The 72,089-nt window shown below is 44.3% G+C and overlaps 1 protein-coding gene and 1 long non-coding RNA gene across 5 annotated transcripts; one reads left to right on the top strand and one right to left on the bottom strand.

The window, feature by feature from the left end:
• Positions 1-30,294: 30,294 nt before the first annotated feature.
• On the bottom strand, positions 30,295-47,952 carry LOC121135350. Of its 2 annotated transcripts, none has more exons than XR_005872490.1 (4): positions 47,865-47,952; positions 46,748-46,889; positions 35,018-39,402; positions 30,295-31,697 (listed from the first exon to the last, which is right to left on the bottom strand). It is a non-coding gene; the product is annotated as an uncharacterized LOC121135350 (long non-coding RNA). The 2 variants fall into 2 exon arrangements; XR_005872489.1 differs by lacking the exon at positions 30,295-31,697 and having other exon boundaries at positions 38,028-38,255; positions 39,275-39,402.
• Positions 47,953-48,150: 198 nt separating this feature from the next.
• Positions 48,151-60,316, top strand: Spaca6 (sperm acrosome associated 6). Of its 3 annotated transcripts, none has more exons than XM_040733918.1 (9): positions 48,151-48,538; positions 49,270-49,347; positions 57,572-57,640; positions 58,076-58,099; positions 58,743-58,820; positions 58,894-59,003; positions 59,347-59,503; positions 59,578-59,788; positions 60,025-60,316. In XM_040733918.1, coding segments are annotated over exons 1-9 (936 nt in total). In that variant the 5' UTR covers positions 48,151-48,330; the 3' UTR covers positions 60,026-60,316. The 3 variants fall into 3 exon arrangements, with proteins under 3 accessions (XP_040589852.1, XP_021079011.2, XP_040589853.1); XM_021223352.2 differs by having other exon boundaries at positions 48,153-48,538; positions 60,225-60,316; XM_040733919.1 differs by lacking the exon at positions 57,572-57,640 and having other exon boundaries at positions 48,154-48,538; positions 60,225-60,316.
• The last annotated feature ends 11,773 nt before the right edge of the window (positions 60,317-72,089 follow it).

Below are 72,089 nucleotides of genomic sequence, written 5' to 3'. Positions count from 1 at the left end.
CAAGAAATGGAAGAAAAAGCAAACTAAAAAATGCAAGAAATGGAAGAAAAAACAAAAAATGCAAGAAATGGAAGAAAAAAACTAACCAAAAAAATTCATAAAATGCAACAAATGGATGAAAAGATAAACTGAAAATTGCAAGAAACCAAACAGTACAAGGGTTGAAAACTGAAATAGAGTCAATAAAAAAAACCACAATCTGAACAAAGGCTGGAAATAGAAAAGCTGGGCAAATGGTCAGGTACTACAGATACGAACATTACCAATAGAATACAAGAGATGGAAGAGAGAATCTCAGGTGTTGAAGATACACTAGGAGAAATGGATTCATCAACCAAAGAAAATCTTAAGTCCAACAAATCCCTAACACAAAACATCTAGGAAATATGGGACATCATGAAAAGACCAAACCTAAAAAAAAATAGGTAAAGAAGAAGGTGAAGAAAACCACCTCAAAGGGGCAGAAAACATATTCAACAAAATCGTAGAAGAAAACTTTCCCAACCTAAAGAAAGACATGCCAATGAAGGTACAAGAAGCTTACAGAACAACAAATAGAGTGGACCACAAAAAAATCCCCTCGCCACATAATAATCAAGACCCCAAATATACAGAATAAAGAAAGAATATTAAGAGCAGCTGAGGAAAATGGCCAAGTATCATATAAAGGCAAAGCTGTTAGAATTACCATTGACTTCTCCATGGAAACTCTGAAAGCCAGAAGGTCCTGGATAGATATTCTGCCAACACTAAGAGGCCAGTGTTGGATGCCAGCCCAGACTTCTATACCTGGAAAAGCTCTCAATCACTATAGATGGAGAAAACAAGACATTACATGAGAAAACTAGATTGAAGCAATACATATCCACTAACCCAGCCCTTCAGAAGTTCTGGGACGAAAACTCCAACTCAAGGAATTTAACTACAACCAGGAAAACATAGGCATTAGATAATCCCACTTTATCAACAGCCAAAAGAAAAAAGGGGTAGAATTCCAAATATAATTACAACAACAACAACCATTCCAAATCAAAGAAGAATGAGCAATCAATGGTTATTGATATCCCTCAATATTAATGACCTTAACTCACCCATAAAAAGATACAGGTGAACAGAATGGTTTTGAAGACAGAACACATCCTTCTGCTGCATACAAGAAACACCTCATCCACAAAGACAGACATTACCTGAGAGTTAAAGGTTGGGAAAAGATTTTCCAATCAAATGGACCCAAGAAGCAAGCAGGGGTAGCAATCCTAATATCTAACAAATTAGACTTTAAAATAAAATCAATCAAAAGAGATGAAGGTGGTCATTACATACTCATCACAGGTGAAACCCACCAAGAAGAAGTTTCAATTCTGAACATCTATGCCCCAAATACAAAGGCATCCACATTAGTAAAAGAAACATTACTAAAACTTAAATCACATATGAAGCCCCGCACACGTATAGTGGGAGACTTCAACACCCCACTCTCACCACTAGACAGGAATACCAGACAGAAACTCAAAAAGGAACCAAAGGGTCTAATAGAAGTTATGAACCAATTGGGATTAACAGACATCTATAGAACATTCCATCCACATAAAAAAGAATATACCTTCTTCTCACCATCACATACTTCTCAAAAATTGACCACATACTTGGCAACATATCAAACCTCAGCAGATACAAAAAAATTGGAATAACTCCATGCATCTTATCAGACTACCATGTGTTAAAATTAGAACTCAAAAACAGCACAAATTGCAGAAACCCTACAAACTCATGGAAATTGAATAATGCACAACTGCATCATTCCTGGGTCAAAGAAGAAATAAAAAAGAAATTAAAGACTTCCTAGAACTCAATGAGAATGAAGGCACAATATACCGAAACCTATGGGACACTTTGAAAGCAGTGCTACGGGGGAAGTTCATAGCACTAAGTGCCCACATGAAGAAACTGGAGAATAGTTATACAAGAGAATTAACAGCACAGCCGAAAGCTCTAGAACACAAAGAAGCAGACTCCCTCAGGAGGAGTAGATGCCAGGAAATAATCAAACTGAGGGCTGAAATCAATAAAGTAGAAATTAGGAAAACAATACAAAGAATCAATGCAACGAAGAGTTGGTTCTTTGAGAAAATCAACAAGATAGGCAAACCTTTGTCCATCCTTACCAAACAGCAGAGAGTGAACATGCAAATTAACAAAATCAGAAATGAAAAGGGGGACATAACAACGGACTCTAAGAAAATTCAGAGAATGATCAGGTCATACTTTGAAAACCTGTACTCCACAAAATTTGAAAATTCAAAGGAAATGGATGACTTGCTGGATAGCTATCACTTGCCAAAATTAAATCAAGATCAGGTAAGCAATTTAAATAGACCTATAACCCTTATGGAAATAGAAGCAGTATCAAAAGTCTCCCAACCAAAAAAGCCCAGGTCCAGATGGCCTCAGTGGAGGATTCTATCAGAAATTCAAAGACCAGCTTACACCAATTCTCCTCAAAGTATTCCATGCAATAGAAGCAGAAGGGTCTTTCCCAAACTCTTTCTACAAGGCTTAAATAACCTGGATCCCCAAGCCACACAAAGACACAACTAAGAAAGAGAACTTCAGACCAATATCCCTCATGAATGTTGATGCAAAAATACTCAGTAAAATAATGGCAAATCTGATCCAAGAACACATCAAAACAATCATTCACCACAATCAAGTAGATTTCATCCCAGGGATGCAGGGATGGCCCAACACACAAAAATCAATCAAAATAATCCACCATATAAACAAGCTGAAAAACAAAAATCACATGATCATCTCACGAGATGCAGAAAAAGCTTTTGACAAAATCCAACACCCCTTCATGATAAAGGTCTTGGAGGAGATTCAAGATAACAGGAACATACCTAAACATAATAAAAAGCAATATAGAGCAAACCAACAGCCAAAATAAAACAAAATGGGCAGAAACTGAATGCAATTCCTATAAAATTAGGAACAAGACAAGGCTGTCCACTCTCTCCATACATTTTCAATATTGTACTTGAAGTTCTAGCCAGAGCCATATGACAACAAAAGGAGATCAATGAGATACAAATTGGAAAGGAAGAGGTCAAACTTTCACTATTTGCAGATGATATGATAGTTTACATAAACGACCCAAAGAATTATACCAGAGAACTCATGCAGCTGATGAACACCTTCAGCGAAGTGGCAGGCTGCAATATCAACTCAAGAAAATCAGTAGCCCTACTATATACAGATGATAAAAGGGCTGAGAAAGAAATCAGAGAAACATCACCCTTTACAATTGCCACAAACAACATAAAATACCATGGGGTAACACTAACCAAACAAGTGAAAGACCTGTATCGCAAGAACTTTGAATCTTTAAAGAAAGAAATTAAAGAAGCCCTCAGAAAATGGAAAGATCTCCCATGCTCTTGGATAGGTAGGATCAATGTAGTAAAATGGCAATCATGCCAAAAGCAATCTACAGATTCAATGCAATCCCCATTAAAATACCAGCACAATTCTTCACAGAACTTGAAAGAACAACAATAAATTTTGTATAGAAAAGCAAAAGACCTAGGATAGGCAAAACAACCTTACTCAACAAAGCAACATCTGGAGGCATCACCATCTCCAACCTCAAGCTCTATTATAGAGCTGTAGTCCTGAAAACAGTTTGGTATTGGCATAAAAATAGACAGGTAGACCAATGGAATTGAATTGAACACCCTGATATTAGCTCATGCATGTATGAACATCTGATCTTCAATAAAGAAGCTGAAAATATACAACGGAAAAAAGAAAACATCTTTAACAAATGGTGCTGGCATAACTGGATGCTGGCATGTAGAAGAATGTGAATAAATCCATGTCTATCACCATGCACAAAATTTAAGTCCAAATGGATCAAAGACCTCAACATAAATCCAGCCACACTGAACCTTTTAGAAGAGAAATTGGGTGGTAACCTTGAATGAATTGGTACAGGAGACAGCTTCCTGAACATAACACCAGTAACACAGACAATGAGATCAACAATTAATAAATGGGACCTCCTGAAGCTTCTGTAAGGCAAAGGATAAGTAAGCAAGGCAAACAGGCAGCCCACAGAATGGGAAAAGATATTCACTAACACATCTGACAGAGGGTTGATCTCCAAAATTTACAAAGAACTCAAGAAGCAAGTCTCTAAAACACCAAAGGATCCAATTAAAAAGTGGGCTACAGAACTAAACAGTGAATTCTCAATAAAGTAGTCTAAAATGGCTGAGAGGCACTTGAGAAAGTATTCAACATCCTTAGCCATCCAGGAAATGCAAATCAAAATAACTCTGGGATACCATCTTATTCCTGTCAGAATGGCTAAAATCAAAAACACCAATGACAATTTATGCTGGAGAGGTTGTGGTGAAAGGGGAACACTCCTCCACTGCTGGTGGGAGTGCCAACTCATACAACCACTTTGGAAATCAGTATGGAGATTCCTCAGAAAAATGGGAATAAACCTACCACAAGACCCAGCAACTCCACTCTTAAGCATATGTCCAAAAGATGCCCATTCATACAACAAGGATTTCTATTCCACTATGTTCATAGCAGCATTATTTGTACTAGCCAGAACTTGGAAGCAACCTAGATGCCCCTCAACTGAAGAGTGGATTGAGAAAATGTGGTACATTTACACAATGGAGTACTTACTATTCAGCAGAAAAAACAATGGAATCTTGAAATTTGCAGACAAATGGATGGCACTAGAAGAAACCATTCTGAGTGAGGTAATCCAGTCACAAAAAGAGAAACATGGCATGTACTCTCTCATATATGTATTTTAGGCATAGATCAGAGGAGTGCAACCTATAATCCCATGGCCAGAGAGTCTGGGAAACAGAACCTTCATTCATTGGCTGATGGAAGCAGAGGCAGACTCCCACAGCTAAAGAAATCCAGTGACAGAGAGGGAGGACCGACAAGCAAAGGGGTTAAGACTGGGCTGGTTTAACCCCCAGAAACAGCTGACCTGACAAGAGTTAGATCTTGAATCCTAGACCGATGCCTGGGAATCCAGCATGGGACTGATGAAGACCCCCTGAATGTGGGTGTCAGTGAGGAGGCCTAGGTAATCTATTGAGCCTTGGGCAGTAGATCAGTATTTATCCCGGGTATACAAATGGACTTTGGGCTCCCATCCAATAATGAGAGATGCACTCTCACCCTGGACACTTGGGGGAGGGTCTAGGCCCTGCTCTGGATGAAATGACAAATTCTGGACATCCCCATGGAGGGTCTCACCCTCCTTGGGGAAATGAGGGGATATTGGAGGGGTTGGTGGGAGGGTATGCGAGGAGGGGAGGGACCTGGAATTGACATGTGAAGCAACCTTGTTTCTAATCTAAATTTAAATTTAAAAATAAAAAAATGAAAACTTAAAAAAAGTTACTGATTTGCCATATGCAGAAAGAGTTGTTTTGCATATTGAAATTGCTGAATTCATTCCAGACAATACAGAATTGACTTTATTATTTATTCAGTTATAAGAAATAATCAGGAATAGGATATATATAACTTTTGAACCCATATGGGTCTGTCAGGCCCTCCAGTACAAGGTAATGATTAAATTGATCAACTATTCATAGGAAATGTGCTGGAGGCCTCAAAATTTCATTTAAAAAATCATGTCAATACCAAAAGTTTGGAAAAAGATGTTTCTATCACGTGGCTACAAATCAAGAAAATTACAAGGAAATGTCCTAACTATTCTTTATACAACCAAATTCCACTATAGGCAGGAATAAAATTTGGCAGACAGATGTGTTTTACTTTGTAGAATTTGGAAACTTAAAATATGCATACTACACCATTGATACATATTTAGGACTTCAATAGGCAACTGCTTTGAGCTCTGAAGATTGATTCTGTAACTACACATTTGTTAGAAACTGTGGCTATCATGGGAATACCTGTACTAATTAAGATGGACAATGCTCCAGCATATGTCTAGTAAAATGAAAGGTTTTTTGCTTACTACTGAGTTCCTATATTATCCTGCCTGTATCCTTGTCTCCACACAGCCATCTCACTTCCTGTCTCTACAGACCTTCAGCCGCCTATGATTAACTAGTGGCTAGCTCTGGTCTCTGATCTTTGAGCAAACTTTATTTTTTAGAGTAAAAACAAGATACCACCACAGCCATGTGACTGGTAGAAGAAATGAGGATTATAACTGACTTGAGTTATTTCATTGTATTTTGTTAAGAACACATTTGTTCTGCACTGCCACCTGGGCAATGGTGACATCCAGATCCAGCTACTCCTGAGAACCGTGTCTGGGTCTCCAGTTCTACCAGAGCTGTGGTCTGTGTTAAAGTCCAAAGCTCTTTTTGCCACATAAGGTTACACAAAACATGGTGTTGGGTAACAAACTGTGGCCTCTTGGGTGTCTGAGGGCTGCTGCCAGCAGAGCCATACTCATCAGAGTGGTCTGTGCTTCCAGCAGAGTCAGGATGATATCTGGGCCCAAGCTGCTTCCAGAGATCATATCTGGGTTCATATTCTTGCTGTAGCTGGGATTTGTGCTGATGTCTGTGACCCAAGACACATCACAGGCCCATACGAACCATGCTCAGCCATCTCCACCCTTTGCTGGCCCTGGGATACCTGGATGCCCCCCCCCCAGTGGACACTGCAGTAAGACAATTGACCCCAACCCTCACGGCAAAGCTGTCCCCCTGCAGTCAGGAGAGATGGTCAGGGAGAACTGAGCCTGATGACACAGACACAAGAGAGCTGGCTCTGTCCCCTCACCTGAAGTGAGAGGCTCCAGCAGCCTAAACTGACCAGCTCCACAACCACCCAGGCCCACAGCCTCAGCCTTGAGTTGGTTCACCTTAACATCTATCCTATCTAGCACCTGCAAGAGCTTGTGAAGGAACTGGTTCTGTGAAAAAAATATCCAGGCAGCCAAGGGATATCCAAGAGGAGTTTAAGTGATGATGGTGTAAAAGAAACCAAAGGCCTTGAACTAGACCTGTAATACACTACAATGAATATTTGTAAGTAAAGCTGATAGGACAAAGGGGTATACTATGTAAGACATGGTCATTCCCAATGACACCAGGACAAATGAAGAGATTAGAGAGGTAGGAAAGATGGAGGAGTGAAGAGGGTTTTTATTTGTTTGTTTTTTGTTTTGTTTTGTTTTAGGGTTTGTTTTGTTTTGTTTTTTTGCTTTCCTTTTTGTTTTTGTTTGCTTGTTTTGTGCCAGAGACCTGCTTCAGCAGGAGGTTCAGCTCCCAAAGAGGATATGTGGAGTTGGTGGGGGAAGGAGGAGATGACCAAAATCAAAGGTTGAATCAGGATAGCTGCCAGCAGCACTTAATTGAAAAAAGAATGCCCCTTTTATATTCTACAGTTCATATAGGTTTCAATAGGAGAAGTGGGGGCCCACATGGGCATGTGAGCTGTCCTATGGCTTGAGATAAGGGTTAAGGTATCTAGCACTGATCTTGACAATAGGCACCAGTCATTAGTGAATGAAAGGACCACAAGTTCCTTTTGCTAGAGATAAGGAGAATACTTCAGCAAGCAGGAACTTTCCTCAACCTCCCCACCCCCAGGGAATCCAAACCTTTGGGAAAATTATGTCTTCTGGGGAACAGACACTATACTTCAATTTCTTAGTCTTAATATATAGGACTGTTGCCATTATAATGGTCCCCAAAGGACGATCCCAATGTCTTACACCCTACCATTCTGATTTCTCTATATTTATTACCTGAACTCTTTCCCTTAATGACTCATGCTGTGGATATGAACTATGAACTGTAGACATTTCATCCTTGGGATCAGGTGCATCTTACAAATCTCTAACTTTCCTGTTCTTAGTATAACAGGAGGACACAAGGGGATTCCTGGTTCCATGCTGGCAGGGATTTTTTTCCAAGGAATTAATTTGTTTAAAGAGGCTACCATTGTACACATTTTCATTCCTTTCCAAAGTCCACACAAAATTTCCTAAAGGCACAGAAATTAATACTGAGAATCATTAAAAATGAAAGTTAAAATGTACTGGAGAAGTGGGGCCTGAAGTGTTGAAATGCTGTAACTTTGTCAAGCAGCAATGGTCACCATGCCAATTTTGATTTGATGTTTTAAAATTTTCTTTTGGGGGGATGCTGCAGGAGTGAGGGGAGGATATGGAAGGGCTGGGACATGACCAGAATTTGGTTGCATGATGTGAAATTCCCAAAGAATCAATAAAGAAATTATTTTAAATTTAAAAAAACTCTTCCCCCAAGGCTTCTTGTTCAGTACCTACCCTCAGTTTCCTACACTGACTTCTTTGACAATGGACTGTAAAATATGGAAGTGTAAGCCAAATAAACCCTATACTTCCCTCCTCCCCCCCCAAATTTATTTGTACAGATACTTGTGTTTCCTTTCAATTTCCTTATCATACATTTAACATCAATTAACCGAATACTAATAGGATGTCTGCCAAGGGACATTGGCTCCTATCCTAAGTTTATCATGCATTTGCAGTTGTACAAGAGATAGTTATATCATGTTAGGTGTAATTATGACCAGGATAAAGGTACAATGTGTTTGCACATAGGATAGTCATGTTTAAGTATTATTATGACCTGGTTATTATTTTTACTTGGAAATCAATCATGACATAAGGAGATGTTATTGTGTGTCAAGCTGACAAAGGATGGACTGTGAAGGCTATTCTTGGTTTTCAACTTGACTATATATAGAATAAACTACAATCCAAAAATGGAGGATACACTGGTGATCCGGATCTTGAAGCAGGAAGACAACAGGCCTCTGATCCAGATCTTGAGGTTGGATGATAATGTGACACAAGCCTTTAATGTAGACCTTGAGACAGGAAGGCCCACCTGTAATCTGGGCTATACCTTCTGCTGGAAGCTTATGCAAAGTCATGGAAGAAGGAAGCTGTGGTTCATTTTTCACCAACCTGCCCTTGCTTTATCAGCACATCAAATCCTTCACTGGCATTGGAGCCTTCTTCTTCAGGATTCCAACATATCAAAAAGACCAGCCGAGACACTGTGAGAGCCAAAGTTACATTTTAAATTGGAATTACTGTTGTACCTAAGAGATCTGTGAAACAAAAATGTCTCTGATCTGCAACCCATTTGCCCAAGGATAGATAGTTCCTGAAATGCTGGAGGATATTGTTTATGAAAGATAGCAAGTCACATATTTTTCATTCTACTAAACAAGTTTGTTTTTTGCATCTGCATTGAAAGAGCTTGCTCAATGTTGGCAGGAGATTCTCAGGTGGAGGTATGTCAGGATGAATGCTTGCCCCTGATTGGACCTGATGGGAAATGCAAAATTAGTTATGGGTTTTCCTTCTTTTTTATTAAAAAATTTTATTTTTCATTCCACATAGCAAGCACAGTTCTCCCTCCCTCCCCTTCTCCCACCCTCACTTCTCCCCTTCCTACCCCTCACCCATTCCTCACAGGGGGCAAGGGCTTCCATGGGGAGTCAACAAAGTCTGGCATATCAAGTTGAGGCAGGACCAAGCCCCTCCTCACAGTATCAGGGTTGAGCAATGTATTCTACTTTAGGGAATAAGCTCCAAAAAAGCCAGTTCATACACCTGGTATAGGTCCTGGTGCCACTACCAGGGTTCCCCCAATAGGTCAAGTCACATGACTGTCACCCACATTCAGAGGGTCTAGTTCAGTCCCATGCAGACTCCCTAGTTGTCAGTCCATAATCCATGAGCTCCCACTAGCTCTGTTGAACTGTCTATGTGGTCGTCCCCAGCATGCCATTGATTCCCCCTCGTTCATATGATCCCTCCTCTCTCTCTCTTCAGCTGAACACCAAAAGCTCAGTCCAGTGCTTGCCTGTGGGTCACTGCATCTGCTTCCATCAGTTACTGATGTAAATTCTATGATGACAGTTAGAGTAGTCACTAATCTGATTGAAGGGTACTCTTGGGCATATTCCCAAAGGATGCACAATCATACCTAACAAGGGCATTTGTTCAACTATGCCCAAAGCAGCACTATTTGTAATAGCAAAAACATGGAAACAACATAGATGCCCATGTTGCAGGAAGAATTTGTCCCAACTAGGTCCTGCCACCCTTCTCAGCCCCATATAAACACAGAGACACTATATTAACTATTAAATTGGTGCCCAATAGTTAGGGCTTCTTATTGGCTAGATCCATCTTAATTATTAACCCATTTCTATTAATCTATGCATTCCCATGTGGTCTTGGCTTACTGGAGAATACCAGGAACTGCTACTCCTTATGGTCTTCATGGCATCTCTCTGCCTACCTTTCCCAAAATTCTCCTCCCCACCCACCCTTCCTGCCTGGCCACTAGTCAAACAATGTTTTGTTCATTAACCATTAAGAGAAACATATACAGAAAGACAACCCCTATCATGCCCGTCAACCAAAGAATAGATAAAGAAAATGTGGTACATTTACACAATTGAGTATTACTCGGCAATAAAAAAAAACTATGGCATCTTGAAATTTGTATGCTAGAACTAGAAAAACATGTCCTGAGTGAGGTAACCCAGACCCAGAAAGACAAACACAGTATGTCTGCATTCATAAGTGGGTATTAGATGTAAAGCAAATGATAATCAGGGTTTTTCTTCTTAAGTGACTAAAATCTATGTTTCCGGATCATTTCCCAGGAACCTAGGTATGGGCCTTGCCAGAGCTTATCCACCTGAGCAGTATTTAATCAAAGCCTGCTTTCTTCAAATTGGCTTTAAACTGTAGTAGTGGTTTCATTCTAGAATGTTGGAATTAACAACACACAGCCTCATGGGACTGAGTAACTACTAGATTCTTGAACTTCCCATTCACAGAAGGGCATTGTTAGACTGCAGCCTGTAAGTCATTCCAATTGATTCCCAGAGATAGATAGACAGATGATAATGATGATAGATAGATAGATGGATGGATGGATAGATAGATAGATAGATAGATAGATAGATAGATAGATAGATAGATATAGGCAGGCAGGCTGGCAGAGAGACAGAGATTCACTTGGTAATTTTTATGACTCTAGAGATCCATTAGTATTACAAGTGGTATACTGAAGTTCCCACTACCAATGCTTGACAGTCAATATGGGATTTAAGGTGCAGTAGTGTTTCTATTACAAACTTGGATGTACTTGTATTTGGTAAATACATGTTATAAACTGCAATGCTCAAGTGGTGGATTTTCCTTTGATATGTATGCAGTATCATTCCCTAGCTATTCTGATTCATTTTATTTTAAGGTCAATTTTTTCAGAATTTAAAATCGCTAGGCCAGGTTAGGTGGATTGCTGCTTATGTCCATTTCCTTGAAATATCATTTTTTAACCCTTTTACCCTGGTGTGATATCTAGCCTTGAGGTTAAGGTGTATTTTTTATATTTTTTATTGAAATTAGAAACAAGCTTGCTTCATATCAATCCCAGCTCCCTCTCCCTCCCCTCCTTCACCTCCCCTCTTCAACCCCACTAACCCCCCACCCAATCCCCACTCCACTCTCCAAGGAGGGTGAGGTCCTCCATGGGGGATCTCCAAAGTCTGTCATATCATCTGGAGCTGGACCTAGGCCCTCCCCAATGTGTCCAGGCTGAGACAAGCATCCCTCCACATGGAATGGGCTCCCAAAGTCCACCTGGGTTCCAGGGATAAATACTGATCTATTACCTGAGGCCTTGAAGAATGCCAAGGCCTCCTTACTGACACCCACATTCAGGGGGTCTGGATCAGTCCCATACTGGCCTCTCAGCTATCAGTCTAGGGTCCATGAACTCCCCCTTGTTCAGGTCAGCTGTTTCTGTGGATTTCACCAACCCGGTCTTAACCCCTTTGCTCATCACTCCTCCCTCTCTGCAGCTGGTTTCCAGGAGTTGAGTTCAGTGTTGAGCTGTGGATGTCTGCCTCTGCTTCCTTCAGCCACTGGATGAAGGCTCTAGGATAGCATATAGGGTAGTCATCAATCACATTATCAGGGAAGGGTATTTAAGGTAGCCTCTCCACTATTGGTTAGATTGCCAGTTGGTGTCATCCTTGTAGGTCTCTGGAAATCTCACTAGTGCCAGATCTCTCTTCAAGACTATAATGCCTCCCTCTATTATGTCATCTCTCATCCTGCTCTCCTCTATTCTTCCCTAAGGTGTACTTCTTGCAAGCAGCAGGATGAATGCTGTTTTCACATCTATTCTGTTATCAATGTATTTTTGTTGGAGAATTTGAACCACTGATGTTGAGAAATATCAATTATCAATATTTGTTGATTTCTGTCATTGTATTGCTTTTGTTGTAGGTAGGGGTAATCGTGTGTGTGTGTGCGTGTGTGTGTGTGTGTGTGTGTGTGTGTGTGTGTGTGTGTGTGTGTGTGTGTATTCCCTTGTTAGACTTGATGGCTTGATGGGCTGGGATCTTTTATTCCCTATGATTTCTCAGGTGTAGTTAATGTCTTTAGGTAGGAATTTTCCTTTTAGCAACTTTTCCAGTGCCAGATTTGAAGATAGATACTGCTCATATTGGTTTTTTTATCATAATTTGTCTTTTTTTTCCATTTATGGGGTTTGAATGTTTTACTTGGTATTGTGGTCTAGGCTAATATCTATGGTCTCTTACAGTCTTTAGCACATCTGCCCTGACACTTCTGGCTTTTATACTGTATATTGAAAAGTCAAATTTAATTCTAATAAGTCTGCCTTTATATGTTAATTTGGCTTTTTTCTTTTCCCTTCAGTTTTTAATATTGCTCTTTTGTAAGTTTAGTGTTTTTATTATTATGTGCCAAGAGCAATTTCTTTTTTAGTCCAATCTATTTGGTGTTCTGTATGTATCTTGTACCTTCAAATACATCTCCTTTTTAAGGTAGGAAAACTTTCTTCTATGATTTTGTTGAAAATATTTTCTACACCTTTGAGCTGGAAGTCTTCTCCTTCCTCTATTTCTATTATTCTTTCATTTGGTCTTTCCATAGTTTTCCAGACTCCTTGTAATTTTTTCTTTGATTTAACATTTTCTTTGACTAAAATATCAACTTTTTTCTATAGTGTCGTCAATGCCTGTTTTTTTCTCTTCTATCACATGTTTTCTGTTGAAAAGACTTCTATCTGTAGTTCCTATTTGAGTTCCTTCAATTTTGGTTATCCTTATTGATTCTATTTCTAATTTCAGATCTTAAGCTGTTTTATTCATTTCCCTTAGACTGTTTGTGTTGTCATTGTTTCTTTAAGGTATTTATTTATTTCCTCTTTAAGGACTTCTACCCTATTCATAAAGGCTATTTTCAGGTCTTGTAACTTGGGCTCCATCTCTGTTGGAGAACTCTGGGCCTATTGTGGTAGGGTTGCTGGGATCTAGTGAAGACATATTGACCTAGCTATTATTTGATGTGTTTTTATGTTGGCATCTAGACATCTGCAATTGAGAAAAGTTAAAATCCTAGGTGCTGATATCTGGTCTTGTCTTTGTTGGGTTTGTTCCTTTTATCTGTTTCTTCTTTGGTTTCTAGGAGAGTATGGTAGCTGGGTATTTCCTAATAGGAAATTCATCTAGATTCCTGACAAATTTGGCCACCAGGGATTAAGGTAAAATATGGTTCTGGGCATTTAGACGTGACACTTAGGAATGGGGTGGAGGGGTTGAGGCAGTCCACAGCAGGGAGAAAAGCAGAGTGTTCCACCAAAGTCTGTTTAGTCACCCAGAAATGGGGGCAAATAGTGAGGAGAGACCCCAGCAGAAGGTCTGCTACCGAGCTAGGGATGAGACTGGGAATTGCACTTGGAGGAATGGAGAGAGAGGTGAAGATCTGCAATTAGCCTACTAGCTTCCCTAATCAGAGTGGCCTGTGGTTTCCCAAGGAATGCCTGCTGAAGTTGCAGGCTGGGATAAATTGGGGAAAGGGAAGTTGCAGGGAAGCCCCCTGTGAGGAAATGGGTATAGAATAGTGGGGGAAGGAAGGTTGCAGCAAGTGTATTGCTTCAGAGTTTAGAATGAGATTTTGAAGAATTAGATTTGGGAGAGCAGAGGCAGAAGTCAAGATCTGCAGCTAGACTACCTACTTCCCTGGCTGCAGTAGCTTGCAGGTTCCCACTGAATCAAAATAATTTTAAATTCATTGGTTTCAAGTCCAAATTTGCACATCTTTCTCAATAATATGAATGACTGCTCTCATTTGTTAGGAATCAGAGGCAGAGGCATAGACAGAGTAGAAGCAACCTTTAGGCAAAATATTCATTAGGCTTAGGCAGAATGGTGGAATCTAAAGCAAGAAAATGCTTCAATTTGCTTAGAGATAGAAGAGCCTGTTCTTGCTGGCTGGAGAGATTAACCAGTGGTTAAGAGCCCTGGTCGCTCTTCCAGAGGACTTGGATTCAATTCCCAGGGTCACAATGACAGCTGACTGCTGTCTATAGTGCCACATCAGTTGCAGGTAGGTGTTCTAGCATCCTCACATAGTCACACATGCAGGCAGAACACCAATGCACAGAAAGGAAGAAGAGCCTTGAGGGACTAGGGAGGAGAGAAATGTGTGTCAAGAAAAGGCGCTCAAGATCAGCTGGCATCACCAAAGATGTCTAAGGGACACTATGTTTTCTCCTGTTTCTGGCTGAAGTAGGTGTTGGGAAGTTCACCAGGACATTAATGGTAAGGATTGTCTGTGAGATCCCTAAGTCTTGATAGGGATCACTTGTCCTGCCTGCAGCAATTTGTTTAGTAACTTCAAGGACCCTCTCCCAGGAAAAGTGGGATACTTTTTCTGTCTCTGTGAGAGGATACTATCAATGTACTTAAATAGAGGCACTGGTCAGCTAAAGATGAGCAGGGACTACTCCAGTTTATTCTCTTCTTTTGTTTACTTTTTGTGGTATTACATTTTAATTATAACATTTTCCCATACATTCAAGCCCTCCATGTTCTCAAATGCTCCATATACCCCATCCCACTCTTAATTCACTGCCTCCATTTTTAACATATATATACTTAATATATATTATATTATATAGTATAATATATACATATATATTACTAAATATAGCTTGTTCAGACTGTATATGTTACTTTTGTATGTTTTCAGGGCTGACAGTTTGGCACTGACAACAAATTAATGTGATTTTCCTTAGGGGAAGGACTACCTCTTCCAATGCCTGCTTTCCTCAGTTTTTTTGGGGGGGGTTGAAACCTCATGTTTTTCCCTAACCAATTTATTATGTCCATTGGAGTTGGCTGTTCTTTATCTTGACACCAAGTTCATTCAGAAAATTCTAGACAGGATACTTGGCCAATTATGTACATTCCTCAAGCCTATAAAACATACTTTTCAGGGCCTAGACCGTGTCCTGGATGACATGACAGGCACTGGAGATCCACCATTGGGAGCCTCACTCTGCCTGGGGATCAGAGTGGAGACTGGGTGGGGGACTGAGGGGCCTGATGGGGAGAGATGGGGAGCAGGGGAGGGAGAGGGAACTGGAATTGGCATGTGAAACAAACTTGTTTGTAACTTAAATTTTAAAAAGGAAAAATATTAATATTAATATATATACACCTTTCTATGCCTTTCTGTATTCTGTGAAAGTGGGTGCATAGATGTAACAAAAAGAAATCCTACATCTCCTTAAAGTTTATTGTGCAACTTATTTTTGCAGCAATGGGGCCAATTTTGACCAATCCCAGTCCACATGCATCCCTGCTAAACAAAACATAGATATTAGAGTTAAAACACAACATGCCAGCTTCCTCCCACACAGCAAGTTTTAACATATAATCATGTTAAATTTTAATATAACTTGAAAGTAATTAAAAGAAAATCTTCAGGGGCTGGGGAGATGGCTCAGAGGTTAAGAACACTGGCTACTCTTGCAAAAGTCCTGATTTCAATTCCCAGCAACCACATGGTGGCACACCACCATCTGCAATGAGATCTGGTGCCCTCTTCTGTCATGTAGGCACCACTGAGACCCTATCTCAGTTAATTTAAACAATGAATTTGAGACCTGGTAGGTCTCAACCTGGTTATATTTCTACATTGTTGGTTCTGAACATAGCACACACAATTTGCCAACAAAGACTGCCTAAAACATCTGGGCTCAGTTCTGACACTTTGGTATGTTACTAATTGCAGTGTTTTTACTACACATTCAAAGACAAGGCTTACTTACAAAGAATAAAAGGTTTTAATATTTTCCTATCTTTATTCCTTGCCATGTAAAAGTCAAATAAATGTACCTTTGGATTGTATTTATGTTAGGATGTTTGATTTTTAAAAAATGTTTGTTTCTGACTTGAGATTCATCAAAAATTGATAAGTAAATTTTGCACTTGTGATTAGGTTGCAATATTCAACAGTGGACCCTTAAATACATTGCTTCAATTATGTACTATAAGAGCAGTTCTTAGTATAGAAAATCCTAAAATGAAAATATCAATTACCATAAATCAATCTACCTCAAGACCCAGCTATACCACTCTTGGGTATATACCCTAAGTATGCTCAAACATACTACAAGGATATTTGCTCGCCTATGTCCATAGCAGCTTTATTCAGAATATCCATAACCAAAGAATGGGTAAATAAAATGTTGCATATGTATACAATGGAGCATTACTCAGCTGATAAAAACAATGGCATCACCAAATTTGATGGCAAGTTGATGGAACCAGAAAAAAATCATCCTGAGTGACATAACTCAGGCCTAGAAAGACAAACATGGTATGTAGTCATTTATAAGTGAATATTAACTGTAAAATAAAGGATAGTCAGGCAACAATTCACAGACCCAAAGAGACTAGGTAATAAGAAGGGCCCAAAGCAGAAACACATGGATCTCCCTGAGATGGGGAAATAGATGAGTTCTCCTGGCTAGACTGGGGGGATGGGTGAGGATGGGAACTGGAGGGTCTGGTTGGAGGCTGGATGGAGGCTGGATGGAGGAGAAGTCCTGAAAGAGACGACTGAAAAGGGGGTGCATTTTTGAGTCAGGTAGAAACCTGATGCAAGAGAAATTCCTACAAATCTCCACAGATGGCCCCAGCTGAGACTCCGAGCAATAGCAGATACCTAACCTGAGCTGGTCACCTCCTGTGACCCCAATTATCATTGGAGAGCCTTCATCCAGTAACTGATGGAAACAGATTAGTTGGCTGTGGAAGCAGAGACGCATACCAAACATTAGGCCAAGCTTAGGGAGTAGAGGAGGAAAGAAGGACTGCAGAAGCCAAAAATGACAAGGACATCATAAGAAAATTCACAGAAACAACTACCTGCCTCATAAGAACTCACAGAGTCTGAACTAAGAAGCAGGAAGTCTGCATGGGGCCAACCTAAGCCATATTGTGTTGGTCAACTTGTACTTGTAGGATTGCTAACAACAGGAGCAGGGACTGTTGCTAATGCTTTGACTGGCTTTTCAGAATCTATTTCTCATAGTGGAATTGTCCAGCCTTCATACAAGGGAGGACCTTAGTCTTACTACAACGTGATATGCCAAGCTTTGTTGATACCATAGAAGGTCTTCCCCTTTCTGAGCAGAGACATAGGTGAAGCAGATTGAGGGAGAAAAGGAGGGAAGGGAAATTGTAGTTGTAACAAAAAATAAATAAATAAATGTTCTATCTTAGGGTTAAATTGCTGTGAAGAAACACCATGACCACATGACCACGGAAAATCTTATAAAGGAAAACATTTAATTGAGCCTGGCTTACAGTTCAGAGGTTTAGTCCCTCATCATCATGGGGGAAGCATGGTGGCGTGCAGGCAGACATGGTGCTAGAGAGGCAGTTGAGAGTTCTTCATCTGGATCTGCAGGAAATAGGAAAAGACAGTGAGCCACTAGGCCAGGCTTGAGGTTTTAAAACTTCAGCCGTGCTTCTAGTGACACATTTTTCTCCAACAAGGCCACATTTCCTAATAGTGCCACTACCTAGGGGCCTATGAAGGCCATTTTTATTCAAGCCACCACAATATCAAGGATGCTTTATATCCTGAAGTATCAAATATTTAGCCAAAATTTAGTTCTTTATATAAAAATAAACATATTCAACTCACAATCATGAAGATTTACTTGGATACTTAAAAACAGTATTATTATATACATACTAAATAATTGTTTCAAGGCAAATGTCTTCATAGTTATCAGTTAGCATTTAATTTGTATCTCTACATTATACCTACATATACTGAACATTGTGGGGAAAAAAACCTTGTGTAAAAAGGAATTGTGAATGAAAAGATTTAAGACACCTCCACTGAGGCTAAAAAGATGACTCCATGGTTAAGAGCATTATTTCTCTTCCTGAGGGCCCAAGTTCGGTTCGCAGCACTCATGTCTGGCAGCTCAGAGCCTCCTATAATGTCACCTCCAGGGAATATGATTGTTTTCTAGCCTCCTTGGACACTGTACTCACAGGTCCAAGCTCACACATAGCAAATAATGTAGGAATGATAAATATATAATCTTAGGGGGCTACAGAGATGGCTCAGCTTTTTCAAGGAACCCGTTTGGCCCCCTGAACCTACATGACAACTCACACATATCAGTAACTTCAGTAACAGGGGATCTGATGCCCTCTTCCAACCTTGGTGGGCACCAGGCATAGGTGTGGTGTGCATGTATCTATACAAGCAAACATTCATATGCATAAAATAAAATAAATGAACATATATAAAACCTTGAAAAGAGAGGAAGTTCCTCTGTCTCTTATTCTTCCCCTTCTGTCTCTTTCTTCCACCTTTCTGCCTCTTCTATTTTCCATTCTCTTCTTCCATTTTCTTTCTAATTCCTTATCATTCTCCTCCCCCCACTTCTTTCTTTTTTATCCTCTTTTTTATCCTTATCCTCTGCAGCCTCCCCACCCTCTCCTCTTTTTCCTCCCCCTTATTGTCCTTTACCCATTCTTCTTCCCCTCACCCCCCACACTTCCTTTTCTCCCTGTTCCTCTCCTTTCCTCTTTCTTTTTGTTTCCCTGTTTGCCTTTTCCTCTTCTTTTCTGACACAGGAGCCCAAACCAAGAGGCATGCAGAAAAGGATGTACGTCTTTGCAGAAAGGTGACATAGTGTAAGACACCCTAAAGAGAATGGGGATTATTTCTAACAAGTTTCCACTGAAAGTGTTAGGTCCTCAGAGGGGATGGTACCAGAACCTGAGTAATGGGATGAGAGAGCCTCCCCAGTCGATGAATGGGCATCTCAGTATGGAGAAGCAGAGCCAGGCAGGAGAAGGACACAGCCCATCCAGGCAACAGTGATAAGATGAAGGACCGGTTGTAGATTATAGTAAATATTTCCCAGGAAGTGGGAAACTGGGTTCCCAATATCAGAGAAGGGAATTACATTTATGGGGATTTGTATGGTAGTGAACTCAAATTAGTGTCAAAGAGGCAAAGGTTTAAGTTTCTTTCCATTTTTTAAAACTCTTTCCTCCTTTATTGCATCCTGACAGCAGTTTCTTCTCACTCTTCTTCTTCAAGTCCCTTTCCACTACCTCCCCTCTCCAGCACATACACTCCTCCCCCCACCTTCTCTTCCCTTTATAAAAGAGCAGACCTCCCAGGAATATTAACCAAACACGGTGTATCAAGTTCAAAAAGACTAGCCACATCCTCTCATATTAAGGATGGACAGGGCAACCCAGTAGGAGGAAAGGGGCCCCCAAAATAGGCAAAAGAGTCAGAGACAGCACAGAATCCCACTCTTAGCAGTCCCACAGAAGACTAAACTACACAACTGTAATATATATGCAGAGGACATACATCCCAAGCAGGCTCCCTGATTGTCAGTTCAGTCTCTGTGAGACCCTATGAGCTCAGGTTAGTTGATTCCATGAGTTTTCTTGAAGTATCCTTGACCCATCTGGCAAATACAATCCTTCTTCCCCCTTTTCTACAGCACTGGTTAATAATTGGATGTAGGTCTCTGCATCAGATCCCATCAGTTGCTGGATGAAGCCTCTCTGAGTATCAATAGGAAACATTTCAGTGAGTCTCTCTCTCTCTTTTTTCTTCCAGTTCTATTTGTTTCTATCCTAGGTCTCTATCAAGCCTCTGGTCCCTGGCCCTCAATGTGGTGCCAGGAATGGGCTCATTCTTCTGACATGGGTTTCAAGCTGTACCAGTCATTACTTGGCCACTCCCCCAAGTTTTGTGCCACCTTTACCCCAGAAAATCTTGCAGGCAGGGCTCATTGTAAATCGAAAGACTTCTGGCTGGGTTTGTGTCACAATCCCTCCACTGAAGTCTTGGCTGTTTACAGGAGATGGCCAATTCAGGCTCCTTACCACACATAGCTGGGAATCCTAGGGGGGCTCACCATCATAGATTGCTGGGAGTTTCCATTGCACTAGATTTCTATCTCATCCCCCCAAAGTACTCTAATTCTAGAAGCCTATTCCAGTACCCTCTCTGTACATTGCCCCTCCAACCTGATCCCACCTGCCTCCCGTTCACTTGCAAAATCTATTCTACCTCCCCCTCCCAGGGAGATTAGTGCATCCTTTCTTGAACCATCCTTGTTATTTGGGCTCTTTAGGTCAGTAGACAGCAGAATGTTTATCCTTTACTTTAGTTAATATCCATGTATAAGTGAGTGATCTTTTCTGGTTTCATCCATTTGCTGGCAAATTTCATGATGTCATTGTATATTGCTCCATTGTGTAAATGTATCACATTTTCTTTATCCATTTTTTTTGGCTGAGGGCCATCTAGCTTGTTCCCAGTTTCTGGCTATTAAAAATAAAGCTGTTAACATTGTTGAGCAACTGTCCCTGTGGTAGGATGGAGTGTCCTTTGGGTATATGATCACGAGTGATATAGCTGGGTCTTCTGGTAAATCAATTCACATTTTTCTGAGAAACTGCCTTGTTGATTCCAAAGTGGCCATACAAGCTTGCACTCCCACCAGCAATGGAATAGTGTTTCCCATGGTCCACATCCTAACCAGCATGAACTGTTACTTATGTGTGTGATTTTAGCCATTCTGACAGGTGTTAAGATGGAATGTCAGAGTCCTTTTGATTTGCATTTCCCTAGTGACTGAAATTATTGAACATTTCTTTAAGTGTTTTTCAGTTTTTTGAGATTCTTCTGTTGAGAATTATTTGTTTAGTTCTGAAACCCATTTTTAATTGGATTATTTGATTTGTTGGTATTTAATTTTTTGAGTTCTTTGTATATTTTTGAAATTAGGACACATAGGGGAGGGCCTGGACACATGGGGGAGGTTCTAGGCCCTGCCCCAGATTACATGACAGACTTTGGAGATCCCCCATGAAGGGCCTCACCCTCCTTAAAGAATGGAATGGGAATTGGGTAGGGGATTAGGGGAGGGTTGAAGGAGATGGAAGGGAGTAGAGGGGAAGGAGAGGGAGCTGGGATTGACATGTGAAGCAAACTTGTTTCTAATTTAAATTTAAAAAATAAAAAATCATAAAAAAAAGAAAAAGAAATTAGCCCTCTGCCAGATGTGGGACTGATGAAAAACTTTGCCAATTCTGTAGGCTGCCACTTTGTCCTATTGGTGTTGTCCTTTACCATATATATTTTCAGTTTGATGAGGTCCTATTTATAAATTGTCGATCTTAATGCCTGCACTATTGGTGTTCTGTTCAGGAAGTTTTCCCTGTGCCCATGTGTTCACGGCCATTCCCCACTTTCTCTTCTATCAGGTTCCATGTATTTGATTTATGTCAAGATGTTTTATAGCCTTGGACTTTAGTTTTGTGCAGGATAATAGATATGAATCTATTTGCATTCTTCTACATGCTAACATTTAGTAATGCTAGGACCATTCATTGAAGATGCTTTCTTTTTTCCATTGTATAATTTGAAATTCTTTGTTGAAAATCAGGTGCCCATAAGTATGTGGATTTTTGTCTGGGTCTTAAATTTGATTCCATTCATCAATGTTTCTTTTTTATGCCAATACCATGTTGTTTTTATTTCTATAGCTCTATAGTATGCATTAAATTAAAAAGTGGTGATGGCTCCAGAAGTTCTTTTATTTTATAGCATTATTCTAGGTGTTCTGGGTTGGTTTGCTTGCTTCTTTGTTTTTCCAAATGAAGCTTATTGTTCTTCCTTGATCTATAAAGAATTGTGTTGGAATTCTGATGGGGATTGTGCTGAATCTGTAGATTTCTTTTAGTAAAATGGCCAGTTTTACTATGTTAATTCTACTGATCCATAAGCATGGAAGATCTTTCCATCTTCTAATATCTTCTTTGGTTTCTTTCTTCAAAGATTTGAAGTTATTATACACATGTTTCACTCACTTGGTTAGTTACTCCAAGATATCGCATATTATTTGTAGGTATTTTGGTGGGTGTTGTTACCTGATTTCATTTTATTTTTCCTTTGTATATAGAAGGTCTACTGATAATATTTTAGTTAATCTTGTTTCCAGACACTTTGCTGAAGGGGTTTATTGCTACAGGAGTTCCCTGATAGAATTTTGGTGGTTGCTTATATATAATATTATATAAATCTGCAAATAGCAATACTTTATCTTCTTCCTTTCCTATTTGTATCCCCGTGATCTCCTTCAGTTATCTTATTGCTGTAGTTAGAACTTTAAGTACTTTATTGAACAGATATGGAGAGAGTGGACAGCTTTGTCTTGTCCCTGATTTCAGTGGAAAAGGTTTCAGTTTCCTTCTATTTGATTTGATGTTGGCTACTTGCTTGATGAGAATTGCATTTATTGTTTAGGTAGGTTCTGTTTATCCCTGATCTCCCCAAGACTTTTATCATGAAGGGGTTTTGGATTTTCTCAAAGGTTTTTTGGCATCTAGTTAGGCGAAGATGTAGGGTTTTTTGATCTTTCCCTTTGTTTATGCAGTGCATTGTATTGACTAATTTTCAAATTTTGAGCCATTTCTGCATCTCTGAGATGAAGCCTACTTGATCATGGTGAATGATCTTTTAGATATGTTTTTGAATTAAGTTTGGGAGTATGTTATTGAGTATTTTGCATCAATGTTCATAAGGGAAATTGGTCTGTAATTCTCTTATGTTGTTACGACTTTGTGTGGATTGGGTATCAGTGTGACCTTGACCTTATAAAATAAATTTTGCAATGTTCCTTCTGTTTCTATTTTGTGGAATAATTTTAGTAGTATTGGTGTTAGATCTTCTTTGAAAGTGTGGTAGAATTCTTTGCTAAAGCTCCGTGTTCTTGAGCTGTTTTTGTTTGGGAAACTTTTAGTGATAATTTCTACTTCCATAGTGGGTATATGCCTACTTAAACTGTTAAACTGATCTTGATTAACTTTTGGTAAATAGTGTCTATCAAGGAAATTGTTCATTTCTTTTAGATTTTCCAATTTTATGAAGTACAGGTTTTTGAAGTATGCCCTAATGGTTCTTTGGATTTCACCCATGTCTGTTGTTTTGGCCCCCTTTCATGTCTGGTTTCGTTGATTTGGTCATTCTTTCTCTGGCTTTTAGTCAATGTACCTAAGGGTTTGTCTACTTGGTTGATTTTCTTAAAGAACCAACTCTTTGTTTCATTGATTCTTTGTATTCTTCTCTGTGTTTCTACTTCATTGATTTCAATCCTGTTTGATTGTTTCCTGCCCTCTACTCCTCCTGGGTGAATTTGTTTTCTTTCCTTCTAGAGTTTGTCATTAAGTCCCTGGTATGCAATATCTCTAATTTGTTTATGAACTTTCCTCTTTGCACCACTTTCATTGTGTCCCCTAAGTTTGGGTATGACGTGTATTCATTTTCATTGAATGCTACAGAGTTTTTAATATATTTCTTCCTTGATCCCGTGATAATTCCATAGAGGACTGTTTAGTTATCATGAATTTGTAGGCTTTGTGTTGTTTCTGTACTTGTTCAAATTCAAATTTCTGGTAAGATACAGGGAATTATCTCATTTTTCTTGTATCTATTGAAACTTTCTTGTGATCAAATATGTGGTAAATTTTGGAGAATGTTCCATGATGTGCTGAGAAGAATGTATATTCTTTTTTTGTTTCAGTGTAGTGTTCTGTAGATTCCTGTAGGAGGAAGTCTGATGCCGCCATTAAACATGTGACTTATTAGAGGGGCATACAGATGAGGTAATAAAAGGGCGGTTTACCACACCTCTAACCACACCCACTTTAGGCAGGACTAAAGACGTATACGGCTGGACGTAAAGACGTATACGTACGTAGGCGGAACTACGTCACTAGCCAGGCCCACTTTTGGGCATGGCTAGGGGCGTTACGGGGGAAGGCATAAAAGACAGCACACAGGAAGTCTCGGTCTCTTTTCCTGGAGTTCGGCTTCCGGTCCGGCCGCTAGCTGAGAACTGTTTGGCTCCTCTGGGTTTGGTATCTTGTAATTTTCTACATTAAATACTTAGCTTTACTGTCAGTAATTGTGTGTCGCGTATCGTTACAGCGTCCGTTTAGCCTACAGATTCCTATTAGGTCCATTTGAGTCATAACATCTCTTAGCTCCAGTATTTCTCTGTTTAGTTTTGTGTGGATGATCTATCCACAGATTTGTAAGAGTTGGGTGTTGATTAGTAAGAGTTGGGTGTCAAAGTTTCCCACTATTAATGTATGGGGTTTGATACATGATTTAATTTTCAGTAATATTTCCTTTACTCTTGTATTTGGGGCATAGACATTCAGAGTTGAGACATTATCTTGGTGGATTTGTTCTTAAATGAATATTAAATGTCCTTTTCCATCTGTTTTGGTTAATTTTGGTTTGAAGTCTATTTTGTTAGATATTAAGATAGCTAATCCAGCTTTCTTAGGTTCATTTTATTGGAAAACCTTTTTTCATTACCTTTACTCCAAGGCAATGCCTGTCTTTGGTGTTGAGGAGTGTTTCTTCCATGCAGAAGTAGGATGGATCCACTCTGTTAGCCTCTGCCTTTTTGTGGGAAAATTGAGGTCATTGATATTGAGAGATAGTAATGAGAAATTATTGTGCATTCTTGCTATTTTGGTGGCGATGGCAGTGGTAGTTGTGGCAGCAGTGGTGTGTGTATGTGTGTTCTTCCCTTTTTTCAGTTTTGTTGGTGTGAGATTATTTATTTCCTGTATTTACATGGGTGTAGTTAGCTTCCCTGGGTTGGAGTTTTCCTTCTAGCATCTTCTGTGGAGTGGAATTTGTTGATATTGTTTAAATTTCACTTTACCATAGAGCACCTTGTTTTCTCCATTTATTGTGATTGAAGTTTTTCTGGTTACAGTAGGCTGGAATCTGTTGTATCTCAGAGTACACAAGCCATCTATCCAGGCCCTTCTGGTTATAAGTCTCCAGTGAAAAATCTAGTGTAATTCTAGTAGGCCTGCCTTTATATTTTACTTGGCCTTCTTCCCTTGCCATTTTTAATATTTTCTTTGTTCTGTACTTTTCGTGTTTTGAGTAGTATGTACCAGGTTTTGGGGTGGGGGATACTTTCTTTTCTGGTTCAATTTATTTGGTTTTCTGTAAGCTTCTTATACCTTTATAGACATATGCTTCTTAAGGTTTAGAAATTTTTCTTCTATGATTAAAATACTTTATGGGCCTTTGAGCTGGGATTCTTCTCCTTTCACTCCTATTCCTCTTATATTTTTGGTTGTGAGCCTAGCCTTTAACAGCTGAGCCATCTCTCCAGCCCACTACTATTATTCTTGGGGTCTTTTCATAGTGTCCCATGTTTACAGTATGTTTTGTGTAAGGAATTTTTTAATTTATTATTTTCTTTGACCGATGCATCAATTTCTTCTATTGTATATCCTATGCCTGAGATTCTCATTTCCATCTCTTATATTCTGTTGGTGATGTTTGCATATGAAATTCCTGTTTGCTTATCTAGATTTTCTATCTCCAAGATTACCTCGGTTTGTATTTTCTTTATTGCCTCCATTTCCATTTTCAGGTCTTGAACAATTTTATTCATTTCTCTTACCTATTTGTTTCTTTTTCCTTGGCTTCTTTATGGGATTTATTCATTTCCACCAATTGTTTGTATTTTCCTAGATTTCTTTAAAATGTTGGGTTTAAGGTAATTTTCTTGTGCTTCAGCTGTATTGGAATATTCAGGGTTTACTGTTATAGAATAGCTGCAGAAATATGGTGATGCCATATTTCCCTGGTTTTTATGAGTGTGTTCTTTTGTTGGGTGGCCTCCAGGTATATGGGTTTGGGGGAAGTATAGGTTTAAGTGATGGTTTCTGAGTTTGTCTTTGTTGGATCAGTATTTTTTCCCTAGGTTTTTGTTTCCTCTCTAGTATTTGGGACTGAAAGGCCTGTCATTCTGGTGACAGGTGAGTCCTGTATCCTAGCATGTTGCCTCTGCTGAGGTTTTGGGTACCTATGTGGCCTCTAGGGTTCTGGGAACTGGCATAGCCTCTACCAGAGCCTTGAGTTGGGATTCTGAGTACATTCAAGGCCTCTAATAGTGCAGGAGGCTTCTGCCAGAGTTGTCATTCAGGAGCTGGTGACAAGGATGAGGAAGGAGACTGTTGGGGGAAGGCTGCACTGGCTCTGAAGAACTGTTGTGGTCTTCCAGTAGGAGTTTACCTGGGTTCTGGATATGGAAGTGGCCTCTGGTAGAGTAGTGGACTTCTGACAGAGTTGTGGGCTGAGATAGCTTGTGGGGTGGGATATTTTGGGGGAAAGCTGGTTGTGCTCTAAGGACTGTTGGCAGTCTGTGGGCAAGGGTCTTAAATGATGTTCTGGGTGCCTGTATGTCCTCTGATACAACAAGGGGCTACCACATAGTTGGGGCCATGATATGGTAACAAGGGGAGGGGGCTGTTGTGGGAAAGCTGGGTGAGTGCTGAGGATGAATGTCTGTGGGTGGGGTCTTACTTGGGATTCCAGGGTGGAGCTTGATTGGGGTTCCAAATACAGGCAGGGACTCTGGTAGAGCTGGGAACTTCTGCCAGAATTGTGCACTAGGATATCCAAAGGTATAAATTTCAACATTTGTTTTATGAATGAATGCAAATGACTTCTTGTCTTAGTTAGGGTTTCTATTGCTATGAAGAGATATCATGATCATGGCAGCTCTTATAAGGAAAACATTTAATTGGGTCCAGCTTACAATTTCAGAGTTTTAGTCCATTATCATTAAGGCAGCAAGCAGGGAAGCATGCAGGCAGACATGGTGTTGTTGAAGAACCTAAGAGTTCTACATCTTGATCAGCAGGCAGTTAAGTAAAGACTATGTATCACACTGGATATAGTTTGGGCATATAAAACCTCAAATCCCACTTTTGTCCAACAGGGCCACACTTTCTAATAGTACCACTCCCTATGGGCCAAGATTTCAAACACATGAATTTATGGGGGACATAGCTATTCAAACTAACATACCTCTCCCCACAAACATTTTCATTTACCTTTTCCTATTTGTAGTCCTGGGAATCTCAGGGCCTTTCATGTATTAGGCAAGTGAAGTACTGCTGAGCCACCTTCCCAGCCCTCTTCCTTTTTATTCTGAGGCAGAATCTTGATAAGTTTCAAACTGAAAATAAATTTACCCTGTAGCCAAGGAAAGCACGGAATTTGGAATTTTCCTATCTGAGTCTCTAGGTTGATGGAGAAGTCCTGTGTATATGTAAATAAAGCATTGTTGGCCAACAGGGAAGCAAAATAGGTGGGACTAGGAATCTAGAATTCTGGGAAATGTAGTGAAGGAAGCAGTCACCACGCAATTCCTGGGAAGAGGGGACGCAAGTCTGCATTCTCCAAAAGATAATTTTTTAGATTTATTTATGTATTTATTATGTATCTAGTGACTGTATGTCCACAGGCCAGAAGAGGGTGCCAGATCTCATTACAGATGGTTGAGAGCCACCATGTGGTTGCTGGGAATTGAACTCAGATCCTCCAGAAGAGGAGTCAATGCTTTTAACCTCTGAGCCATCTCTCCAGCCCAAAAGATAAGTCTTTATAAAAATATATATTGGAGCCGGGCGTTGGTGGTGCATGCCTTTAATCCCAGCACTTGGGAGGCAGAGGCAGGCAGATCTATGTGTGTTCAAAGCCAGCCTGATCTCTAGAGTGTGTTCCAGGACAGGCTCCAAAACAACACAGATAAACCCTGTCTCGGAAAAAAAAAATGGTGATTATAGGTCAATAATTAAGTGAGAGCTAGCCTATAAGAAACACTAGCAAATGGCCAACAGCTTCATAATTTAGTGTCTTATGTGTTATTTGGGGGTTCAAACAGCTCGGCAGGGCCCAGGCGGATGGCAGGAAAGAAAACACATTACATATCATTGTCAGGAGTGGGATCATGAATTTCCACGTAGAACGACAAAGGCTTAAAAGGGATTTTAGGAACAAAAGAACAGAGAGTGGCATGACTTCTTGGTAGCAGCATTTTCTCAAATGGGCTCTGTTTTGCTAGAGACAAGCAGAGACTTCCATGGCCAGTGCGGTAAACTTACGCCTTCCATCTTGGAAAAACCGCAGTTAAAACAGCCGCAGTTTTGATTAGCAATGTTGTTTAGCAGATAACAGACACATGGCCAGAAAAACATAAAGATTTACAGTAAAGTCAGATTCAGATGAAGAAAAAACTCTAAAGGTTTACAGTGTGATTAAGAATATATGTAGGCTTGAGAGAAAAAAAGAAACAGGATAGTGATAAAATAGAGAAACTGTTTGTGGTGGTGCATGCTGGTAGGATTTGCTCCAGAGGCAGAGGCAGGTGGATTTCCAGAGAAACCCTCTCTCAGAGAAATAATAAATAAAAGTAAAAGAAATAGAGTAATAATAATAGATAAATAAATAAGCCATGTAAAGATGGAAAATACACAGAGTCTGGACACTGTATGCTATTGTGTATTTCAGTTTTTTGATTGCTAAAGAAGGAACAACTGCTAAAATATACTTGATTACAAATGCTACTAAATTAATCCAATTTATATATTTTGAAAATGCTTTGACTTCTAAATTGAAATGTAAGGACAGGTTATTTGGAAAAAGTTTTTGTTTATGTTCCCACAGAAAATGGAAAGCTGTGGATTCCTTCCAGGCTTCTGTGGTTTGATGAAGCAAGGACCCCAGAAGCAATATCCAGGAAGTCCAGCATCTGAAACAGCTGGGACGATACAGATCACAAAAACAAGGACTTATACTTGTTATTCTGAGTTTTGTCATGATCCCCATGGCATGAATAGCGCCCCCACCCACCAGGAAGCAGTTTTGAATGGGCAACATCCAAATTCCCAAATATTGTTTAAATGTTTGTTTTCATTTATACAGGGTTGGTTATAAATGATAATGATCACAGTCAATCTCTTTCTAAAGGGAAAATGATATAGAAAGAATACTTTGTCTTAGAATGGATTGATTTATTGATACAAATTCAAGGTCAATTTTGTGATGTGTATATTTCTCTTCTTGTTTAAGTGTTGTGTTTATACTGATCTTTTAAAATGCAATGCATAATTAAATACAGATTGTAGATACTTATAATAGGCAGAATTTATAGTTAGGTTAGTTAGGTTTTCTAGATATAGAAATATATTTGAGATAGACAGACAGTCTTCAAACCTTTCAAAGACCTTCAGAAAATGGCATTTAAAATGGTTTAGAGTTTTTCTTGACAATGAGAAATGTCTGCTCCTGGCAGCATCAATTACATCTGAGAGGAAGATGGGCATCGAAGAAACTTGTTATGGAGTTTGCTTTCAACATGGCAAGATTAGCCATTTGGGCAAGAAATGCTCTTTCCTAGACTGTTTGACTGTTGCTGTATAATCTGGACATGTAGGACCCACAGAAAGGTGACTACTGAATTTGGACAGTCCTAAAGGGTTCCTGCTTAATGGAAGAGTCAGCCGGACTTTCTGGAGGACACAGAAAAATGACTGACAGACTGCCAATGCAAACGGACAGTTTGAAATTTCCGGCTTTGCTGAGAAGTCTTCCAGACACACTGGGGCCTATGGGCTGAAGATGGATGCCCCAATGCTACAGATGAACTTTTGGTGACTGTCCAGGTAGCAAGATGTCTCTGTCAATTCTAGTGTTTATATATTATCCTTATTATCCTTCTGTGGTCTGTGATGGAATTGAAGACAGATAGTTGTAGTTATAGTTTCCTTTAGTTATGATAAAAGATAAGTTACATATAAGACTTTAGACTCACCAAGATAGGATCGATAATATTTTCTTTAAATCTTACTAAATGTTAATGGACAAAATATTGTAACCATAGTTCTTGCTTGATAACTGTTCTGTCACATATAATTTGACTATGTTAAAGTTAAAACCTTTCTTTTTATTTAGACAGAAAAGAGGAGATGGGGGAGTTATGTGTATATGTAAATAAAGTACTGTTTGCCAGTAGGGAAGCAAGATAGGTGGGACTAGGAGTCTAGGATGATTCTGGGAAATGTAGTGAAGGAAGTGGTCACCATGTGATTCCAAGGAAGAAGGGAAGCAAGTCTGCATTCTCGAAAAGATAAGTCCTTATAAAAATATATATTGGCAATTATGGGTCAATAATTAAGTCAAAGTTAGCCAATGAGAAACAATAGATGGCCAACAGCTTCATAATTAATAGAGTGTCTTGTGTGTTATTTGGAGGTTCAGACAGCTCAGCAGGGCCCAGGCAGCTGGCGGGAAAGACAACACATTACACCAGGTAATGATGATTACAGACTGGCACTGAAATATTTAACATTCTAACAACTCTAATAGCAAGAAATTTGTTTGCCAAGTTAACTGATTTGGGTTAACTTACATAAAAAATAATCTATGACAGGATTGGGCATTTGACATCATGCCATAGCTAAAATACCAAGTTCAGAAACTGAGTCACAACTCAAAGAAACCATGGCAGCAGAACCCCTGCTAAGTTTGCCTAGGGAAAGCTTCATTTGTTAAGCACCAAAGACGGGAAAATGAGCACCAAACTCTTCTTCATATCATGATAAAAATCTCAGGGTGTGTTCATCTTGACATCTCCACACTAGCCAGTGAGCTCCTGAGTGTTGTGGGATATCCAGGAAAGAAGAGTGTTAAGACAGATTTGAGTCAATAGGAAGTCTTCATTGGCCAGCCAGGGACTATACTAGGTGTTCAGGATCCCAGTGTAGACCAAAACTTTCCTCAGGGTGAGCTTTTAAGCACCAAAACCATATTCTGAGTTGTCATACTTCAGCTAACAAGAACAGTTAGCCATAAACAGAACAGCAGAAGCCAAAAAAGCAATGTTAGTACATGTAGATACTTTCCCAGAAGTATGATCTTTAATAGATTAGGTCTTTATTTTTATTTTTGGTAGGTGGTAATGCCTATGTGCTCAATTTTATGACTTGGTTGGTACTTCCATCATGGAATCCATTGTGCAAAAGTCTGGGACCCTGTTCTACTAGAAGACAGGTATCTAGGATTTATGTTCCTAATTATTTGATGTAGAACTTCTCACTGGCATTCACAAAATGATAACTCCCTAAATGGGGCATGATAGTTCAACTTCTCACTGAAAACACTGTTCTGGGATGGAAATAAAGCTTACTGGTTAAGAGTCGATGCCACTCTTTCAGAGGACAGGAATTGAATTCCTAACACCCATCTTGGGTTGCTCACAAAGGCCTCCAACTCCAGCTCCAAATGATCCGACATCTCCAGCCTCCTTGGGTACCTGTACTTTTAGCCACATACATACGCACCAGATACAGGCTCACTTACTTACACATATACACACACACTTGAAAATAAAATGTTTAAAAACCATTTTTGAAAAAGTCAAATACAGTTACAATACAGAGCAATTCAAAAGTACTAATGAGGCAAAGTATATGCATTTAATATGTTTCTAACATAGAAAATGTGAAATTTACCAGAAAGACATCTCCAAATCATACAATAACTAATTACCATAACTGGTCACACCAAAGCATTTAAGTTTACCTTTATTTACATTTGGAACAAGATAATAATTTGTTGTGGAAACAGAGTAAAATGCTATGTCTCAGTTATAACCAAAAGAAAATGTCTCCAGGGCTTGAGGGGATGGGTCAGTGAGTAACATGCATGCCATGCAAGCATGAGGACTGCAGTTCAGATCTCCAGAACCTATGTCAAAAACCCTGGTGTGGTGGTATGCATTTGTAATCCCAGCACTGAGGAACCAGAAACAAGAGCATCACTGGGACTCTCTGGTCAACCAGTCTAGCTTAATTGATGAGATGAAGAACAGTGAGAAACCCAGTCTCAAAAATTAAGGTAGAGAGTAACTGAGGAAAACACCATATATGGCAGTCTCTAAACTACACACACACACACACACACACACACACACACACACACACACACACACACACACACACACACAGATACACACACACATACACACTAACAGTCTACAGACTTTGTAAAATCTCCTTTGGAGGAAAGAACACAAGTGACCCCTGTTTGAATTGTCCCACATGATTAATTCATAAAAATCAGTTATTTTCAGGAAGCCCATGAATGGATTACGTCCCTTAGAAGAGAACACCAGAAATTCCCTCTGTTTACACTTCTGGGGAAGGCTATAGCACAAAGGTATCATGAATGAACCAGAAATCAGGCCTCACCAGATGCCAAATGTGCAGTGTTCTAGCCCTCAACTAAGTATGTAAAATAAATTTTTCCTATTTGTAAAAACAAAAATCAGGGGGCTGGAGAGATGGCTCAGAGGTTAAGTGCACCGGCTGCTCTTCCAGAGGACCTGAGTTCAATTCCCAGCAACCACATGGTGGCTTACAGCCATCTGTAATGAGATTGGTGCTCTCTTCTGGCCTGTGGACATGCATGCAGACAGAACACTGTATGCATAATAAATAAATAAATCTTTTAAAAAATCAGTTATTTTCTTACATTAGAAAGTGATCAAGTGAAAAATGGTGTTATGTGGGAAGTCCTTCTGTGTTTATGTTTGTCTAATTGGCTGAAAATAAAGCACTGTAGGCCATTAGGGCAGCAAGATAGGTAAGACTAGGAGTTGACAAGGATTCTGGGAAATGTAGTCAAGACTGGAGACTCACCATGTGATACTGGGAAGAGAAGATGCATGAGGCTAAGTCCTTGGTAAAGTAAGTCCTTATAGAAATATATATTAGCAATTATGGGTTAATAATTAAGTCAGAGCTATCCATTAAGAAACCATAGGAAATGGCCAACAGCTTCGTAATTAATAGAGTGTCTCATGTGTTATTTGGGAGCAGAGACAGGGGTGGAACCCAGGCAACTGGCAGGAAAGAGTACATGTAATCATAATGAAAAATTGTTTTGTTGATATTTTAATCATATCAAAAGTAATATTAAATCTGGGATAGCTTTGTATAAGGTTGATTCATTATAAGATCATGATTAGTATAAAGCACTAACTTCTATCTTACCTGTGGTGATATTTTGTTAATGATCTAGCAAATTTTGCCTGAAGATCAGAGTGCGAAACTAGCCACACTAGTTAGCCATAGAGGTCAGAGAGTAGTGACACACACCTTTAATCCCACCACTCAGGAGACAGAGGCAGATGGATCTATGTTAGTTCAAGTCCACCCTGGGCTACTGGAAATTGATCCAGACCAAAAGATAAGGTGATCTGGGCCCTTGAAATCACACTCATTTAATCCCAGCACTAAGGAGGTGGACACAGGAGGGCATATGGCTGGGTGCAGAGAGGAATATAAGGTATGAGGAGACAGGAACTTATTGCAGTCTAGGCAGTCAGTCTAAGCATTCAGTCTGAGGATTCATAGAAACATGATCACCCTTTCAGTCAGAGGTAGAGGTAAGGGCTAGTGGCTGACTGTTTTGCTTCTTTGATCTTCAGGCATGCTTTATTTGTTAGATCATAAGCAAAATATCACCACACTTACCATATAGGAATGCTCAGTTATGAATTTTTTAAATTTTTCTGTAATTGTCTCAAGGTTTTTAGGTAGGTGATCACATTATCTTTAGCAGGTAAAGATGTGATATTTTCATTTCTTTAAACAAATGTGTGTGAGTGTGCGTGCATGCGAACACACTCACACGCACACATACTCATGCCATGGTGTGCATCTCAAGCTCAGAAGACAACTTGTTGGATTTGGATCTCTTCTTCCACCACGAGGGTACTGGGACTCAAATTCAGTTCTTCAGGCTTGGTGGTGGCACCTTCACTTGAAGAGCCATTTCTAGGCACTATGATACTTCTAAAATTTTTTGTCTCATGTTTGGACCTTTGGGGTCCTTCCCCCATTCCTGATTTTTTTTTCTGTGTTTGTAATTTTTTTTTTTTTTGGTTTTTTCAAGACACGGTTTCTTTGTATTGTTTTGGAGGCTATTCCGGAACTCGCTCTGTAGACCAGGCTGGCCTCGAACTCACTGCCTGCCTCTGCCTCCGGAGTGCTGGGATTAAAGGCGTGTGCCACCAACGCCCGGCTGTTTTTGTCATTTTTACACTCAATTTCCACGTTATTCTTTATCCTAACCATTATAATTTGCATACCTAATTACAACTTTTAGTTAATTTAATTACCCATCTCTGAGGTAAAAATATCAGGATATACTTTCTCTTAGACACATCTCACATTTAATGCTTTCTTTTATTTATACCTTCTTTATTTTTAAGGCTTCCTAGTCATTTCTTATTGTTTAATGGCTACTCAAATTATTACCAATATTGGAAAAGGATGGAGCAGGTAGAGGGCAGATCACTGGTGGGGGGGAGTGATTAAGGACACCTTGGTGATAAAAGCCACTAAGAATCCCCTATGGTGAACTGGCTGCCCCCCACTGCCTTGGAGACCAAACAAAAGGAAGACAAAGAGCAACCTCTGCATTCCCAATCTCAGATATGCATTAGAAATACAAAAACTCTCTATGACTGCCTGCACGGAATCTGCTAGCAGCAGGTCAGTCAGAGACATGAGCCTTCTAGGTCCTGCACACTTAATTAGAGAAGACAGGAAATTACGGCCAACTGAGGCAGAAGCAGATGGCTCATTGCATTGGTGGAGTGATTGATTGCAGGCTGTGGGTGTGAACACTCACCTGGTGATGCTATGAGAAGTCTAACAGAAGGGCGTGCCTTTAAAGCATCACATGGTATACAGAACCAGGGCCAGAATTCACACTGTCAAGTTCAAAAGGTGGAGGGCTGGCCCTTCTTGCTTACCAAACCTGTTAGATAAAATGACAAGGAAGCGGTGTTGGCTGGTTTTAACTGTCAGTTTGATATAACTTAGAATCACGTGGGGAAGAAAGTGTGTTCCTCAGGAACTGTCTAAGTCAGGTTGTCCCATGGGCATGTTTGTCCTTGTAGCTTTAACTGATGTGGGAAAACCTAGCCTGAAAGAAGGTGGCACTCTTCCTTGGGTTTGGGGTCTGATTTGTACAGAGCAAAGAAAACTAGTTTAGGACTACACACTAACTCATTGATTCTCTCTCTGAATGTAATGTGCCCATGAGCTTGAAGTTTCCCCTTCGATTTTCCCGAAATAAAGGGCAGTACCCAGGAACTGGCCGTTAAAGTAAACCTTTTCTTTCTTAAATTGCTTTTGGTCAGAGCATCCTGTTTATTATTGTTGTTTTTCAGTAGACAGGGTTTTTCCCCCTACCTGGAACTTGCAGGGCAGGTTAGGCTAGTTGGCTGTCAAGCCCCAGGGATTCACTAGTCTCTGGGGCCTAGCACTAGTGGTCCTGCCCCCTCCACGCCACCCCCCTCGACACACTTGTTTTTACTTTCTTGGGTTTTGTTTTTGTTTTTGTTTGTTTTTTTAATGTATTAACATTGGTTCTGGCTATCAAACTCAGATACTCTTGTGTCTGCCACAATAACTATATAAAATTATAAAATGAGCCATTTCCCCTTCTTTGGTGGTTTGAATGAGGAGCACTCTTCACAGGCTCGGGCATTTGAACACTCACCCTCCAATTTGATGTACTGTTTGAGGCAAGGTAAGAAGTCCTGCCTTGCTGGAGTGAATGTGTCACTGAGGGTGAGCTTGGAAGCTGTACTTCCTCTTTGCTCTCTCTGATTCTTGGCTTGTGTTTGAGGATTTGATCTCTCAGCTTCCTGAATGCCCCCTGATTTATCTTCTGAGTATGATGAACTTGTCATCCTCTGGATCCATAAGACAAACAAAACTCTTCTTTTTTTCACCTTAAGTTGCCATAGTCATGGTGTTTTCTCATAGCAACAGAAAAGTAACTAGTACACGTTTCCTATTCTTTTCTTTTCTTCTTGAAAGAACTTCTAAGGATCACAACTTGAACACATTATAAGTCTCTCACCTTCCTATTCTGAAAATGCTTGATAATATGATTCAGTCCATTTGATGCTTTTTGTTCAAGCTTTTATCTTTGGTAGACATGAATCTATGAAAAACTTGTCATGTGATCTTTCTAATAAGATCAATTGCTTTGAAGTTTAATTAGTGAGAAACAGTATGGGTTGGGGGCAATGTACTTTCGGTGCCTTCCTTTCCTCTCTCTTGGTCACTTGGTCTGGACAAAAAAAAAAAGTTTTCCACAGAGATTTTTATACGTGATTTTACTTCTACTTCAAGAAAGCTGTCAATCTTTGTTCAAAACTCACCCTCACAGATGTGAAGGCTTTTCAGATAAAAGATGCATGACCTAAATGGAATTAAATAACTAAATACTGTTATTAAAGATTACTTTCTTTAATGATATAAAAGAGCCAAAACAATAAAACCATAAAAAAATTCTATAAAGAAGTCTGCCTATCATAAAACCCATCTATTTCCACCTTTGCAGATTTTTTTTCCTCTTTTTTTTTCTACCCCTTCTTGGTCCCAAGAGTACCAAACATTCCCATTAAAGTTACCTGTTCTGACATATGTTTGTCATGCTAAGACTTAGGAGGTGGAGGCAGGAAGAAAAAATTCAAGGTCAGTTTCAGCTACATAGTGAATCCAGCCTGCACTGTGTAAGACCCTGACTCACAAACAAGCAAAATAACTGCCATGGAATAATCCTATTGTAAACTGTAAACTGGTTTAATACAATTCTGATTGCAAGTAACCAGGCAGGAAGTATAACATGGTGACCAAACTGAAGATAATGGGAAGGAGAATGGCAAAGTCTAGAGAAGACAGCTAGACACAGAGGGAGAAGAAGATGAAAGCACCATGTAAAAACAGATATCACCACATAGAGAGTAAATAAGGAATATGGGCTAACTTAAAATGTGAAAGCTGAACAATTGAGTATTTATAATAACACTATGTCTATGTGTGGCAATTTGGAAGCAGCTGCTGGGTAGGGCAGTTGGGAGAAAAATGTCCATTTACAACAGGACATAATCATATATGTCAGTCTAGGAAGGCAAATACCAGGACTGACATCATGGCTCAGTGCTTAAGGGCACTTGCTGCTCTTCCAAAGGACAGATTTGGTTCTCAGCACCCACATGGCAACTCACAACCCTCTTATAATTATATTTCCAAGGAATTAACATCTTCTCCTGGCCTCCATGGTCACTTGCACACATGGTGCACAGACATACTCAAACACACACACACACACACACACACACACACAAATAATCTTTTTAAAAAATGAAATAAAATTGTCTTGAGGAACAAGTGCTGTGGGAGAAGGGTAAGAAAATGGAAGGTAGAGGAAAATGGAAAGGATATGTTAAATACACACACTATACTTGCATAAAAATGAATAAAATGGGGAAGATAAAGATTTGTTCTTCACTATTTTGGGAAATATTATCTCTAGATGCTGGCTTTTAGCATAGGAGTCCTTGCTGCTATAACCCATGGTATAAGGTGACAGGGTAAAAGAAGAGAGAAATTGACTTGATAAGCTGAAGACATCCATGCATCTGGAATTCTCATGACCTAAACAATACCCATCAGACCCCTCTTCCCAGCTATGTCCATCAGGTCCATCCTCCCACCCATGTCTTTGGGCCCCTCTCACAATCTGATACATGAGCCCACCCCTCCCTCAACTTTGTCTATGGGGTCCCTGTCTTAATTAGGGTTTCTATTGCTGTGGAGAGACACCATGACCATTGCAAAACTTATAGAGAAAATATTTTATTGGAGTGGCTCACTTACATCTTCAGAAGTTCATTCCATTATCATCATGGTAGGTAGACATGGTGCTGGCTCCATCTTGATCAGAAAGCAACAGGAAGTAGACTGAATCACTGGGCATGGCTTGCACATATATGAGACTTCAACGCCTGCCTCAACAGTGATACGTTTCCTCCAACAAGACCACACCTACACCAGCAAATTCATACCTGCTAATAGCGTCACTCCCTGTTAGATTATGGGAGCCAATTACATTCAAACTCTCACCACCCCTCTCCCCAGTTGTGTCCATGTGGCTCCCTCTTTTCATCTTTGTCCTTGGGACTACTTCTCCTGACTATATCCATGAAATCATTCCTCCTAACCTTGTTTATGAAGTCTCTCCTCCCAACTCCGTCCACAAGGCTGCTCCAGACAACTCTGAACAACTTTGTCCTTCAGGACCTTCCCCAACTCTTTTATGACCATCCTTCCAACTCTACCATGAGTCCTTCCCTTCAAACTCTGTCTTTATACCCCTCCTGCCAACTCTGTTGCATGGAAGACTGAGTTTCCCTGTTTGGCTTTCATTACGTATATGAAGCTTCCTGCTTCCTGTTGGGTGAAGCTCTTCCAACTCTAGTTCTTAGCACTGCCTGAAAAATGGACCAGTCTTTGTTCAAATAAGAATCATTGTTCTCACTCATTAAAGCCAGTGAGATGACTCAGTGAATATGTAAAGGTGTGTGCCAACAAGCCTGACAACTAGGAATCCATCCCTGGGAATCTCATGATGAAAGAAATAACCAATTTCTAAAAGTTGTCTCATGACCCACATAAATGTGCCCCTGCATGTCTACACACTTGTAAACACACACATTTGTAAAAATAAATACAGTCATTTGATATATCTTAGGTTGCTATTTTGTGCATGCACACATGTGTATGTCAAAATGCTCATGTGGAGGTAAGAGGAAAACTCTCCATTGTCAGTCCTCTGCTTCCACAAAGTGGATCCCAGGAATCAAACCCAGGTCATCAGGCTTGGCAGCAAGCATCGATAATCACTCCTTAAATCATCTCATTGGCCTAAAGTTATTTTCATAACTAGTCAGTGTGCAATGTCTAGACAGTCTTCTTGTCAAGATTCAGTATAACCACTGGGTAGAATTGGCTAAAGTCTTTATTGTGCTTACAGGACAACTTGGGTTTTCCCATTACTAGGTTGTGCTCTCTTTGCTTTGACCCCTACCTGTGAAACTGAGAGCTGTCCACTTAATCCTATGAACTCTGACCTCTGCTTTGGAGTCACTCTCCTGAAGAGCCACTTGCAGCCTCCATGCTTTTCCAAGCTTTACTGATGATTCCAGTCTTTTGCACCTGCAATTATTTAATAAACACACTCTACCTGAATGATAAGATGTTGACAGTGAATAAACACAGATAAGATTTTTCTCTCCAACTTGAAAGCTTCACATGCTTAAATTTGAAAACAGGTATAGGACATGCCATACATATATATTTAAGAATAAGAAAAAAGACAGGGCCAGTGATGTAGCTCAGTTGGTAGCTAGCTTGCCTGTCACATACAGGATCCAGGGTATAATTCCGAGCACTGTGTACAACAGGATAGTAGTCCATATCTGTAATCCCAGCATCTGGGATGTAGAAGCAGGAGGATAAGATATTTAAATTTATTATCATCAGCTACATAGACAGTTCAAGGCCAGCCTGTGCTATGTAAGTCCCTATCTCCAAATAAATAAAAGACCAAACATCTGGCAAAATGTCTCAGAGAGTAAAGGAACTTGTCACGAAGCCTGACCGTCTGAGTTTGATTCTCCAGGATGGTGGAGGGAGAAAGCCAACTGCTTGAAGTTGTGGTCTGACTTCCACATATGTGCTGCGGGTAACGTTTTTTACTGTCCTCCCATAGTAAAACGTCCTTACAAATTAAAAATTAAGAAAAAAGGAAGTCATGCCATTTGCAGGGAAAGTGGACCAATCTGGATGTCATCACATCAAGCAAAGTCTCCAGATCTGCATCTTTCCACTGATTCACAAACATATATTAAAAGTATGTGAGGGGAACACTGAAAGGGGGGTAGTTAGAGGAGGATGAGGGGAAGAGAGGGCAATGTCAGGTGAGACAAATATAGCATGCCTTCCACGTGTGTAGAATCTACACACATGCACACACACAAATATTAAAGCAGTCAGGACTGTTTGCTGACAGGGTCAGAGGGCCAGTTGCGGGGAGGGGAGCCTGAAGGGGATAAAGTCGAGGTGCATGTAAACAGAGTACCTGGTATATGTGTATGCAAATGCCATAGTGAATTCCATTATTTAGTACACTGAAAGGCTAAAGAGACAGGAGGGGCTGCTGGAATGACCCAGCATTTTAGAGCACTAGGTGCTCTTGTGGAATATTTGGATTTAGTTCCTAGCACCCACCTAGTGGTCCCACAATAGTCTCTGTGTCACCTCCTCAGGCACCAGGTATACACGTGGAGCAACAGATATACACGCAGACAAAAGACCCATACGCATAAAATAAATCGTAGAAGAAAACTAACATTTTAAGTGAAAGGTGGCGGGGGAGACAACTGGGGACTGGAGTTTGGATTCCTAGAAACCCACACAAATGCCAAGGGGGCATGGCAGCCTGCCTATCGCTGCAGCCTCAAATGACACAGACAAGGCAAACTCGCTGTTGAGACTGGTTGTGTCTGTGAGCCCTGGCTTTGCCTGAGAGATCCTTCCTCAGTGAATAAGGTAGGTTGATAGAGGACAGTTCCTGCCATCAGCCTCCAGCCCCTGCATGCATCTATATTCATGCAAAATCGTGCGCCACGCATGCGTAAAAATGTAAGAAGGCTAAAACCAAGAAGGAAGGGAACCATGAGGAAGAAACAGGGAGAAAAGGCAGCAAAAGAGGGCAACAAGGTGGTGAATATGAGCAAAACACTCAGACAGAAACATCAGGTAAGGCTCTTAGGTTCTATGTGAATTCTAATTTTCCAAAGCAGAGGACAAACACAGCTGCCCCCATGACTTCCTGATAGGAGTAAAGGCCACATGTCTCAGGAATTATGTTCCCTTATCCCACAGGCTAAAGCAAGTGCCAGACTAATCTCTACAAAACCTGTTTGACATCCATCCATTCCTCCATTTCCTCATTTAACAAACATCTTCCTTACCCCTGCTCTGAGCTAAACCTGCATTTGGGTGATACTGAGGACCAGATAGGCAGTTACCTCAAACGGTGCTCACAGGCAGACCCAGTCCCAACAGAACACAGCTGAATTCAGCATCTCCAGTCACCTATGTATGGCGACTAACAAAAGTACTTTTAAATCACATGTGATTTCCTATGTAGAGTCAAAATGTGCCAGCATCGGTCCCCAGCACTAGCATATTTCCACAGACATAGCACACCTCCAAAAGAGGAACATAGCATTTAGTGACAAAGGGGCCTGGGCTAAAGTCTCTGGCTTACCTTCTGAGTCTGTTCCTTTAAGAACCTCAAGTCCTACCTGGGGTTTTAGCTCATTGACACAATGCTTGTCTCTGCATACATGAGACCCTGATACCCATCTCTACCATGACAGAATCTAGGTTCCTATCTTTCCATGAAGACTACTACCTATGGCTAACAATAAGGTGTGTGTTAAATGATGTACTCTCTAGCAATGGTCCTGAACCTTCCTAATGCTATGACCTTTTAGTACAGTTCCTTATGCTGTAGTGACCCCTAACCATAAAATCACTTCCCTTTCTCCTTCAAACTAAGTTTGCTACTGTTACAAATTGTAATGTAGATATCTTATATGCAGGGTGGTCTTAGGTGATTGCTGCAAAAGGGGCATTTGACCCTCAAGGGGTCTAGACCCACATGTTGAGAAACCCTGCTCTATAGAGAATACTAAACCTGTTTGACATCCATCCATTCCTCCATTTCCTCATTTAACAAACATCTTCCTGAGGCCTGCTCTGAGCCAAACCTGCATTTGGGTGATACTGTGGACCAAGAGGTGACTCAGAGATAGACTGGGACCTCAAACGGTGCTCAGAGTCAGTCAGCTCACAGGAAGTGTTCACATCTTGCAACAAAGAGTGTGTGTAGAATATATTTAATCATTAGTCATATATATTTATGACAAAGTTTAACTAACCGTTTAGGTACAGTAAGAAAGAAAAACCTAGGCAGCTGAAGCAGGAGAACTGTGGTAAGTTGAGGTCAACGTAGACAATGTAGTGAGACTCTATCTTAAAATAAAAATAACAAAAGGGGCTTGAGGTATACAGCTCAATGCTCAAGAACATGTTTTGCTCTTGAAGACAACTGGTGTTCAGTTCCCAGCACCAATCCTGGGTGGTTCACAACTGCCTGTAACTCCAGATCCAGGGTATCTGACGCCCTCTCCCGGTCTCTGTTGGCACCTGCACACACATGCATCTTAGTCAAAGTGGGTTTCAGGCCATAGTGAGATGCTGTCTAAAAACAAAACAAAGCCCAATAGCTTAACTATTAGAAAGAGCTGGGGGCAGCAGAACTCTTACGATTTTTCTGTATTCAATTCCCAGTACTGGAAAAAAAAATAACCCCAGAATATTTGAATAGGCACGTGTGTTTAAAAAGAAAAAAGGCCTGGTCTCTCGTTTGGCCTCATAAATCATAAAATAATATATTACAGAATATATAATTAACTGCATTAATTATCTAATAATTAAAATAAAAGGCTAAATAAACAGTCATTAACAGGAATGGGTATACGGGAACCTCGGGTATGCTGTTAAAACAGGCGAAGATAAAAGCGATCCTATCTGGGGAGAAAAATGATAGTGCACCATAGGCACACAAAATTCCCTTTGTACCCCTCTAATGTCTTTAGATTCTAATAGACGGCTCACAATAGTCTCGTTCATACTCTCTGGCCTCTCCTCTCTCCTGATTCGAATGGCCAGCATCTTCATATCTCTTTGACTCTTCTCCCCGGGTAACCCACCAGCCCTCCAGTCCCCATTAGTTCCTGGCACCCAGCCCCAACACTTCCTCTTTGGTCCTAGTCCCTACCCGGGAGAGAGGAGGTGTCCTTTTACGAGTCCACCATCTCTTTCGAGCTCACCCAGATCCCAGAAAGGTGTGACAATCAGCTCTGAACCACCTAGCTCTTGCTCAAAATGCTCCAAGGCTCCTAGTTAGCCTCAGGCAACTTGGTTCTGAGCTTGGCCTTGCACACATTCAGAATTGCCGGCCCACTCACCCTAATCCTCCTTCGTGGCTCTTGGCCCCTAATCATACTGGACTGCTTTGTTACCTACTCCGCTATCACCCCGGTTCCTGCCTTTGGGCCTTTGCCTAAACTGTGCCCTTGGCCTGGACCTCCTTAAGGCTGCCCTCAACAATTCAGGTCTAACTTGTGGTTCTCCGAGGTCGCACCAGCAACCACGCCTTCTTGGCGGGTCTTCAGCTGACTGCTGTAGGGTGGGTTTCCATCCGACGCCCCACCCACCTCCTATCTCCTGAGTCTCGGGTCTCGACAACCCCCGGCCCCACCCCACCCCCGTCACACTCCATCACCCTGGAATGGGACACTCTGCGGCTAGGTCTGATTCTTTCATTAGACCGCGAGCTCAGTGTGCAAGGGTAGATATGGGGGTCTAATTCACCTTTGAGCTCCAGTGCTGGGAAGGGGAGAAACACTGCGCAGGAGAAGGGGGGGCGGTGGGCAGGGAGAGCCGAAAGGGGTGGGTGGGAATGCAGCCCCTGGTTGGGGAAGGTGCACAGAGGAGAGAGGAGAGGAAAGAGGGAAACACCCAGCTAGAAAGCCAGAAAAACAGAGAAAATGCAAGACCCGTCGCTAGCAAAAAGCAAAAAAAAAAAAAAAAAAGGTGAAGATACAGAGACAGGGAAGACAGACAGAAGGGAGAGCAGAAAAAAAGAATGATTGCCGGTGGTGGGGGTGGAGGAGAGGGAGGAGGCCGAGAGCCACGAAGGGAGGTGAGACGGAGGGAACCAAGGGGTTGAGAGCTGCAGAGACTGAGCGGGCACTAGCCGAGGAGGAGGAGGGAGGGAGGGAGCCTGCCTCCACTGCCTCCCGGCCTCTCTTTTGTCCCTTCCCTTCTCCCTGCGTCATGCTCCCCTAGCCCGGCCTCCCCTCCCGCTCCCTCCTCCGCCCCGCTCCTCCTCCCTAGGGCTGGATGGAATTTTTTCCCCTGGACCCGGGCCAGCTTCAGGGCAGGGGGGTGGGGAGGTGGGGGGGAAGCCTGGCCGGACTAGGCTGGGCGGTGGGGAGGGGCTGGGCAGGGGCCCCCCGGGGAGGGGGCCGATCCGAGGCCACGCTGCCTGAGGGGTCTAGGGCGGGGGGGGAGCCCGGGCGCGCAGTGCCGGGAGGAGGCACCGGCCTGGAGGCAGCAGGCGACCGGGGGCGGAGGATGGCGGGGCTGGCGGGAGGAAGGGTAGAGGCCGCGGGGCGGCAGAGGGAGAGGATGGAGAACCTGGGGCTGGAGGAGGACACTGGGTCCCCTCGACGCTGGAGCCGCGGAGCGGTGAGTCTGCGGAACCGGAGGGGGGATGGGACCTGGGCCGGACTCCAGGGTCCCCCCAGGGGAGGAGGCAGCCAGCCTGGAGGCCTGGATTTCTGGGTTCTGACTTGGATGGCAGAGGAGTGGTGGTGGTGGTTGTGATTGGGGGTAGGGGTGTGGGGGGGGGGATGAGCTGGTGGGAGTCCGCACTCCTCAGTCTGCGATGGAGGGGCCTGGAGGTCTGGATTCTGGGGTCCCCGGGTTACAGAAGCTGGGCGGGGGACGGGGGTAGAGAATCTCTTGAGATTCTAAAGGACGGTGTAGGAGTCCGGAGCGTAAGGGGCTGGGGACCAGATGCCAGAGACCGCCGGGAAGGTGGGAGAAGACTTGTCTGGCTTTCGAGGTGCCTCCGGCCGCCCAAGGGTTAACGTCTGGCTGGAAGGGAGGGGGAGGGGCAGAGATGGGGCTGCGGGGCTTTGCGGGGTCAAGGGTGAGCGGAGGGAGTGGGAGGGTGCCTGGAGGAGGGGGGAGGTTGTCTGGGCTGCCAGACGGGTCCGGGTCAGCGCCCGGGGCAAGGGATGTCTGGTCGTGGAGAGGCCCAGCGTCCAGGTTTCTCAGGGGACCCAGGATTCCAGGCCTCGGCCCCCCCTCCTCCCTCCAGAGTCCATCTTCCTGCCCCTTTTCCAGAATTCCACAACCCGAAACCCTGGCTGAGGTCTGCCCAGGACCCAGGAATCCGGGCCACCCAGCGGCTTCTCGCCTCTCACCCAGAGTCCACTCTCCCTCCTAGGCCATCCCCATCTCCTCCCCTCCATAACCTAAGAGTCGGGGCCTCAAAGCTTTTTTTTCTCCTTAGCTGCCAGGGCTGGGGGGAGATCGGTGTGGGGAGGGGGGCTCCTTACCCGGAACCACGAGACCTCCGCCCCTTCTTAGCCCCAGCTGGAGTTCAGCCCTCCAGGGGTTAAGGGGGCGGGGCCCGTTGGTTGCCATGGTGCCAGACTGTTTGGGTCTGCTCTCTGACCCTTGGGGGCTCCCTAGGGTCTGCAAAGAGGGGGAGGGGACCCAGGTCCTGGGAGAAAGTCCAGGGCCTGCCGGTTCCCCAAAGCAAGCCTGTGAACCCAAAGGGATATGCACCCACGCCTGGGGCAGTGACCTTGAACCAGTGCAGAACCTTCTCCGAGCCTCAGTTTACCCTCTGAGGAGAAATTTGCCGGGTGCGGGAGAGATGCTCCGGTCTGGACAATCTTTTAAGATTCTCGCTTCCCCGCTTCCCTCACCCCCCCCCCCCTCCTCAGGCCCCAGGCAGCCCCGGGGCATGCTGGGAACCCAGGCCTGGGCTCTGGGCCAGGTTGGTTGGGGGGGGGAGCCTCCTCCCTTCCCCTTCCTCCCCACCTTGGCCTGACTCTCGCCCCGCCTGAGGGTCTGGGAGGTTGGGAAGGAGGGAAAGGAGGCCTTGTGCTGGGGCCAGAGACCCGTCTCAGCCCCCACTCCACCCCGCCTCCCGCTCTGCTTCTCCGCCCCCTTCCCGCCTCTCCTCCCCCCCCCCCCCAGCAGGTCGCTACCCCGGCCCAGGGCCCCTTCTCGGCCCACCCCCACTCCACCCCCAGCTCCAGACCTGGCTCTGAGCAGCTAGGGGGAGGGAGGGAGAGAGGGAAGGAAAAAAAAGAGAGAGAGGATGGGGGAGGGGGAGGAAGGAGAGATCAGGAGACCTGGGAGAGGGAAGGAGAAAAGAGGGAGAGAGAGAGAAGGAGCTGGAAGATGAGAGGAGGGTGGAGGCTAGCCTGAATAAAAAGCGGGGAGGAAAAGAGGAGAGGGAGACAGGCATTCGGAGGAAGAGAGAAACTGAGAGACAAAGCCGGGGAGGGAGGGGGCGAAGGAAGACCGTGAAAAAGAGGGTGAATCTTGAGGGACAGATAGGGAAGACAGGCGGGCGAGGACGAAGAGAGGCGAATGTAGAGAGGGTGGGCCAGAACGGAGACGAGAGAGAGAGAGAGAGAGAGAGAGAGAGAGAGAGAGGATCCGGCATGCAGATATGGCAAGAGAGCCTAGACGGGAAAATACAAGCTGAGAAAGAAAGAGGGAGGAATGGGAAAGGGCGGAGAGAAAGAAACAAGATGGACATGGGACCTGGGAGCCCCGAGGACCAGTTCTGAGCTCAGAGACTCAGGGTGGGTGCAGATCCTAGGGCCCCTCCCACCTGCAGCCGGCTGACTTTGGACAAGTGGTTTCCTCTCTGGGGGCACAGGGGTGCAGGTAGCAGCCTCGTCCCCGAGTTGGGAGGAGTCTAGGAGACAGGGCCCTGGCTGGTGTCGTCACTCCTGGATTTTATAGCCGGCACCCTAAAGGTTGAGAGTGGGGGGAAAGGTAGAAGGGGAGGATTCTTCTGAGAGGCTCATGAGTATTCCTGATACCCAGGAGCCCTTAGCCATGCTCAGACCTGGGGTCTGAAACCTTGAGGGTTTTCAGGAGGGTGGTCAGATTACCAGGACAAATGAAGCCCCCTCCTTTCTGCACTCCAAAAGCCAGATCTCTTCCCCGACTGGGCCTCCTCTAAGGGAAATGCCTGGGGTGGGGATGAGGGGGGAGATTGACCCGTGAGTCTGTGTGAGTCTGAGGTAAGAGCTCTAGGGACTGGACCCCTGGGTCTGAGAGAGAACTGAGTCTCAGGGCTCATGGGTGTGGAGCACTGCATCTGACGGAGGAAGGGTTGGGACCTGAACCCCTGAGTCTGAGGTAGGAGGTCTGAAGCCAGTACCCCTGGGTCTGAGGAGGCCTGGGGTGTGGATTCCTGGCTTTGAAAGAGGGGGGACTGGGGCCTCGATTGTGGGAGAAGGGTTGGGACTGAATTCCTGGGTTCCTTGGGGAGGAGGGGGCCGGGGGCCCGGACTCCTGGGTCCTGGCACCCACCCGTAGAACCGACCTTGCGGGGCCTTCGCCGCACACAAGCTCGTGTCTGTGGGTCCGTGTCGGGGGCTCACCGTCGCGGCTGGGACCTCCCCGGCCCTCCCCACCCTCCCTACTTCTGGTCCCCCATCATTCCATCTGTCAATCTGCGCACCTGCCGCGCCCCCCGGGCTGAGGTAGGAGGTTGTATAGTTGAGGAAGACACCCGAGGAGATCACTATACGGCCTCCTAGCTTTCCCCAGGCTGCGCCCTGCACGGGAAGGGGCCAGCGGGGACTTCAGGTCCACACCACTGCCCCAGAGTTTCTGGGAGGAGCTGGGGTGCCTTCTCTGTGCACACCCTGTGCCCTAGCCATTTTCTTTGCAGTCTGTCTGCCATCAGATTCCCTTGTTTTCTGTCTGTCTCTTACCCCACACTGTCTTTGGGGTTCTCCACACTTCCATTTCTCTAGAGCTGTGAGTCTATCTCTGTGACATTGCGGGTCTCTGGGCCTCTGGATATCCAGGTTTCTCTGTCTTCTTTCCCTGGTTTCTGTCTTCTGGAGCTCAATGTATCTTTCTCATTTCCCTGCTCCCAACTCTGGGGGAAAGGGCTTTTCTGGTCCACCATAGCTACATTGCCGGCCTCTGGGTCCCTGAGACCCTTTAACCTGTGAGGACGTCCAGGGTCACAGGTGAGGTTCTTGGGAGCCTGGCGCCTGGCTCAGCCACAAATTTAGGGATTGCAGGTGACCCCTGACAACCTTCCTCTAGATGGAGCCTGATACTTGACAACCAGCTGAAAGACAATCTCTGATCTTAGGCCACAGCTCCCCCTCCCCCACAGTGACCTCACAAAGGTTGCTAGCTTCTCCTCAGACCCAGAGACCCTCTGCGATGGCCCTTGTTGCCCTAGTGGGTAGCACCATCCTGTTGTTTCTGCTGATCTTCAGGGCACCCACATGGGCATGTCTCTTCTGCTTCACCACCTATGAGGAACGCCTCCGTGTCTGCCAGATGTTTGCGGACACCGATGGCCCCAATCTGGGCCATTGTAAAGATGCATTCAAGGCTGCCTTTGAGGGTCTCTCAGATGTGGAAATCAGTGAGGAGACCCTCGTCCCCGAACCAGGGCCCTGGGGAGCGGCAGGGGAGACCTCGAGTGACTCCACCAAGAAAAGCTTGAGTACAGGATTGTGGCAGAGACACAGGGTAGAGAGACGGGTGGAAACAATGGAAGGGAATACATTCAGAAAGGGGTGGAGGCAGAGACTAGAGACAGTGCCTCAGAGAGAGGCTAAGGATGCTGAAGGCCTTGACAGAATTGCAAGAAAGAGATGAAAAGTAGAATGAGAAGGATCATTGCTTGGAGAGAGGAGGGTATGGACTGGAAACACAGATGAATGGGGCGATCGGAGACCTAGAGATCCAGGGAGAGACAGGTACCCAGAGACAGAAAGGCACAGAAACCTGAAGATAGAAAGACAGAGACCCAGAGTGAGGGAGAAAGGGACTGGTGTTGGGGGGGTGGCAGGGACCTAGACAGACAGTGATCCAGAGACATACGACAGAGACCGATGAGGTTGGAAGAGGATGAGAGAGGGTAACAGGTCCAGGGTGTTGTGACAGAGACAGAGGCCGAGAGGGGGTGGGGAGGGGGGGAGTTAGGGTTGGAGACTGAACAGAAAGAAAGAATTACCTCTCCAGAGAGGGCACAGAGACCCCGGGGTGGGGCTGGGGGATGGACTCTTTCAGCCATGAGTCAGACACAGCGAGTACACTGCTACAGGTATGTATCTTAGTTGCTTCCTCAGCCTGCTTCTCGTCCACCCTCAGACTATGATGAGAGGAGTCACCTGCATGACGCCTTTACACAGATGACCTTCTCCCTCCAGGAGGTGGCTGCAGCTCAGGGTGAGTGTTTTACAGAATTTGACTTCCACTCCCCTCCCACCCCTCTCCCCACTCCCCACTTCCTAGCCCTGGACTATGTGAAGGCCTAAAGAGATCCTCTGGTTGGAGGGAGGGATAATGGAAGCCTGTGTGAATTTGATGGGAAAGGTGCAGAAGCCAGCTGAGTCAAAGATGGTAAGAAACTGAGGGAGGTATAGGAGCCACAGAGTCTGAATTTCTGTGGGGTCAAGTCCATGGGACCTATCTGTGGTTCTCCCTGTTTGGTCTCTGAAGTCTGGGTGTGTCCCTGCCTCTCGCCTGGTCTCCACATACTCACCTAATAAAGTACAACGTTCTCGTCTCCTAGGGTGAGATGTTTCTTCTCCCAGTCAGAGCTCACTGGGAGGGAATGTTTCTTTTTGAGACAGGTATTAGGGAGGACATATTCCCTTAGCACAAGGCACACGTATATTTCTCATGGCTAACACAGATAGGTAGGAGCGGTGAAGGTAGCCATTCAGGGGACAGACATGGAGAGTCTCCTTGAGCCATTCGGGAAGAGCATGTCCTTGTAGCTGTGTGGAATGGACTTGAAGGCTCTGGGGACATGTAAGCACATGATTAACAGTATTCATACCAGGTCACGCCAACCACAGAGCACACAGGCTCCCACGCAGTAGTATGGATGGCAGCATGAGAACTCATTTTTGAGTAGGATAAATTGAGCACTCCCAGGATCTGGGACTCCAAGTCCAACCCCCCCCCCACACACACACACTCTTTTTTTTTTCATCTTCCGTGGTTCACTAAGTTTGATAGCAGAACCCCTCCAAACAAAGAAAGGGTCCATTCATCCAGGGGCTGTCCAGGACCATCATGGAAGAGGATTTTCTGTGTGTCCACAGTCCCAAAGAAAAGGTTGAGGAAGCTGAGAGATGGAAGGAATGCAAGATTCTGCTCTTCTCTGGGCTTGTCTCCGTTTTGGAAACTTGGAAAAAGCTACCAAGTGCAAGCCTGGGAGTAGAAGATGTGTCTAGTGTTCAGCAGACATGGGGGAGGGTGCAGGCTGGGTTAAAGAGGAGGTAGCCTGTGACATGGATCAGAGACCAGAGTGAAGAGGAGGGACTAGGAAGTAGAAAAGCGGGCCTGGGTCTGGTTTTTGGTGCCAGAGAAAGGAAAGAGGTGGGGTTATAGGAGTGTCTTCACCTGGGGTCTGGCTTCTTAGGAGTGACATCTGGGAAGATGGGGAGCACGGAGACTAGAACTGGACTGGGAACACAGATGGCTAGGGTAATTACACAATAACCACGAAGGGATACTGATGACATGCACAAGGCATCTACACAGCTGGACGTTGGAATCAGTCAGGGAGACTTACGACGATGTCCTGAGGAACCTGCAGAACCACAGAGTGATATAGGCAGGTTGGAGGAGCTTCTGCTCTGGGTGTATGTAGACAGACTTTCTGGGACCCCACAGAGGGAGAAAATGGAGACTGGGATAAACTGGACCAGTAAATTCCTCAGACGGAGGCTTATGGAATAGTCCAGAACCACCTGTGCGGTCAGAGCTGGGACCACAACTGCAAATGTCCCACCCTAGAGATGCTTGTACTAAAGGGCAGAGCACAGAGTAAACAGCCAATACAGTGTGAGGTTGATCAGAGTGTGGAGAGTCTGTGTAGAATGCACCAGTGAGGTTCTAGGGTTATAACTTGGTAATAGGGCTCTCACTTAGAAGCCAGCAGTGCAGGGCTGGTCCTGTGTCTGAGCTGTAGAGTATTTGCCTAGAGGTGCTATGTCTCCTGCACCGTCATTTATGCTAATTATTATCCTAAGGAAATTTCAGTTAACAGCCATGTGAGGTGGGGTTTCACAGCCCTACCTTCCGGGGAAAGTTAGCTCGGAGCTTGGCTTGAAAACATGTAGTCAGAATTTAGGACGATTGTGCATTGGGCGAGCCAGACTAGTGCTGTTTATTGGGGATCACACAGGTGATAATGTCTCTGTATACACAGCATAAGTTTAAAATGTGAGCATAGATTGCATATCCTCAGTTCAGTAATCTGAAATCTGAACTGTTTCTAAGCTGAATGTGGCTTGTTACTGTAACATCAGGGCGGGGCATGAAGCCTAGGGGTCAAGAGTGGAGAGCACCTTGGGCTACAGAGTGAAAAAAGTTGTAAAGGTTAGGGATGTAGCTCAGTTGGTAGAATGCTTGCCCGTTAAGCATGAAGTCATGGGTTTTATCCTCAGCCCCTAGTATGCTTCTTGGTTGCACACGTCTGTGAATCTCAGTGGAGGCAGGATGATCATCCTTGATTACATTGTGAGACCCTGACTAAAGGAAAATAAAGGCTCACACAATGGCAGTATTTGGGAGGCTAAGGCAGTGGAATGGAAGGAGCCTAGGTTACCCAGACTATTTCAAAACAGACAAAATAAAACTGATGAGTGAAGCCTTTTTCTTGTCAGCCGCTTTGGTTTTTCCCCACTAGTCGCCTGGGCTCTGCCATGTTGTAGTCCCAAAATAACACACAAGACGCTGTATTAATTATGAAGCTGTTGGCCTTGCTTGTTTCTTACTGGCTAGCTCTGACTTAAGTATTTACTCCATAATTGTTAATCTAAGTATTTCTCTTACCGGAGAAAAGGGTCTGGACTTCTTACCCCTATGGCAGCTACATGATGACTCCCTGTGTTTCTCCTACCCAGAGTCCTCCTGGACTCCTAGTCCCACCTATCTTGCTTCCTTATTGGCCAACAGTGCTTTATTGACATATACACAGGACTTCCCCATCATTTCCTCTTTTCTGTCTAACTAAAAAGCAAGGTTTTAACTTTAACATAGTCAAATTATATATAACAGAACAGCTATCAAGCACGAACACAGTTACACTATTTTGTCCATCAACATTTAGTGACATATGTGTTCTTTACCTGTGTGGATGTGTATATATGAAATGTTCCAAAATCCAAAGCCTTTTTGAGTGTCAACTTAGCTCCACATAATATCACATGACAGGTCACAGGTAAAACTCAGGCCCTATGAAATATGTGAACTCATCCTTCAGACTGTGTATAAAACATTACGAAACAAGTAAATTTCCAATTTTACTCCTTTATGTGTATGAGTGTTTGCATGTCTGTGCATCACGTTCATGCTTGGTTCACGAAGAGGCCAGAAAAGGATGTCAGATCCCTTGGAGTTGTAGTTACAGGTGGTTTTGAGTCACCATGTGGATATTGGCTGAGAACTGAACCCAGATCCTCTGCTAAAGAAGCAAGTACCCTTAACTGCTTAGCCGTATCTCCAGCCCCCGTTTTTTTGTCATGTGTATATGCCTATGAGTGTACTGGAGACTACTCTGGGCTATGTGATACCCTGTTTCAACAAACAAAAAGGGGGACAGAGCTAGAGAGAGATAGTTCAGTGGTTAAGAGTGTTTGCTGTGCAATCATGAGAACTACTGTTTGAGTCCCAGCACCAATGAAACAAGTGCTTATAACCCCAGGCCCAAATTAAATGAAGATGGGGTTTGATGGGGCTTGCTGGCTTCCAGCCTACCTGAGAACACATTAATTGGAACATCAGAGAGATTTGCCTCAGAGGAATAAATAGACAGGGTGACATATGAGGACACCTGATGTTGCATTGTGACTTCCGTAGGTATGAACAGACACACAGGTAAATATATCCTTTTTTTAAATGATGCATGAATGGTTAGATATGGAGGCCCAAGTTTACAAGTGACTGTGACCTTGACTTTTACTTTATCCTTTTTGTTTGCTTTGAGGGAAAGTCTCACTACATAGCTCAGGCTGGCCTTGATCTTATGATCTTCCTAGCTTGCCCAGAAGCCTGTGCCATCACATCCAGCTTCTCTATCGTCTTCATACCTCAGTTTCCCCATGTCAGATTAGCAAGGGGTGGTAGAAGATGACACTGTCGGCAGAAGGCCTCAGACTCAAGGTTCATGGACACTCCAGAGCAGGCCACAGAACAGCTGAGAATGGAAAGGTTTCCATCTCCCATAGCAATGAACTTTGTGGTAGACACTGCCACCGTTGCTGTTTTATGCATGGGGAAACTGAGGACAAGAGAACTGTCATCTGACCAAGCTTGCATATGGAGGCAGGCCTGTGATCTGTGGATAGATACACCTCAGGGTGAAACAGATGTCCTCATATCTGTACATGCCAGGACTCAATCCCACTGCCAGAGCTTCTAACACATGACCCTCACCAACTGCAGCACCCTTTATACCGTTATGGTTCAGTTGGCATAATCCATGTTCCATTTACCCTGTTTAAGATATTTCCCTTTACCCCGACCCCATGTGTACTTGATTAAACCTATCCCACCCCTGCCCACCTCACAAGTCTCTGTGGTGACTTGATGTGTCCCAGCCTCCTGAGTGTCATTGCTTCAGCTCCTAAATGTATCTTGGATGAGGCCACCAGACTCCATGCCTCTCAGTGAGGGCTCCACTCTGACCATGTCCTCCTTACAGGAGTACCATCTCTAGATCTCACACTCATGCTCTCATGGTTAAGAGAATGACCTCAGATTCTTCATTTTGAGGTAGCTTCTTGGCTGTGGTGCTTCTCTCTGTGTAGACAACAATGCACCATTCTTATTTAGCTAATACTTTTGATTCTTTGACAGTTTCATACACACATATATTCTGGTCATCACTCATTGCTGTGACAGAATACATGACAGTCACCTTGATGGGGAAAAGGTTTATTCTGGCTCACTGAGAGTCCAGTGGTTCTCAACCTGTGGGTCTTGACCTCTGTGGGACCCTTTCATGAGGGGTTGTCTAAGACCATTGGAAAACACAGAAGTTTACATTCCAATTCATAGCAGTAGCAAAACTACAATTATGAGATAGCAACAAAAATTATTTTATGGGTGGGGTCACCACAGCATGAGCAGCTCTATTAAAGGGTCCTTGCATTAGGAAGGTTGAGAACCACTGGTATATTGTGACAGGAAGTCACAGCAGGAACAAAAGGTGGTATACACAGTCGGGAAGCCAGAGAGATGAATGCTGGTCATTATCTTGTCCCTTTTTATCCACTCTGCTACCCCAGCCAGTGACAGAGGACCAGCTACACACAGGATGGGTCTTCCCACCCCACACCCCTCCACAGACCCAGAGGTTTGTTTCCATGTTGATTCTAAATCTAAGGAGCTCCCAAATGACATCATTTTAACATCTCTACAAATTGTCTCCAAATACTGTGGTGTTCTTCCATACTGCATTGGGGATTAGGATTTCACACATGAATGGAGTGGAGGTGGGCACTGTCACAGCCATTTCCTCCAGAAGTCCTGCCTACCTTGTTGCTGGTCTCTGGAGCGTTCCACTTCATGATCTGGAGGGTTCTATGGTGGTAAGAATGAAGGACTCAGAACTAAAAGAGAGGAGGGAAAAATGAATGGTGGTTGGGTCTGGGGAGGAGGGCTGGGAAGTTCTCTATTTAAAGGGAGTGGGACAGGAGTCATTGAACCCATGCTAATGACTGCCTATGGTACTGTGGCCTATGTTTTATAGCTTTGGACGTGTTTTTTTTTTTTAAATGCTAAGCTCTGGGCAGTGGTGAACCACACCTTTAATGCCAGCACTGAAGGGGCAGAGGCAGGCGGACCTCTTGAGTGTGGGGCCAGCCTGGTCTACAAAGTGAGCTAAAGAATAGCCAGGACTACACAGTGAAAATCCTGTCTTAAAAAAAAAAAAAGATGCTAAGCATTTTTGTGACCTCAGGTTTGTGTGTTGGCAATCAATTCATTTAGTTATTTATTTTTTCTTTTGGTTTCCCAGACAGGGTTTCTCTGTGTAACAGCCCTGGGTGTCCTGGAACTTGTTCTGTAGACCAGGCTGGCCTTGAACTGCAGAGATCTGCCTGCCTCTGCTTCCTGAGTGCTGGGATCAAAGGCATGCTCCACCATCGCCCGGCTTCATTTGGTTATTCTTTAAGATTTATTTTGTTTTTAATTATATGGGGGGCAGTGTTGGTACATGTGAGTGCAGGAGCCTTTGAAGGCCCAAAGCATCAGATACCAGATGCAGATGCCCTGAAGTTGGGGATACAGATGATCGGGAAACCCTTGACATGCATGCTGGGTCTTCTGTAAGACATTGGCTTAATTGCAGAGCCATCTCTTCAGCCTCCTCCCCATTTTTTTTTAAGAGATATCAAGACTTTTGTTTTTGAGACAGGGATTCTCTGTGTAGTCTCGGCTGCCCTGGAACTCACTTTGTAGACCAGGCTGGCTTTGATTGAACTCTTAGAGATCATCCTGCCTCTACCTCCCAATTTCAGGAATTAAAGGCATGCAAAACCATCTCCCAACCGAGATATCAAACTTTTGTATAACTGCCCCAGGGTTATATATTGTCAGCCTGTTGTCATATAGAAAATGTAACAAGCCAGCAGTGGTGGTGCACACCTTATTCCCAACACTTGGAAGACAGAGGCCGATGGATCTTCAAGTTCAAGGCCTACCTGGTTTCTAAAGTGAGTTCTAGGATAGCCAGGGCTACAGAGAAACCCTGTCTCCAAAACAGAACAAAACAAAAACAAAGAAAAAAATAGGAAAGAAGAGAAAAAAGAAACACTTTTCCTGTCTGGTTTTTATCACATCCCGGTGATGCATTTGGACCTCAGGCCACTCACTGCTGGTGACCTACAGTTCCTGCTGGACTCTAAAATTCATGGGCATATACTTACTGGGTGGTTTTGTAGGACTCAGGGCCCTTTTGTGGGTTCTGAGGGTGCTGTATTCAAGAGGGGGAAGCTTGGGGAACATTGAGAAGAGAGGGTGGAAAGATTGTCAAGAATCAGAGGTTTGCAGGAGACTCGATAAAGGGGAGTGTTCTGGACATGATAGAACCAGCATACTCCTGAGTTCACAGCAGCGGTCGTTTACCTGCACAAGATCTAGTTGGTCTACATTCCAGTGCTGCAGGAGAGGGGCTCACAAGCCTCCACCCCAAAAGGAGGTGCTACTGATAGGAGGAGGGGAGAACCCTGATGGGATGGTAGGTTCACTGTGCTTCAGTGGCTAGTCAGCACGATTGGACTGAGGGAGTTATTATACTTGCAAAAAACAGAAGACGTGAAGAGGCTTAGGAGGAGTAGGAAATGTATGGATCTGGAAAAGGGGAGGGGAGAAATATAATCAAAATACATTGCATGCGTGCACAGATGAAATCCTCAACAAAAAAGAAACATTAATTAAAAGCATACGAAAAAGGAGTTGGGTGTGGTGTGTGCCTTTAATCCCACCACTGGAGAGGCAGAAGCAGGCAGATCTCTTGAGTTCAAGCTGTATATGGGCTACATAGAGAAGTCCCAGCCAGCCTGGAACATAGTGAGTGAGCCACTGTCTTAAAACAAAACAAAATGACAAAAAGATGGACTTAAGCTGTTATCATGTGCAGTTTACATGCTCAGCTTCTAATTTGCATATGTGTAATTGCAAACCAGTGAAGCCTAGGTACACTGAGGAAGATAAAAGTGGGGAACTGCCAGGCGTTGGTGGCACATGCCTTTAATCCCAGCACTTGGGAGGCAGAGGCAGGCAGATCTCTGTGAGTTCGAGGCCAGCCTGGTCTACAAGAGCTAGTTCCAGGACAGCCTCCAAAGCCACAGAGAAACCCTGTCTCCAAAAACCCAAAAAAAAAAAAAAGTGGGGAACTTTAGTATAGATTTGGGGTAATCGGACCCCTTGCAATGACGCATGAGGTGGTGAGAGACGTAGGGCAAAAGCTGTCTATAGGCTAATGAAGGGTGAAAGTGGACAAGAGGGCTGCAACAGAAAACAAACAGCCTAGTAAGCCCTGCAGAAGGCTTGATCATTGTCCGCCCCTTTCCACTGAGATGTAAGTGTATAGTGCTCTCAGGAGGCAGAAGGAGCACCTTGAAGAAGTCTGCCAGGGGCTGGAGAGATGGCTCAGAGGTTAAGAGCACTGCCTGCTCTTCTGGAGGACCTGAGTTCCCAGCAACCACATGGTGGCTCACAACCATCTATAATGAGATCTGGTGCCTTCTGATATGCAGGCAGATCATTGTATACATAATAAGTAAATCTCTTTTAAAAAAAAGTCTGCCAGCCCTCGCTTTGGACCTGTGGGAGGCAGGAATGTAGCTTATTGGACAGACAGCAGGTCCTGACTATTCAGCCATAGGGTAAGGGCGCTTTGTAGTGCAACTTCCCTACCTCCATCTTCCAGGGTCCTTTAAGGCCGCCTTCCCCAGTGCAGCAGCAAAAATGAAGAGTTTCATAAAACAGCTTAAAAAAGGTAAACCGGCCTCCAGCTCCACCCCCTGCAGACACACAGATATTTACACCCTGAATCCAACCTAAACCTCGGGGCCAGTAGATTTCCTAGCCCAGGACAGATCATGTGACAGTCTGTCTGCTTCTGGCCCTGCGATCAAAGGCATCCTCTGAAATCCCGTGCTTCTTTAACTGGGCCTACTAGTGAGGTGCTGACTCCTTGAAGGACTGCCTGAGATCTACTCCCATCCACCCCGCCCCCCCCATTTAGCTTTTCATAATTAGCTAGCTACAGGCCTTAAACCTGACACACTTGGCCTTGCTGCACCCCCTGGATGAAGCGCTGTGAACCCAGCCCTGTCCCTTAGAGACAATGTGCTCTGTTCTCCAAAGGAGAGGGGCTTTAGGTAGGTCTCTGTCAACTTCCTGGGTCCTAATGCCTCCTTTCTCTCCACAGCCCAGGCCTGCGTCCCTCCTTGTGGTAAGGACTTAGTCCCAAACTTGAGGCAGTGGAAGCTGGGGTTGAAACATGGAACTTGGGATGGAAAAGATGAGTGGGCCTTAGATCCAATAGAAGCCAACTGGAAAGTGCATAAATTAGATAGTGGGTAACTTGATGGAAGCAGGCAGGCCCTGCAGGTGAAGGCCTGTCACCCTAGCTACTCCAGAAGCCTGGGCAGGAAGATCACACATCCTTGGCCCCATAGAGTTCTAGGCCATGCCGGGCAATTTAGGGGGAACCCTGTTTCAAAACAAAATCTAAAAAGAATTCTGAAGTTACAACTCAGCAATGGAGCACTTGTCTAGAATCTCCGGGTCAGGGACTGGGGAGTGGCTCAATGGTAGATGCCCGGCCTAGACTCTTCCAAAGGGACTGGGGGCGTGCCTCTGGTAAGGAGCTTGGCTAGCATGCATAAACTCGTAGGTTCCATTTCCAGTGGCTATCACTTGCGCGCGCGGAGTATACGTTGTAGAAAACTGGCTTTACAAGCCAGGAGGTGATCCAGCCGCCGACTGGACAGGGTTATCTAAACAGTGTAGAAAAGACAGAATCCTTGGAGCCCCCATAGATTCAACAGTGTCCGGAGAATTGGTCTGGAGACGCTCCTGGTCTCGGCTCACAGGCGTCCAGGAGGTCACTAGGCGTTTCTACTGCTGGGGTTGCTTTTCCGCCATCTGCGACCTCCCTCTAGACTGTCCAGGTGAGGGGGCGGCGCTGGGGGAGGGGCGGGGCCTGTGCAGGCCTACCAGAAGAATCACCTTGCCTCTCTCCAGTCCAGGATGTGACGGTGAAGCGAGGGGATCAGGCTTTGTTTTCTTGTATCGTGGGCTTCCAGTTGCCAGAATCGGAGATCACTTATTCCTGGAAATACGCGGGAGGAGGTGTGAGTCGGGACAGGGCCAGCTGGAGGGCTTTCAGGAGCCGGTTCTGCTCCCGGGAAGGGTTAGGCTAAGTTCAGGCTAGGAGGGGTTGGGTTTAGTGCCAGAGGAGGGTCGGGAACCTAGGGAAAGATTGAAGTTAAATGTGTGGAAGACAGTGCTTGAATGTGCATTGTGACTCAGGCGCAAAGGGATGTCGGAAAGGGTTGCTTAGGGCTGCTCAAAAGAGTCAGAGGCTTGCAGCCGAGTCAGGGCTTGGGGAAGGGGCGTGCACTGGGCGGGGTTTGCTGCTCTGGCTGAGTCCCTGTGTATTTTGAGCTCCTCAGCCTCACCCCAGCCATCTCGTAGATCCGTACTCAGGACGTGTCCTACTTCCGTAATGTGCCAGGAGCCCACGGGTACCTGGCGCGGATCCGGCCAGTGCAACCCACGCATCGCGGGACGTTCTCCTGCGTGATTCTGCACGACCAGCGCCCCCTGGCTCGGCTCTACTTCTATCTGAACGGTGCGGGAGGGGCGAGGCTGTGAGGCGGGGCCGAGGGCGGGGCTCCGCCCTCTGACGTGCGCGCGCCCCGACAGTGACGGGTCCTCCTCCGCCTGGGGAGACTGAGCTCCAGGTCACGTTCCGGGAAGTGATGCGTTGGACGCCGTGGGAGGCGGAAGTGATCGAGCCCTGGAGGCCCAGCCTAAGCGAGCTGCTTGCCAGGCCCCGGGCTCTGACGCTTGGCAACCTGTTCCTGCTCGCCGCAGCCGCTGCACTCTTGTCTGCTAGTGCCACTGTGCTAGTGTGGTGAGTGCCAGCTTCCAGCCTCCCCTCCCCCAGCTCCTTTTGTCCACGCCGCAGGTCCCCCGGACCCGACCCCGGCAGTCCAGACAGCCTCCTCCCTCTCTCCTACCCAGGTCTTCTCTCAGACCTAGGGGTCCAGGCCCTAGATTGCCTTCCTCAGACTCCAATCCTCCTTCAGACCTAGCATAGCCCCCACCCTCTAAGACCTAGGAGGCCTAACCGTTTTATTTTTTTGTCAGATCCAAGAGTGGAAGTCCTAGCTCTCCTTGCTCGAGCTGAGAAATCCAGGCCTCTGTCCTTATGTCTCATAACCTAATATTGGTCCCGACACCAGGCCTCCGTGCAGACTCAGGTCTAGGTTCTCCTTGCACTTTGAAACCCAAATGTGTTTCTGTCCCTGGGCCCTCCTACAGCACACACTCCCTTTTTTTTTCCCCAGGGTGTTTTTTCGATGGTATGTAAGTGGCAACTAACAAGAGTGTCTGCCCTGATTTCACATGCGATCTTGAAATAAAGAATATATTTCGGTTAGTTCTGGATTCTCTGTCTTTCTCTCTCTCTCTCTCTTGGACGAGGTCACTGCTCACTTAGGGAGGAGGACCCATAGACTACCCCGCAAATGTTTAGTAAGTGTATGGACCCATGGTGACAGGACACAAGCTATCAGGTTAGGGGCTCTTTGTTGAAGCCGTAGAGCACCAACTCAGACCCTTCTCTGTTCTCTATCAGATTCCTTGACATTTCCATCTGTAGAAAATACCCTTAGAGTACTATATGGTACTCCTCCCCCCCCCACCAAAAAAAAACCCACGTTCTTCCCCAAGGCTTTCTCCCTTTCAGAAATAGCACCTAATAGCCTTCAGGCAGTTCAGTGCAGAAACCATTGGGCCTACACCCTTAGCCCCTCACTAGAGCGTTCTAGGCTCTACCCCAGCCACTCACTAGAATATTTTAGATAGGACTCTACCACTAAGTTACACCCCATCCCCTGCCATTAGGCAGTAGCTCTACCAGTGGTCCACACCTCCAGCCCCTTATGGTGAATTCTAGACAGGCATTGTACATGTGAGCTACTTGCCTTGCTATGTATGGGTGGGGTAGGGTACATTTGTATGCATGCATGTGTGTGTAGAGGCCAGAGGTCAGCCTCAAGTGACATTCCTCAGACACCTTCTGAGGAGTGTTTTGGTGACAGGGTTTCTCAATGGCTAGGACTTCCCTGATTAGGCTAGCTGGCCAGCAAGCCCCAAAGGATCAACAAGTCACCGGTGGGTCCTAAAGTTACAACAGAATGCTTTTTTATACCCGGGTTCTGGGAATGGACTCAGACCCCTACTAGTTTCCAATCTAGTATTTTTAAGTGTGTCACAGTGGGTTACTTCTCTGCCCTAAACCCATCAATGGTTTCTCTTCTCACTGGAATCAAATCTAATTCCTTGTTAAAACTTCCAAAACTACACATATTCTGGCCCTTATTGGTTGCTATGGTAAAGCGTGATGGGGGGCTTGGGTGGGGGACCTTGGCACATTCCATAGCAAGTGAAGATGACGGGGGTGGGGGGCACGACAAACATGCCGGGCAGACAGAGCTTAGTGAGAAGTTTTATTAGGAAGGGGATGTCCCTCGCTACCGTCTCGCCAGCAAGAACGACGCAGAACACTCGGATCCTTCTGCAGTAAAGCTTTAATGCATCTTGAGAGATAGATGATCAGCTTCTTAGAGGGAGACCCCAAGCTAAGAAACCCAGCCCCTTATATAAGCCTAGGAGCTCCGAGTGAGATGTGTAGAGCCGGGATTGGTGGTTTGCACATCACCCCAGATGACGTCACGGGAGAGGCACAGTTTAAACGGTTAACTCCAACTGACAGCGACAGTTAACTCCAACTGACAGCGACAGTTAACTCCAACTGACAGCGACAGTTAACTCCAACTGACAGCGACAGTTAACTCCAACTGACAGCGACAGTTAACTCCAACTGACAGCAGATGTCAGCGCCATCTTCTAACGGCAATAGCGATAGCGAGGGCGGCTCCTCACATCTCCCCCTATTCATTTATTTTTGAAGCAATAGGACACCCACAACTTTGGAGTGGAGATAGAGGTCAAATCCCCATGTGCAAATTCGGAACATGTACAAAGCTCCTCTCCAGGGTCTTATCCCCAGAGGAAGTCCTGACCAGTCCGATGTCTTTTTTCTGGGGGAAGGAGATCATGACATAGAACCTTCATGCAAGATGACTTATCTCCCAGGAGAAAGTCGTTATACCGCAGACCTCTCCTGTGCAGTGCTTAGCCTTGCAACTCCTTGGGCTGCTGAAGCCTACCCACTCTATCCCGTGCAATGAGACTAGCCTCGTGGGGTGCAAGAGCTGGGAGGCCAGCGACCTATTGCTTTAACATGGTTAACCAAATGTCAGGGGATGCTCCGTGTTCTAAGGCAGCAAGTGCTTGTGCCACCACCACTTTCTCCTTTTGTTTGGGCTCTGAGCGTACACACCATCCAAAGCATCAACACTATTCCACAGCAGAGAACTAGGCTAAATGATCCTACCCCCACCCATTCCTTAAAATAAGAAAATGCAGATGAAATCCAGGGGGAGAGGTCTTCCATCAGAGAAAGATCCAGATGCGTCGAATTCACTTGCAGGATCGCCATTCTCAACTCACGGAGTGTCTGCTCAAACTCAAAAGTCCAATTCTGTAATAAATGTTGAGACAGAGCTTTTGACAGGTTAGCTGCTCTTGTAAAATTCTCATATTGTACTAAGTGACACAAAGGCCAGGCAACTTTGTTCACATCCCAATTTGGCCATCTGCCACAATATATCCAATTGTTCCTGAACCAAATTAATCTGTTGGTTTACCAACATCAGGCCTCCTTGTATCTGAGAATTGGCAGTGGCCTGTTTATCTAGGACCATGGTCACAGTGGCCTATAGTTCATTAATGGTTTGAGTTGTCTGCACAGTGGCAGAAAGTGCAAGGGCCGAGGCGGTAACCGAAGCAGTAACCGCGGCGGTGGCTATCAGGCCCACAATAATAGCAGAGATCCCAAAAATCTCGCTTTTCCCTAAACAAACTCAAATTACTTGGCGCCTCAACAGGAGCTGGAATAAATCGAGGCATGCGCATTACCAAAGCAAAAGGGTGCTTAATAGCATCCCAGCATAATGCATAAAAACAATTCTAAGCAGAGCAATTTATTTCTTTCTGATTCTTACCTAAGGTATCATTACTCACAACCCAAATAAAGGGCAGCTGAATAATTAGTTCTCTTAAAAGGGGTATACTTAACATTGGAGGAGGACCAATCAGATGATCCAGAGCTCTGTCCCTCACTCAGACTGTTGCCTAATGCCCCTTTCCAATCAAAAGTAATCTGTCCCTTCTCACTATCATAGGAGAAAGATCAGTACAGCTTCCATTAATTCAAAAGGATTAGCATTAGATCTTTCTGGATCCATATGAATAAAATTATCCTTTAATGAAGAAATCACAGTAAAGCACAAGCTTCCTACTAATGACAAGGTTCTCTCATCCTGAAAACTCTGTATCTGAGGATCTAAAGGCAAAAAGGCAAGCCCCAACTCTCTATTATTTGTGAAAAATCTAGGGAACACCTGGGCATTCTGCATCACTGGCATCGGTAGGGGAAGGTAGACATGATGGCCCACCGTAACTCTCCCATCATACTAGGAACCATCATCCCGAGTAGGAGAGTCTTCATCACCCACTTGGCCTCCATCCTTCTTATTCTGGAGTTGTGAAGGAGCTCTTCGAGTGAGTCTTTCAGGGATCCACAGGGGGTTTTCTTCCTCCTGTGGAAAAACACACACAGCTCCCCTGGATCTTATAAGAATAGGATCCGGGCCTTTCCAGAGATCAGTCAAGACATCTTTCCATTTTACCATTTCTTTTGGCCTATCAGGCTCTAAACTGTGGCGATCAGCCGCAGTGTGGCCTTGGGCATCACAGTTCAAGAAATTAAGGGTAAAAAGTGCCATGGATACAGCAACTCTTGGTACCGAGGGTAGAACATCCTCAATACTCCCCTTTTGTTTAATCAGATATGATTTGAGTGTACGATGGGCACGTTCCACAATGCCCTGTCCTTGAGGGTTATAAGGTAGGCCAGTTAGATGGGTAACATCCATTTGCCGACAAAACTGTCGGAATTTTTGAGAGGTATATGCTGGTCCATTGTCTGTTTTTAAAATTCTGGGTTTTCCCCAAGCACTCCAGGCCTCAAGGCAATGTTGAATCACATATGAGGCCTTTTCCCCTGTTAGGGGTGTGGCAAACATTACGCCAGAACAGGTGTCAACAGAAACATGAACATATTGAAGCCTTCCAAAAGAGGGAATATGAGTAACATCCATCTGCCACATCTGCAATGGTCTAATGCCACGTGGGTTTATTCCCATGTGGGGAGTAGGTAAGAATTCGCAGCAATTCTGGCATTGAGTAACAATTTCCCTAGCCTCTTTCCTGGATAGAGCAAAACGACGGCGCAAGGTCTCAGCCGTCACATGAAAGCGCTTATGGAATTCTTTTGCTGCTTGTGCATGGGTAGACAAGGCAGCGGCCACCAGCTTTGTAGCCTTGTCCGCTAAGTCATTCCCTAAGGACATGGGACCTGGGAGTCCAGAATGTGCTCGGACATGGGTAATGAAAACAGGAAATCTCCTATTTAACAAGGCAGCTTGTATCTTTTGAAAGATGTTAGCAACTCTGCTGGAGGATCTTATTATTCCAGCTATCTCAAGGAGATTAACTGCATTAACCACATAAGAGGAATCTGATACAATATTGAGGGGTCCTGGAAAAGCCTCAAGAACCTCCAGTACTATCAGACATTCTACAACTTGAGGTGAAGTTTCATTATATTGTTTAGATATAACCCTATCCTTGACCACATAAGCTCCCATACCAGTTTTTGATCCATCAGTGTACACCACAGTCCCATCTGGGAGTGGGTCTTTAGCTGTCACTTGTGGAAACACTATAGCCTGGTTTAGGGCAAACTGTAAAATTGGATGCTTTGGAAAATGATTATCAATTTGTCCTGAAAAGGAAGTAACTAAAACTGCCCAATCACTAGATGTGGCTGCCAAGGTCTGAACTTGTGCAGCAGTATAAGGCACAATCAAGGAATCAGGATCCCTGCCAAAATGTGTAACAGCTGCTTTTATTCCGCGAAGCGCAGGCTGTGCAACAGCATCAGGGTACCAGTCAATAATCTTAGCAGGGGAAGCATTTGGATGAATCCAAAGTAATGGTCCATGTTGCCACAGGACTGCAGTTGGCAATTGAGCTGTCTTAAAAACACACAGATTAAAAGGTAGTGACTCCTCAATACGTTGTAATTGTGCTTCCTGTAAGGCCTCTTCCACCATCTGTAAGGCTCGGTGGGCGGCAGGGGTAAATTTTCTGGGTGAGGAGATATGAGGCTCACCCTCCAGGAGATCGAAGAGGGGTTTTAGATCAGCAGATGGAATTTTTAAAAAGGGCCTCAACCAATTTATATCTCCCAGAAGTTTCTGAAAATCATTTAATGTTTGTAAGTGGTCTTTGCGAATTTCTATTTTCTGAGGAACTATATTTTTGGGAGTAATCATTGAGCCCAAAAAGAGGCCTGTATCTGCAATTTGAACCTTTTCTGAGGCAATCTCTAATCCCCACTGTTTTAATTCAGCCACCAGCATGGGGAAAGCCTTTTGTAAAACATCTAACTCTTTGTGACAAATAAGAATATCGTCCATATAATGGATAACGATTAAAGATGTAAATTGCTTCCTAATTGGCTCCAAAGCCTCCTGCACATATAGCTGACATATTGTTGGGCTATTGGCCATGCCTTGCGGCAGTACCTTCCACTGAAATCTCTTGTCTGGTTCCATATGATTAAGAGAAGGGATAGTGAAGGCAAACCTTGGTCTATCCCGTGGGTAAAGTGGAATAGAGAAGAAACAATCCTTAATATCTATAATAATAAGCTTCCAATCTTGAGGAAGTGCAGAAAGCAAAGGAAGGCCTCTTTGAACAGGGCCAAAAAGATGCATCTGATTGTTAATGGCCCGCAGGTCGTGGAGTAATCTCCACTTCCCAGATTTCTTCTTAATAACAAAAATTGGTGTATTCCATGGGGAGGTAGAAGGCTCTAGATGCCCCAGCCGTTCCTGTTCTTGCACTAATCTTGTGACAGCCTCTAATTTTTCAGAGGATAGAGGCCATTGAGAGACCCATAACGGCTCCTCTGTTTTCCATGGTATGGGTCGTGAAGCCTCAACGGCCCCTAAATAAAACCCAGTCCTTTTCTACCCCGATTTCCGTGTTGTGTAATGGGTTTTATTCTGCCTTGTTCTTGCCTACCCAAGCCTCTACCATTTGTATACCCCATCTTTGCCATAATGGCTGATGCCTGGGGGAGTATTCATTAGTTAGGGTCATGCCCATGGCTTGTAACACATCTCGTCCCCATAAATTTACAGGGAGTGGCAACACATAGGGGGTAAAACATCCCTGTTTGCCCTCAGCATTCCGCCAGGTTAAGGCTGAGGCACTGATGGCAGGAGAGGACTGGTATCCAAGACCTTGTAGAGAATGAGATGAAACAACAGTGGGCCAAGACTTCGGCCACCAATGGAGTGAAATAATGCTTTTGTCTGCTCCCGAATCCATTATCCCTTCAAATTCTTTTCCATTAATTAACAATTTTATTGTAGGTCTCTCATTTAGGGGTATAGCCAGATAGGCTGAATCACTTCCAGAAGATCCCATAGCCCTTTTTTGTAAAGTGTAGGTTTCTCCATCCCCGAGGGAGGGCAGCAACACCAGTTGTGCAATTCTATCTCCCTGCTTTATAGAAAATACACCCCGAGGGCTAGAACAGAGAACTTGAATCTCCTCTTTATGATACGGGTCAACAATTCCAGGATATATAATGAGTCCCTGTAAAGTTAAGGAGCCACGGCCCAGAATAAGCCCAATGGTGGCAGGGGGCAAAGGTCCAGGGGAATGGACTGGGACCGGTTGAACATTCATTTGGGGCATGAGTAAGAAGTCGGAGGCGGCACGCAAGTCCATTCCGGGGGTTCCTCGGAAGCCTCTACTTCCTCTTGATTGCTTTTCTGAAATCGGTTCCCATATTTCTGAGGGCCCTGGGACCATGGGCCCCGTGACCCGTTTTTTGATTGGGGTACCTTGGGTTCTTCAATAGGGGGCAGAAGCCTCCCTTTTACATCCCGGACTGACCTGCATTCGCTAGCCCTATGATAACCTTTACCACAACGATGGCAAAGCTTCGATTCTCTTGTTCTTTCAGGGGCTTGACAATCTTTCTTAAGGTGCCCCATTCTCCCACAATTAAAACAAGCTTTTCGACTAGATAAATCTCTATACCTGTGCGTTTGTAAAATGGCGGCAGCTAGTCCTGCATTGGTTAGGGGTCCCCCAGCTCCCTGCACACTCTGAGCCAATCTTGTAAACCTTTGCTTTTGCGAGGGCGATAGCCGCTCGACATTCCTGGGTTGCTTGTTCATAGACAAGTTGCTCAATCAGGGGCATAGCTTGTTCTGAATCACCAAAGATGCGACTGGCGGCCTCTGTCATTCTGGCCACAAAGTCTGAAAATGGCTCTTGGGGTCCTTGGACAATCTTTGTAAGGTGTCCACTGGACTCTCCCCTTTTTGTGAGGGCCTTCCATGCTTTAATAGCGGCGGCCGACACCTGACCATAGACACCCCAGATGTAGTTGGTTTGATTAAGGGCATGTTGACCCTGACCTGTCAGCATTTCAAATGTCCACTGCCTCTGATTCTCATCTTCAGCCGTGGCATTAACTCTAGCTTGTTCCTGGGCTGCATCATACCAGAGAGCCTTCCATTCCATGTATTGTCCCATGTTGGGAAGCACTGCTTTCACTGTCGTCTGCCAGTCAGTGGGAGTCATGGCAAAATTAGCAAGCCTTTCCACCTGTAATGTGGTAAAGTTAGCATTGACCCCATAATTACGAACGGATTCGGCCAATTCTTCGATTTGATTGTAATCTACAGGGGTATGTACTCTTCCGCCTTCCGCATTCTCGAATACTGGAAAAGCCATTTGTATTTTTCTCCGTTCCTCTAAAGGTAAAAAGGAGTCAGTACCAGTATTCAGCCGAAGCTCATATGGCGGAGGCGCTGAGGGGCGTGAGCCCGCCGGATTTATAGGCGGTGGCCTCACATTCATTTTTGTTTTCAGTGGCCGGTGTCTATCAGGGTGATATCTTTTTTCCTCATACCGTGCCACCTCCTCCTCTAGACCACCTTCTTCGCTAGAATACAGAGTGTCAGAATCAGAATTATCTAGCTCCAAGGCTTCTAGCTCTACTGTAGGGTATAGACTAGATTCTGGCTTTTTCTTTTTCTTAGATTTGTTAGGGGGTGAATGATAACTCCTTCTTTCTCTCCCCCTTTCTTAACTTCCTGGGGAGGGCCTTTTTCTTAGACATGTCTTTTCTTTTGCGAGCTCCCATTCTCTCACTCCGTTCAGTTTCTGACATGCTATCCTGAACTTCCTCTAAGGTTCCCTGACTTTCTATTATAGCAGGGTGACAGGCCTCATCCTCCAAGCAGTTTTTAACTAGCTTCCAAATGGCTTTGGTACCTAAGTGGAGATCTCCTTCTGCATGCTTCCTGTCTAGTTCTTTACCTAGCTTGTTCCATGAGGCCACAGTGAGGGACCCGGAACAAGCATACCATGGTGCCACTCTATCTACCTCCTTCACAAAATTTTGAAGTGTTCGTGGTGCAATTTTAAGATCTCTTTGTTTTAGCACAGTCTGTAGGGCAGTAACCACTGACTGTGACAACCCCATCGCGCTAGCGGCTTATCTAAAAAACGGCGCTCAACTCCGTTACCAGACTGACAGCACCAGACTGACAGCACCAGACTGACAGCACCAGACTGACAGCGCCAGACTGACAGCACCAGACTGACAGCACCAGACTGACAGCACCAGACTGACAGCACCGTTCTGTCAGCACCAGCCACGATGAAGGAGAAGGACAAACAGGACTAGCACCAAAGCCTCCACTGACCCGTCCCACGGTGATGACAAACTAAGGCCAAAGTCGAGAAAAGGGTTGTTCAGGATAAAGCATACCTCTCTGAACCTACGTCCCTGCAGTTCTGAATCCGCCCCGTCTTCCGAGGGGTCTCCCGCGGCGCCGGCGATGTTGAAGAGTTCCCGGGTTTCGGCACCAGATGTCCCTCGCTACCGTCTCGCCAGCAAGAACGACGCAGAACACTCGGATCCTTCTGCAGTAAAGCTTTAATGCATCTTGAGAGATAGATGATCAGCTTCTTAGAGGGAGACCCCAAGCTAAGAAACCCAGCCCCTTATATAAGCCTAGGAGCTCCGAGTGAGATGTGTAGAGCCGGGATTGGTGGTTTGCACATCACCCCAGATGACGTCACGGGAGAGGCACAGTTTAAACGGTTAACTCCAACTGACAGCGACAGTTAACTCCAACTGACAGCGACAGTTAACTCCAACTGACAGCGACAGTTAACTCCAACTGACAGCGACAGTTAACTCCAACTGACAGCGACAGTTAACTCCAACTGACAGCAGATGTCAGCGCCATCTTCTAACGGCAATAGCGATAGCGAGGGCGGCTCCTCACAAGGGGAGGGAGTGGGAGGGAAGAGTTAAATAGAGAACAGAAGAGAAGAGGGAGACAGGAAAAGCCCTGTCTGTCCCAGGGAAACAAAGGGAAGAGAGGAGCAGGAAAGAGAGCACAAGTGGGCGGGGTCTTTCCGTGACAGGGTGCTTTGCACCTGCATACAGACTATGCCGTCATGGAACCCTGGGCTGACCAGGGGACTGGCTGAGTGCATCCTGCCAACTGACAAGGGTAGGCCAGAAGAATGCCTGGATCCTTACATTGGTCTGCCTAGCTGTGTTACCAAACAGGGAGGAGAGCTTTCCAACCTTCCCTGCAGTTCCTGTTCCTCCCCGTGGTATCAATGATGCTTCTGCATGTTCCCTGTTTACAATGATGTGTTTCTAGCCTCATCAGCTTTCCTTTGCCGCTCCTTTCTCCATTTCTGCCGTTACCGTCAGTCAACCCGGTAAATGCTCACAACACCCACGCAAACCAGCACTGTTTTATTGTGTTACTGTCTTATCTCCTCTCATGTCCTCCTTGTGACTTTTCTGCTTAGGTGGCTTCGGCTTTGGTCCCCTGAACATCGAGAGCTCCTTTCCGTGTCTGAACATTCACCATGCTCTTCCCTGGTCTTGAAATGACTCCCCGTTGACCTTCATGAACTCATTTCCTGCCCTTTGCACAGCTCCAGCCCACAATTCATTTTTTCTGACTAGTTCCTGCTCCCGATGCGGTTCGTGTCATCCTCTGTACCGACCCTCCCCCCCCCGCTTCGGCTCCCGTGTTCCATGTATGCATGCATGATAGATGACTATTTTTTTAGATGAAGTCACCTGTAACCAGTGATCATCTAAAACTCCGATAACCTTGAATTTTTGATCCTCCTGCCCCCCCCCCCACCTTCCAAGTGCTAGTAAGACCGACATGAACTGCTGGTCCCAGTGCTGGAGGCAAAACAGATTGCATTGTGCCTATTAGGTGTATACTATGCCATATATATGCTCCGTACTATGTCAACTATATACATATATATGTATATGTGTATATATATATATATTTCTAGCCCTAGACATGATTAATTATTAAGCACTTTCCAGCTATGTTTCCCTTTCCAATGATGATAGCCAAGGCTGAGTCTTCTCATCTTCTACATACGGCGCTTGCTTAGTCTTGCTGGCGACAAGCCCCTGTCTCACTAATGTCCCTCCTTCCATTAACTGTTCTTTCTGTCGTTTCATGAGTGCGCTCTATGCATGTGTGTGTGTGGAGAGCAGTGGTTGGTTTCAGGTGTCTCCTCAGTTGAAGTGCACTGTGTAATTTGAGACCCGGTCTCTCTTGCTGGATCAGGGCCTTTTTGGATTAGGCCAGAAAGGCCTCCCAGTACTTCTCAGGCATACTGCTGGCTCTGCCTCCGCAGACCTGGGATTACGAGTGCCAGTATTCCTAGTTGGCGGTTATCTGGGCTCAGATACTCCTGTTTGCACTCAAAGCACTGAGTGAGCCACTTTACAAACACCTGTATCGTTTATGTCCTGGACAGTAAACAAGAAGTTAAGTAAAACACTTAATGTTTGTGTGGGAAAGATAAGGGAGCATTTTTGGGATACTGTGTGAGGAGCAGCAGCAGTCGGCTCCTAAGGCAGTCTGACTGGGAAGCTGACGTTCGAGGAAGAACTGGAAAGTGCCAGCTGTGATGTTTGGGAGCAGCAGTTTCGAGTATGTAGAAGGGACTGAAGCACAGTTTTAGGAAAATGAACATACTGTGAGGGCAGAGAGCCTGGAGGGAGGGGGGAAGGCGGGGCAGGTTGTGTAGGATATTTCCCTTTGAAAGGGTTTTCCAACAGTTTGGAATGTGTATTAGTTAATTTTCTGTTGCTATGACAAAGCATGAAGAAAAGCAAGCTATAGGATAAAGTTCATTTTAGCTTGCGGTTCCAAAGGGATAGGCCATGATGACAAGGGGATATGTGGCAGCAGGTAGCTGAGAGATCACATCAGTGCATAAAGGAAGCCAAGGGAGCCAACTGGAAGAGGGGTGAGGCAGCTATATGTTCGGGAAAGCCATCCACAGCAACATGCAGCCCTCAGCAAGACTCTACCCCCTAAAGTTCCATAACCCCCTACAAACATCACCACCAACAGAATAAGGGAGCCAATATGTGTGAACTTGTTGGGGATGTCTCTCACTGGACTCACCACACTGAGCCATGGAAGGTCATACACAGCTACTGCATCAGTTATGTTCCTGTTTCTATAGCCACAGTACCCAACAGAAGAATCAAGAAAGGGACGCTTGAGTTTGGCCCGTGATTTCTGATCCATTTGATTTTGGCAGGGTTGAAGAGCCCCATCTAAGGCGGTAGGAGTGTGTGACCACAGGTTTGTGTCCTGCCAGCAAGTGGAGAGTTACAGGAATCTGGGTTCAGAGGCTATCTCCAGGCTACAAAACCTTCAGAGGCTATCTCCAGGCTACAAAACCTTCAGAGGCTATCTCCAGTGACCTATGTTGGTGGGTCACACCTCACAAAAGGCTCCATAGCCGTCCCAAATGTTGAGATCCACCGGGTAGCAAGCAACACAAGCCTAGGGATGGTGTTTCAAATTCAGGTCTCAGAAGTGGTACTTGGAGGTTCTGAAGCGATCAGCGAA

This window comes from Mesocricetus auratus, unplaced genomic scaffold, assembly GCF_017639785.1.
Source record: "Mesocricetus auratus isolate SY011 unplaced genomic scaffold, BCM_Maur_2.0 Super-Scaffold_100037, whole genome shotgun sequence".
Lineage (NCBI taxonomy): Eukaryota > Metazoa > Chordata > Mammalia > Rodentia > Cricetidae > Mesocricetus > Mesocricetus auratus.
Note: the sequence above shows the minus strand (reverse complement) of the source record. Positions and strands in the feature narration are given on the sequence as shown.

Bases quoted from the DNA above. Each gene is read 5' to 3' on its own strand.
- Spaca6 (XM_021223352.2), top strand. From the start codon at position 48,331: ATGGCCCTTGTTGCCCTAGTGGGTAGCACCATCCTGTTGTTTCTGCTG. The intron at 49,348-57,571 runs GTGAGTGTTTTA...TCCATCTTCCAG, and splicing joins GGAGGTGGCTGCAGCTCAGG to GGTCCTTTAAGGCCGCCTTC. The intron at 58,821-58,893 runs GTGAGGGGGCGG...GCCTCTCTCCAG, and splicing joins CCTCCCTCTAGACTGTCCAG to TCCAGGATGTGACGGTGAAG.